At 42.8% G+C, this 72,089-nt stretch overlaps 3 protein-coding genes across 3 annotated transcripts; all 3 read left to right on the plus strand.

The window, feature by feature from the left end:
* Positions 1 to 6,050: 6,050 nt before the first annotated feature.
* Positions 6,051 to 10,354, plus strand: LOC121288107 (parvalbumin alpha-like). The gene is made up of 5 exons (XM_041206439.1): positions 6,051 to 6,101; positions 6,620 to 6,687; positions 7,209 to 7,335; positions 8,926 to 9,035; positions 10,079 to 10,354. The coding sequence occupies exons 2-5, from the start codon at positions 6,627 to 6,629 to the stop codon at positions 10,102 to 10,104; spliced, it is 324 nt and encodes a 107-aa protein (XP_041062373.1). The 5' UTR covers positions 6,051 to 6,101; positions 6,620 to 6,626; the 3' UTR covers positions 10,105 to 10,354.
* Positions 10,355 to 27,808: 17,454 nt separating this feature from the next.
* On the plus strand, positions 27,809 to 35,718 carry LOC121288137 (parvalbumin, thymic-like). The gene is made up of 4 exons (XM_041206506.1): positions 27,809 to 27,869; positions 30,806 to 30,938; positions 33,402 to 33,511; positions 35,693 to 35,718. Exons 1-4 carry the CDS (start codon positions 27,809 to 27,811, stop codon positions 35,716 to 35,718), a joined length of 330 nt encoding a protein of 109 aa, XP_041062440.1.
* Positions 35,719 to 46,673: 10,955 nt separating this feature from the next.
* LOC121288097 (parvalbumin, thymic CPV3-like) lies at positions 46,674 to 49,856 on the plus strand. The gene is made up of 4 exons (XM_041206416.1): positions 46,674 to 46,882; positions 46,985 to 47,117; positions 49,238 to 49,347; positions 49,629 to 49,856. The coding sequence occupies exons 1-4, from the start codon at positions 46,822 to 46,824 to the stop codon at positions 49,652 to 49,654; spliced, it is 330 nt and encodes a 109-aa protein (XP_041062350.1). The 5' UTR covers positions 46,674 to 46,821; the 3' UTR covers positions 49,655 to 49,856.
* The last annotated feature ends 22,233 nt before the right edge of the window (positions 49,857 to 72,089 follow it).

Consider the following 72,089-nt stretch of genomic DNA (forward strand, 5'->3'; position numbering starts at 1 on the left):
GCAAGTTTGGTATTATTGGCAAATTTTGAAATTTTGCACCATATTCCAATATCCAAGCCATTTATATATATATTTAAAAAAAGCAGTAGTCCTGACACTGAACCTTGGGGAACACCACTGCCTACCATCCTCCAGTCTAAAAAACATTAGCATTTACCATGACTCATTGTTTTCAGTCCTTAGGTCAATTTTTTATCCAAGCTGATAATGCCCCTTCTACTTCATGAACCTCAATTTTGTTAATCAGCCTTTTATGTGGTACTTTGTCAAACGCTTTCTTAAATTCCATACAGGCAACATCCACTGCATTTCCTTCATCAACCTTTTCTGTTACTTCATCAAAAAGATCAATGAGATTAGTCAAATGTGATCTGCCTTTTACAAGTCTGTGCTGGCTGTCCTTAATTAGCTCAAACTTTTCCAAGTGTCTGTTAATTTTTTTCTCTGATTACTGTCTCTAAAACTTTACTTATCATTGAAATTAAACTGAATGGTTGTAGGGCTGGAGGAGTTTACAGAGATAAGGAGGGATGAGTTCATAGAATTTTCTATCCCAGAGGGCTGTGCATGCTCAGTTGATGAATATATTCAAGACTGGAATCAATAGTTTTTCAGGCAATAAGGAAATCAAAGGATATGGGGACAGAATGGGAAAGTGGGGTTAATGCATAAGTTCAGCCATGATCTCACCGAATGGTGATGCTGGCTCGAGAGGTCATATGGCTTACTCCAGCTTCTATTTCTTATGTTCTTATGGAAGGATTTTAAACAAGGTTACTAAATGTAACTATCAGGCAGTATTAGAAAATCAATTGAACAAATATTACTTGGCTATAGAATGTTTAACAAACTTACTTAGATATATAAATTTGGCAAAATTCTGCGACACCTTACTTTATGATACTAAGCATCAGCCCAAGATCTGTAGCACAAAGAAAGAAAGGTTTTGTCTTTGCTTATTCATCTCTATCTCAGTAAACCAGGGGAACTACAACACCGCTCAATCACTGTCTATCACCAGATGATTGTAGCAATTCTTGGCAACACTATACTGTCTGAACATGCTACAAAGCAGCAACTCAGCCCCATCTGCCAGCTTTGTCATTGCCAACATCCTCTGTTGTGTCTCTGCCATTGACGACACAGCTGCCTCTTTGTAGACAGGAAGGCCTCTTATTGGTCGGGCATCACCAGCATTTCTCATTCCCTCTCGCTATTGGGAAGACAGTTAATCCATACTGTTGTTAACCTGAGTTCATTATGCAGTTCCAGCATCAGTCTGCTAACAGTTTCTCTCCTATCAAGCCTGCTCCAATACCACATGCATCAACTCGCTGGTTGTGCTGGTACACTGTTAATCATTAAATTATTAATGTCAGTTTCACACCTTTAGCCATTTTCAGATATATTTATGTCACCCACATTTTCTATCTAGGGACATTTATTCCAAGATCTTAAATCGAGGCCCCATCTTCACTCTCAGATGGATGTAAAAGATCCCATGGCACTTTTCAAAGCAGAGTAGGGGAGTTCTCTCCAGTGACCCGATTAATATTTATCCCTCAATCTCGTAGCTAGGCAGAGGTTGTTCTCCTTAGAGCAGAGAAGAATAAGAGCAGATTTGATGTGGTGGTGGATACAGATTCAAAGTAGCCTTTGAAAGGGAATTGGACAAATACTTGAATAGAGAGAGGGTGCAGGGATATGGGAAAAGAGCAGGGGAGTAGGACTAACTGGATTACTTGTTGAAAGAGCTGGCATAGGCTCAATGGACCCCTTCCATGCTGCATTATCCTATGATAGAAGTTTTCATGACTTCGGCACCTTTGACATTGTAGCAATCCCTTGGTGCTGCACTGGAGTGTCACTATAGGTTTTGTGCTTAAGTCTGTGAAGTGGGGCTTGAACCTATGATCTTTTGAGTCAGAAGTGAGAGTGATACCCATTGAGCCAGAGCTGCCAATAGTAATATTATTACATACCATGTTAAAAGAAGAAAAATAACACAAAAAGATGCTGAATGCTGATCAGTGTCTAGAGGGGCTAACAGCAAGCAGCATTGCTATATGAATTGCCAACCATCATTCCAAGGTTATTAATGGTTGCTATCAGTAACAAGGATACATACATTCTCAAATTTATCTTTATACTCTTGTGGATCAAATGATGCAAGATACATTCATGCTAATAACTAGATACTGGGGCAGTTATTCTGTTTAACCATGTGTACGAGTTTGCCACTTAATGTTTATTTTCCAGTCAAAATTAAATTATAATTAAATTTGTGAAGATGACGGTGTTAATTTGCACAGAACATAGGAATAGGAGTGGGCCATGCAGCCCCTTGATGCCCGTTCCATCATCCAATTAGATCATAGTTGATCTGTATCTCAAACCCATTTACCTAACTTTTAATCTTTTAATACCTTTGCCTAATAACCTTGGAGGTCTTGTGGTGCAGTGGATAGTGTCTTGGAGTGGGGGGTGGGGGGTGGAGGGGGAAGGGGGAGGGAGGGGGAGGGAGGGGATGGAGAGAGGGTGGAGGGAGGGCAGGGAGTGAGGGGGTGGGGGAGGGAGGGGGAAAGGTGCATTATTTTAATCAAAGAATTGGAGAAATGAAACAGGCTAGGAGAGATACATCAATAAGAAATGAACGTGAGAGATTGTAAGCAGCAATAGAGAAAATGGACACACATGCTACAATAAGTCTACGTAATCATGGTACACAATATACACTAGGCTGATCAGTGTTTCCCTCCTAACTACATCAAATACACATCTGGTGAGTTGAGGAAACTTCTTTTTACACAGTGAGTCATTACGGTCTGGAATGCACTGCCTGGAAGGGTGGTAGAAGTAGATTCAAGAGAAACTTTCAGAAGAGAATTGGGTAAATATTTGAAGGGTAAAAAGGCTAGGAAAAAGCAGAATAATGGGATAAATGGGATAGTTCTTTCAAAGAGGCAGCACAGGCACAATGGGCCAAATGTCTTCCTGTGTGCTGTCCATACTATGATTCTAGATTGTCTGTTTCCTCCCTCATTTACTCACACTCACTATTCACTAACATACAAACATATGAATTAGGAGCAAGAAGGGATCATTCGGCCCCTTGAGCCTGCTCCGCCATTTGATAAGATCGTGGCTGAATTGATTATTGCCTCAACTCCACTTTCCTGTCTACCCCTGATAACTTTTGATTCCCTTGTCAGTCAAGAACCTATCTAACTCAGCCTTACACATATCCAATGACCCTGCCTCCACTGCTCTTTGGGAAGAGAATTCCTTTTTTTTGATTCATTCACAGGATGTGGGCTTCACTGGCTGGGCCAGCATTTATTGCCCATCCCTAGTTGCCCTGAGAAGATGGTGGTGAGCTGCCTTCTTGAACCACTGCAGTCCATGTGGTGTGGGTACACCTACAATGCTGTAAGGAAGGGAGTTCCAGGATTTTGGCCCAGTGACAGTGAAGGAATTTTGATATATTGCCAAGTCAAGATGGTGAGTGACTTGGAAGGGAACTTCCAGGTGGTTGTGTTCCCATCTATCTGCTGCCCTTGTCCTTCTAGGTGGTAGTGGTTATAGATTTGCAAGGTGCTGTCTAAGAAGCCTTGGTGAATTCCTGCAGTGCAGACTAATGACCCTCAGAGAAAATATAAAATTCTTTTCATCTACATCTTAATTGGGAGACCCCTTATTTTTAAACTGTGTCCCCTTGTTCTGGTCTCCACCATAAGGGGAAACATCCTTTTCGTTTTCACTCTGTTAAGTCCCCTCAGGATCTTATATGTTTCAGTGAGATCACCTCTCAGACTGCTAAACTCCACTGAGTATAGGCCCAATCTATCCAACCTTTCATCATAAGACAACACCTTCATTCTAGGAATCAGCTGAATGAACCTTCTCTGTACTTCTTCTAATTATATCCTTTCTTAAATAAGGGGACCAAAACTATCCAGAAGTGGTCTCACCAATGCTCTATACAACTGTAGCAAAAGTTCCCTCCACTTATATTCCATTCCCCTTGCAATAAAGGACAACATTCCATCTGCCTACCTAATCACTTGGTGTACCTGCGTACCAACTTTTTGTGATTCATGTAACAGGATACCCAGATCCCTTTGTACTGCAGAGTTCTGCAATCTCTCTCCATTTAAATAATATGCTGCTTTTCTATTCTTCCCGCCAATGTGGACAAGTTCATATTTTCCCACATTACATTCCAGCTGCCAAATTTTTGCCCATTCACTTAAACTGCCTATGTCCCTTTGCAGACTCCTTATGTCCTTGAGTATAGACACTTGCAGGTGATCTTACTAAGGTGTTTAAGATAATAGAGTTCGAAGGGTAGATATGGTGTGTTACAGATCATCCAGAGAGTCTGATTTGCTGTGGTGACATGCACTTTTACATGCATGTTGTCACCTGGAGCTATGGATTGTGAAGGTAGAGGCTCCAACTTTCTTTCCATCTCATGGCTGACCAGGAATCTCTCCTGCTCTTACCGCCTGCCACGGCATATGTTGGAAGGATTTATGAATGCACCTTCTTTGGTCATCAGTTCATGGGGTGGGACTCAAACCCAGAGCTTCTGACTCAGAGATAGGGAAACAACCCACGAGGTTTCTGGGGTAGATATAGAGGGAGACTATTTTGGTGGATGGAGCCAGAACAAGGGGCATAACACTAAAATTGGAACTAAGTCATTCAGGGGTGTTGTCAGGAAGCACTTCCTCACAAGAAGGGTAGTGGAAATCTGGATAAAAGCAAAATGCTGCAGATACTAGAAATCCGAAACAAAAACAAAAAATGCTGGGAAAACTCAGCAGGTCTGCCAGCATCTGTGGAGAGAAAGATAGAGTTAACGTTTCGAGTCCGTTCCAAAGGAGAGTCATACGGACTCGAAACATTAACTCTATCTTTCTCTCCACAGATGCTGTCAGACCTGCTGAGTTTTTCTAGCAATTTTTGTTTTTGTAGTGGAAATCTGGATCTGTCTACCCCAAAAAGCTGTTGAGGCTGGAGGTCAATTGAAATTTTGAAAATCAAGAACTGATTGATATGAGCTGAATTGGCTTCAAAGCCTCAATAACCTCAAAGCAGGGACATTGGAAGGAAGACTTAATAGAGGTGTTCAAAATCCTGAAGGACTTTGATAGAGTAAATAAGGTGAAACTGTTTCCAGTGGCAGAAGGGTCAGGGGTCAGAGACACAGATTTATTAGCAAAAGAACCAGAGGTGAGATGAGGTGATTTTTCTGCAGCTAATTATTGTGATCTAGAATACACTGACTGAAGGGCGGTGAAAGCAGATTCAACAGTAACTCACAAAGGGGAATTAGATAAATACTTGAAGGAAAAAAATGCAGGGCTACAGGGAGAAGACAGGGGGTTGGGACTAATTGGATAATTATTTCAAAAAGTACGATGGGCTAAATGGCCTCTTTCTGTGCTGTATCATCCTATGATTTAAGTTCAATTGAACCCACGGCTGTCCAGCAATACAGCTGCTGACTAATCCAACACAATTACACTCTAATCCCATTTGCAAAGCAGGGTTTGGAGGAAGGACATGTTCCATGATGCACGGAGGCGATGGGCCGAATGGCCTCCACCTGACCCTTAAATCTTTGTGTTTCTATAACATAAAATTGAATGATGCAGCAAATTTGCATTTCAGGGAAATTCCAATTGTTCGCCCCCAAAAAAGCATTCAACTTTTTTTCCCTAACGTTTGTATCATTTGAGTTCCTCGTCTTTAATGCATCCTTTTAAAAGAATATATATATAATATATTTCTAACAGTTACAAAACTCGGTCTTTCAGGAAGAATCACTGCAGCTAAGATGTTATTGATCATTATTAAACATAAATTCTGTTCAGATAAAAATAGGCCCAAGAAAGTGATTAGCTGGTAAGTTCATTTGACACTGATCCCTTCTCCGTGTTCAAGGAGTCGTGATGACGCTGAAATTTGAATTCTGCAAACGCCTGGCAAATTGAAGTGTATATAAAGAGCAGCTTAGATCACAGCTGTGCGCTGCACTTGCTCTCTTCACCTCCTGATTCGCCTTTGGAAAGGGTAGAAGACCTACAGAACAGGTGAGTTGTACCAGCCTCCTCTCAATCTTCCTCCAGGTCTTTTCAAGGTGGAATCAATGCATCCAGCAACCAACCAGCCAACCACCAATAAGCAAAACCCTACTTGGGTCTTTGGAGCTTCTTCAACCGATCTTCTTGATGCCTTGGACTGCCAGAACTAATTTAATTATGGACACTTGGGGGGGGGTGGGGAAGCCTTGCAAGATGGTGCAAATCATTGGAACTGTAAAGAAAGTCGGCGCTGAGTGCCGGCCCTTCGACATCCTCCTTCACTCGCAGGAAACCTGCTCACTCGTCCCAAGAAAAGTGGAACAAAGAAGGCTTCATTGAGCAAGAAACCGCACAGCAAGTGGAGATACGATGCTGCTACACCTCATTCATATATATATATAAATAACGGGACACTTGATAAGGAGGTGTAGAGAGGAGTCTTTTATTAAAGAAAATGTTATTGTGCCCATAGGGAATGCACAAGAGGCAACAGTGAGTGACTGACCCTTTTCATTGTTATTTTCCAGTATCACAATGTCTATGGCCTCGGTACTCAACCCTCAGGACATCGACAAAGCCCTTGCTGAATGTGCCGGTGAAGTATTCCATTTTTTTCCTCATACAGTAGCTTGGCTGACACCAGTAGATTGTTCCAATTTTCCATCGTTGGTCAAGTGTGTTTTTAAAGAAATTGAAACGGCTCAATGCTATAGGAACGGACATCTCACAGGCAGGATTCCTCATTCTGTAACTACACCCACCCCCGCCAATTTTGCAACGAACAAAAGGTTATCTTAACCTTCAGAAAACTGGGAATGAAATTAGTCAAAGTCTGAGGGAGTTATAGGGGAGGTACCATTCCCCAAACATTAACGGATTCATTACTCAGCTACATTAAGAATGGTTGAACCTGGAATTAGAAAACGCCTGCCTGATTTTGTAAGGCTAATGGTTAAGGGGGGATGGATCCCATCCAAATATTTCCTAGCGTGGGGAGGGAGTTTTTTTCTAAGCAAAGGGGGATTCGGGGGTTTATTGGTACGAGGTTCTTTGGTCGTATCTTTCTCTTGCAACTTTTTATTTCGCTCTCTGTCTCTCTCCCTCTCCAAATGGCAGCTGCGTTCAACCACAAGACATTCTTCGCAACCAGCGGCCTGAGCAAGAAATCAGATGCCGAGCTCGCTAAAGTTTTCAACATCCTCGACCAGGATCAGAGTGGTTTCATTGAAGTGGAGGAGCTGAAGTAGGAACCCACTTTTACTTCGCTGTACAGGGTCTATTGATAGATTGCATGTTGAATACTCATTGCTGATCTCATCGTATCTGTGCACCTGGTGCATATGTATGTGTATATATATATATATATAGTAATGGATGTCTTGCCTCTGCTACTCGAATATTGGAATACCTTGGAACAGAGATACAGGCGATTAAGGTCCCTTTCTTTACATTTATGGCTTTATTCCTGTTGAGGTCAATTACATGCACCCCCACATCTTCATTCTTTGGTATCCATTTAGTTTTGAAATAGAGGTGCCCTTATCAGCCTTGTCTTTTTTCCTCTCCTGAAACTACTTTCTAACATTAAGGCAAATTGATAATGGGAAGCAAACATAGCAACTGGAGGGGGCCATTTAGCCCCTTGAGCTTGTTCTGTCATTCATTGAGAACATGGCTGACCTGTGACATATCCGCCTTTGCCCCATACCCCTTAATACCTTTGGTTAATAAAAATCTAGCAATATTAGATTTAAAATTAACTATTCATTGAATTAACATCAATTGCTGTTTACAGAAGAGCATTCCAAACTTCTACCACCCTTTTTGTGTAGTATTGTTTCCAGCTTTACCTTGTAAGGTCTGGTGCTAATTTGTCGACAATGCCCAACTCCATAACCAGTGAAAATAGTTTCTCTCTCTCTGCCCTATTTGTTCCACTTAATATCTTGAAAGCTTCAATCAAATCAGGGATAATATAACCTATGTAATCTCTAAACTTGGGGAAACATTTGGTCACAAATCACCTTGGCTTTTATTCATTACCGATCCCAGAAAGGCAAATGGGAAACAAAACCTGAATGATCTTTTGTCATCCCTTAGCTGCTATAAGGCAGTGGGAGGCTGTGCAGCAAGCTATACTGCTGGCTGAACCAAATGCTCTGTGCTGGGACAATGTAGAGTTGCCTAAACTCTCTCAGAGGCCCAATGAGATTCATAAAGTTGGTAAAAAGCGAATTGTAATAGAGACCATCTGATTACTTTTTCAATTTAAAGGGGTACATTTCGAAAATATTGGTTCACACTAGTTTTGGGTCAGTCAGAGGCTAATTGCTATTAAGAATACCCTGAGGTCAACAGTCAATACATATCCTACTGCTGGGCATATTCCCCTGTTGATTGGATATAATTGGTTGTCTTTTGTTTGGTACTATTTTAAGCACTGCGTGAGACAGAAAGTGATATTCAAGCATGATTGATACACCTCAATTTCTCTACATGACTAGCAGATGTCCTGTGGCATTGTTCACAATGAGAGTGTGTTATTAATAACATGTGATGGGTAAAGCATTACAATTGCAATAAGTGTGCACAATACAAAGGACTTTGAATAGATTCTAAGTGAATAGATATATGAATATTTAAAACACTAATTTTGTGTGCCAGCCTGATTAATACCTATTCAATATCATACTTATAGTCAATGTGCAATTAATAAAGAAGATGCTTGCATCTATATTCCCATTAAACTTGGGGTACACCCAATGGATTACTTTTGATGTGTAGTCACTGTTGAAATGTAGGGGATTTACTTGGTTGCTTTTCTTGCTTTCAGACTTTTCCTGCAGAATTTTTCTTCGAATGCAAGGAAACTGAATGATTCTGAGACCAAGGCGTTCCTTGATGCTGGAGACAGTGATCATGATGGCAAGATCGGAGTTGATGGTGTGTTAAACACTTTTGCAAAACATACTTTTCTGCAGAATTTTAATAATGAGCAAAGATAATGTTGCATACAGTGTGGAGTACTAGTTTCACTTCTACTTTACCTTAGCTTTTATGAATCTATTTTTCCCCCATTTGTGTACCCTTTCTGCCCTGAAGGTGCTGACTTTTATATTATGGCCTGTATCTCAGTAAAGTGGTTACTCTTTAGTTGTCAGCCAGATACTTGAGTGTTAAGAATAGAAAAAATAGGAACAGGAATACACCATTCATCCCCTCCAGCCTGCTCCACCATTCAATACAATCATGGCTGATCTCCTAACCCTCCTTTCATACTCACTCCCTATATGCCTTGATTGCCTGTGAACTCAGAAATATATTGGTCTCAGTCTTGGATATACTTAACGATGGAGCATCCACAACTCTGTGTGATTGACAATCAAAAAGATTCATAGCCATCTGAGCAAAGAAATGTATCCTTATCTCAGTCTTAAATGATTGACCCCTTATCCTGAAGCTGTGTTCCTGTGTTCTAAATTCCTCAGCCAGGGAAATAACCTCTGTCTGCCTTGTCAAGCCCCTTCAGAATCTTACATTCTTCAATGTTGATAGCTTGCTTGAGGATGTAGAAAAAACTTGATTCTATCCTTGGTGTGCTTCCCAGTAAATATCGCTAAATACTGGTTGAGCACAGGAGCCTGCCCTGGCTGATTGTATATCTGCTCCCTAACCTGGGAGGCAGAGGAGGGGGAAGGGGGGCTATAAGTCAAATTGTAATGCCATTGATGTATCTTGCCACCCTTAGTTGACCTAAGGTAAAATTCAAAACAGACCAAGGATCAAATCTGAGTGAACCCAACACTACACCAGGAAATGAAGGTGGAGTGCAACCAAATGACTTCAACAACTAATGAAAAAACAATGCTTCAGACTTAGCTGATGGTTTGGGACAAATACAAACTTTGTACTTGTAAAGTTCTTTTGGAAATGTCACTTTATTATTCAGACATATTCATTCTGAAACCCTTTGTTTTATGTTCCAGAGTTCAAGTGCATGGTCAAAGCATAAAGGAGCTAAAACAGAAGGCCACTCTCTCAATGCTGAGCAGTTCAACACCTTTACTATCATCACACATAGCAAGCACGTTTTTATTTATACATTTTGATACAGTTGAATGACATGAATAAATGTCTAAATGTCGTTTCCTTTGTTGGAACTTTTTAACTGAGCATTTTCTGTGCAGTCTAATTGATATTTATTGTTCAATATATTAATTGTGGAAAGAGCCTCAAATCGCCAAATTCACAAAATAATAAAGATCACCATTGAAAATAATTTCTTAGTCTGGTTTGCTTGTGTCCCTTGGATGGATTGGAATGTTGTGTCTCTCTTTGCTGTCACATATAGTAAGATATGCAAGCATTACTTAAGTTTTAAATAGCCTTAAATAAATGAAAAATTAGCGACACGTGCTCCCAATGGTCTGAATGAAGAGAAGGTTGAAATCAAAGTAATTAATTTTTAATCACCATGGTTATTGAAACAAGAGGTAAACAAAAATATTCTTCTCTACAAATGAATGCTGAAGACTAGCATGGGGCCCAGCCCAGTGCATGTAAAGTGTCTTTCTCCCTCTTTGATTTATTGTACATTCCAAAGTCTGCAGTAATAATACGTGATCAAAGATCAAACTTTCTTTAGAAGTTCCAACCAAGAAGGGAATGAATGGTTAATGCCTGCAAAAATAAAGGTAGGTAAGGGTATGTATATGAGTTTGAAAGTTCCCCACCCCCTACCGATAACTTTAGGATCCCATTGTCAAACGTGTTCCCTAGTTTAACTAGAGATTGATATGTAACATGAAGATGTTGATATTGAATTTGATTAACCATTGCTTCAGCATCTTTGCTAAGGCTTCCATGCCCCTGTAATGTCCCAGTGCTGATCCAATTGGCATTCTGAACAGCTTCATTCCTTATTTCTACATTTGCCAGCTTTAGTAGATGAAGGTTGAAATGCATGATTGGCAATGGTCCCAAGGATCACCCTGGTTCATGTTAACCATTTAAAGAGGCTCAAGGATTTAGTGATCTGTCCCGGACCCTTATCAATTCTCCTCATGAAGTGCATAGTACAGAGGTTCAGTTGGTCCCCACCCTTGTTTCCATGTACCAATTCTTTGATTTTTTTCTACTGTTTGGCATATAATGTCACAGAATAATTTTTACCCTAACTCTGGTATTTAAAAACACTAAGATGCAGATAAGAGGATCCCTAAATAAACCTCAGAAATGAAAGTGAAATCAGTTATTAATCATTTCATAATCACAAAATATAAACCACAGCAATTGCACTTCAAAGAGTAATTCATTGGATGTCAAACCCTGCAGGACATCTTGAGGATTCAGTAATTCACTCGGTAAATGCAAGTTACCTTTTTTCTACAAACTCACACTTATACCTGAGCTATCTGACCTCTTGAGCTATTGCTTATGGGTGGGCTGCTGGCTGTAGCATGATATCCAATGATGCCATAACTAACGTGAAAGTGTGCAAAGCCAACACTGGATGCCATTTTCCAGCCCTTAACTTGACTACAGAAACAAAAGGTAGTAAGAGAATGGGCCATTCAAGATAATTCTCTTCACAAAAGAAAATAAGTCATGTGATCAAGTTAGAGGAAATTAAAATGAGGGAGAAGACACTTTCATTTCCTCATTTTTTATATGAATGGTTCAGAAGCAGGAATCAATTATAAGCTTAATAAATTTTTGGAGGGAGAATTCAAGCTTAGCAGAAGTGGTATCTCTTCAAATAATTTATTCATCATTCTTCAACTGTGAGGCATCACAGCTGATCCTGATTTCACCTCACATCCTCACATCCACATGCACATTCCCAACAGGGGTCAGTAGCAGGAAGACTGGCCAATTTTTATTTCCCCTTGCCCTTGCAGCCCAGGGATGTTGATACCAGCTGTACCCATCACTGCCAATCCACCCCACCCTGCCAGTGAATGGCATCTGCAGCTGGGAAAAAATAATTCACAATAGGGCCAGGAGTAAACCTGAGGCTTTCCTGCATCATAAGTGTCAATACCCCAGAATATAGCTGACAAAGGAACAAAGGAAGCCATTCAGCCCCTTTAGTATGTTCATGACTGATCCTTAACTCCATGTACCCACCTTGGCTGTATAACCCCTAATACCTTTACCCAACAAAAATCTATCAATCTAAACTTTGAAATCTTTAATTGAACCCAGATTCCAACAGATTTTCACAATCCTTTGTGTGAAGAAGTGCTTCCTGACATCACCCCTGAATGACCCAGCTCTAATTTTAAGGATTTGTCCCCTTTATCTGGACAGTCCTGAGAGCCATCAGTTGAGTTTGATGAATGGGCATCGTGTAAGTAACAATTAGGAGGTACAGAAATTTGGGAAATCAATTTGCATCAAACTTGGTCAGGTTATTAATAAAGCACGGAACAGCAATAATGGAAATCATTAGACCAGACTTTGGTGGGTAAGTATGAATGGCTCCATCAGGAAAAATTAATGTGAAGAATTAGGGATTTGCTTAAGAAATGGTACACAGAAACAAGGAGGTGCATCACTTAAAACTTTGTACTGTGCACTTCATGAGTGGAGGTGACAAAATGCATCACTCCAAAGACTTGACACTAAATCCTCAAACCTCTTTCAGCAGTTATGCTGAGCTGGAAACGTTTCCTGAGAACATTATCAGCAGTATGTTCAAATCTGGTCTGGTATTCGTTGTTGAGGGAAAGAGAAAGAACTGAACTTCACAGAATACCAACTGGATCAGCGCTGTGGCATAATGTAACTGTTAAGGAATAGTGGAAGCATGAGGTGGAAAATAAAGAAAAACATTAAGACACCTGTTTTGTGTCCTGGCCCAATATTTAGTCTCTAACCAACATTAGCAAAATAAATTAACTCATCATTATGATATTGCTGTTTGTGGAATCTTGCTGTGTGCAAATTGCCTTCTGTGTTTCCTACATTGCAACAGTGACGACACTTGAAAAAGTACTTCATTGGCTATAAAGCACTCGGGATGTCCTGAGATCATGTAAGGTGCTATATAAATGCAAGTCTTTCTTTAAGAGAAATAGCTAATATCCTAATTTCAGTCTGGCAAATTTTATTATATTTAATTGCAGAGTGGCTGATTGGTTTTGACTAACCAAGTTCACGTGGAAGGAATAAACAACCCTGCTACAGATCAGATTGTAATCAGATATTGGGTTTGTGTGACTCCAGGGCATTCATACATGCAGTACATTCCTGCACTGTCAAAAATGTGCATTTATTTTTCCATGCCACCTTTATGTAACATGAACAACAGCTTGTATTTATAAAGTGCACTCGACACAGTTGCAAGATGCTTCAGAAGCACGTTATCAGACACAATTTGACACCAAGTCACAGAATGGAATGTTAGGACAGGTGAGGTAGGTTTCAATAAAGAAAGAAAGACTTGCATTTATATAGCACTTTTTACAACCATAAGACATCCAATGAAGTATTTTTTAAGTGCAATAACTGTTGTAATATAGGAAATGTAGCAACTAATTTGCACACAGCAAGCTCCAACAAACAGCAATGTGATAATTATTTAATAATTATTTTATGATATTGATTGAGGGATAAATATTGGTCAGTACACCAAGGATAACTCTCCTATTCTTCTCTGAAAAAGCACCATGGGCTGCTTTGCTTTTTAAAAATAGGATGTGGGCATCATTGGCTAGGCCAGCATTTTTATAGCCCATCCCTAATGGTTCTTGAGAAGATGCTGGTGAGTTGTCTTCTTGAACTGCTGCAGTCCATGTGGTGTTGGTACTTCTATCTTCTCCCTGAAAGGGCAAACAGGACCTGAACATCTCATCTGAAAGATGGCATCTCCAACAGTACAGCTCTACCTCATTACTGAGGAGAATCATCCTTAACTTTTGCCCTCAAGTCCTGGAGTAAGACTTAAACCCACAATCTTCTGACTCAGAGAAAATAGTGCTACCAACGGAGCCACTGTTGACACTCACAGTGTGCTGAGTGCCTGAAAGGAGAAGAAAGAGATATCGAGGCAGAGAAACTTGGAGAGGTAATTTTGGAGTTTAGGGCCTAAACAGCTGAAGACAAGACTGCCAACAATGGATAAGTTAAAATTTGGGATGCACAAGAGGCCAGGATTGGAGGAGTGCTGAGGTCTTGGAGGGTTGTAAGGCTGGATGAAATCACAGAGATAGGGAGGGGGGAGGCCATGGAAGAATTTGAATGTAAGGATAAGAACTTTAAAATGGAGGCATTGGCAGGCTGACAGCCAATGTAGGTTAGACAGCACGGGTGATGGGTGAATGGGACTTGACATGAGCTAGGATGCAAGCAGCTGAACTGATATTTATGGACCCAATTTCTAATAAGATTTCAGTATCCCAGTATAATGCATTTTGGCAAGGCTAAGTGAGCAATGGAGGTTCTAGTCCTATATAGCTTGATCAGAAAGAACCTCTTCCATATTGATCATTCATTTTTGATCTATTACTTTCTTTGCAATGAGAAATACAGCAATGAAACCCCATAGCAATCGAATTCTTTTTGTGCAATCACCACCTACTAAATCTCCAAACAAGGTAGTGATCTGGAATTGATAATCTGCCCATATAGAGTATCAGCATTGAGCTGTCAAATGCTTATTTATAATTAAGCATGTCAGCCAAGTATATTGTCCTGCCTAGCATAAGTCCAACAACCCTCATCCTGGGACTCTATCCCCAGCTTCACAGTGACTGAAGCTCTCCATGCCTATGACATTAAACCGGTTCTGGCTCGGTGTTCTGACTGGTGAATTCTTTCACTTGTTATCTTGGTTTAACCTTCTTAACCTTCAAATTAAAACTCTTAATTCTCTATTCTAAAAAAAAATACTCACAACCTATGGAATAAAACACACTACTGCATTAAAGAAGAAATATTGCACCATTAACTTCATGCAGTTAATAATGATCTCACTTTATTATATCCCAGTTGTATTTAGTACTATTCTATAAAGTTTAATGTAACCCTCTGCATTCAATATGGCTTTATTAAATGTACTACAATACTATTCATTTAGTACAATCATATTGCATTTAATATAGTCCATGTTATCTTATTGCGTTTCTAAAATCCTCTGCATTTAATATAATTTTATGCAGTTAGAAGTGTCCTGCAAATATGATAGATGCATATGTTAAAAGTATAATTTGACTTTATGCGGTCTCATGAATTTAATTTAGTACTTTCCCTTTAATGTGTAAATAATGAAATGTTGTAGAATACATTAAATGCAATAGGACCATTTTAGTTATAAAAGAAAGAAAGACTGGCATTTCAATAGCATCATTCACAACCATTAGAAAGTCCCAAAGTGCTTTACAACCAATGAAGTACTTTTGAAGTGTAGTCACTGTTGTAATGCAGGAAATGTGGAAGCCAATATGCACGCAGTAAGCTCCCACAAACAGCAACGTGATAATGGCCAGAAAGGAAGAGTTAACTTTCTAGGTCATTGACCTATCATCAGAATTGTCAACCCATCTTTCTCTTTGTAACTGGGCACCATATCATCTTTGTTTTAATGCTGCTGGGAGTTTTGAATAAATGAATTTTTGACAAAAGACTGCAATTAGTTTTCTTCAAGGGAATCCCTAGAGCTAATCAACAGTGTTTCCATTGTAAAAACAGAATTACCTGGAAAAACTCAGCAGGTCTGGCAGCATCGGCGGAGAAGAAAAGAGTTGATGTTTCGAGTCCTCATGACCCTTCGACAGAACTTGAGTTCGAGTCCAAGACTCGAACTCAAGTTCTGTCGAAGGGTCGTGAGGACTCGAAACGTCAACTCTTTTCTTCTCCGCCGATGCTGCCAGACCTGCTGAGTTTTTCCAGGTAATTCTGTTTTTGTTTTGGATTTCCAGCATCCGCAGTTTTTTTGTTTTTATCTCAGTGTTTCCATTGTACCTGTTTCTTTTACTAAGTCAAAAGGAGTTTTATTTTGAAGATAGGGAATCTGCAGCTGATATAATTAACATTCTGTGGTGTGATCCCTCCTTGGCTTCGTCCATCTCTAACTTTGTAATCTCCTCCAACCTCACAACCCTCAAAGATCTCTGCACTCCTCCAATTCTGATCTCTTTCACATCACCGATTTTAATAACTCTACCTTTGGTGGCTGTGCCTTCAGCTACCTGGATCCCAACCTCTGGAATTCCCTCCCTACACCTCTCTGCCTCGCTTTCTTCCTTCAAGACATTCCTTAAAGCCTAGCCCTTTGACCAAGCTTTTGGTCACCTGCCCTAATATCTCCTTATGCTCAGTGTCAAATTTAGTTTGCAAGTGCTCCAGAGAAGTGCCTTGGGATATCTTACTGAGTTAAAGTCGCTATATCAATGCAAGTAGTTGTTGCTGTGATGAAACCATCTCCCTTGAGAAGGAAGAAGCAGGATTTTTCAATTTTAAATCGTATCCACATTCTAAAATTAGGATGACTAAAGAGCTTTTATTTATTCTTGTGGGAGACACTGGCCCAGCCTGTGTCTATTGTCCATCCTTGGTTGCCCTGGTAGAGAGGAGGACAGGGCTGTTAAAGTCAGCCACTTCAGGCTGAGTGGAGCCATGTGCAGATGACAGGTTCCCTGTCCTTAAAAAGACTACTCTGACTTTTAATAACAAAATCAGCAGCTTTCACAGTCATTCACAGACCAAGTGTGTCTTAATGTGTTGTTTCAATTACATTCCACAAAACTGCCTGATCACAATTAGACCAAAATAAACATACAAAAGTAATATTTCAGTCTTAATCGCAATCTGCTGACCAGCCAAGAACTACAGCTCCTGGACTTTGTTCCAGGTGAAAATTTCTAATATCTTGGGCTACCAACTGGCTCACATTTCTGGAGGCTTCACCACATGAGACAGGATTGAATGCTTTCCCCCATGGCGAGTTTGATGATGGGGGACATTTAATCGGGTGGGAAGGTGGTGGTTGGGGATCCCACTGCTTCCTGCCTCTGCCTTGATTAAGGAAGGCTTGTTGACGGCCTTCTCCCCCCGCTACCAACTGACGCCCTTAAGTGAGCAATTAATGTCCACTTAAGGGCCGCATCCTGCCGCCGCTGATATTCACCCAGAGGCAGGTAGCGGGACTCACCATATGGGAGGCCCAAAGAGCAAACCCTGTCTGGGTTGCTTGTGGGTTTCCAGGAGAGTCCCTGGTCCAAAGGCACTCAGTGCTAACAGCCGACCCCTGCCCTTGGTGTCAAACCAGCCCCCCCCCACCAACCCCACTCTGCCGACAATTTCAAACATGTGACCCCCCACCCCCCCCCGCCCCCCCTCCCCAGCCCTCTCTCACCTTTGGCCCAGATCCCTGGTGATACGAGTCCTCGGGTGGATCCATTACCAATGGCAGCCACAACTTCTCTGGTGGCACAGCTGCCGGCCTCTGACAGCTCTTAGGGGTCGGGGTGGGATTTCCACACTTGGAGAGCTTGATCCTGGGGGAGGCCTGCTCCTGCCTAGGTAAGTACCTGCTTGGCACATAGTTTGGCAGACCCTTCTGAAAGGGAGTGACATGGGGTTCTTACTGGCTCTCCAGCTGATGGATGAAACCCCCCGTTGTTTCCATTAAATACCATCATGACACCCAACCGCTCAGGCCCCGTGTTTCTATCATTGGTCACTCCACATGTCCCTCCTCGTGCGACACTTCTTTCCAATACCCCCAAGTTCCACTCCTCATCCTAATTTGGACATATATTGGCCATGTTTCCAAACGTGGAACTCCCAAACCTGGCTACACGGTGGGAGTGCCTTCATCACACAGGCTGCAGTGAATCAAGAGGAAAGCCCACTATCAAACTCCTCAAATTGTCTGTGATGCCCCTACAGTTGCTTTGCCTACCAACACTCACTGTTTAGGCTAATACCAAAAGGAAACACAGACTTTAATTTATATAGAATCATTGATGGTTATGGTACAGAAGGAGGCCATTCAGCCCATCAAGTTGTGCTGGCTCTCTGCAAGAGCAATTTAGCTAGTCCCAAGCCCCTGCCATTTGCCCATGGCCTTGCAATTATTTTCTCAACAGGGGCTTACCCTTTTGAAAGCCACAACTGAATCTGCCTTCAGCACCTTCTCAGGCAGTGCATTCTCAATCTTAATCACTCGTTGTGGAAAAAGTTTTTCTTCCTGTCACCTTTGGTTCTTTTGCCAATCATCTTAACTCAAAGTCCTGTGGTTCTCCATCCTTCCACCAATGGGAACAGTTTCTCCCTATCTACTCCGACCAGACCGCTCATGATTTTGAACGCCTCTCTCAAACCTGCTCTCAACCTTCTCTCCCCCAATCTATCCACATAACTGAGGTCCCTCATCCCTGGAACCATTCTTGTAAATCTTTTCCGCACCTTCTCCAAAGCCTTCACATCCTTCCTAAAGTGTGGTGCCTAGAATTGGGCACAATAGTCATTCAGTTGAGGCCGAATTAATGTTTTATAAAGGTTCATCATAACTTCCTTACTTTTGTACACTATGTCTGCATTCATGAAGCCCAAGATCCCGCATGCCTTATTAACCACTTTCTCAACCTGCCTTACCACCTTCAATGATTTGTGCACATATATCCCCAGGTCCCTGTGCTTCTGCACCTAGTTTAGAATTGTAACTTTTAGCTTGTACTGCCTCTCCTTGTTCTTCCTCCTAGAACGTATCACTTTATACTTCTCTGCATTAAATTTAATTTGCCACTCGGCCTGACCATTTCTGCCCTGCTGTTAATGCTGAAGTCACTCATTATCCTTCTCACAGTTCACAATTCTTCCAACTTTTGTGTCATGTGCAAATTTTGCAATTGCCCCCTAAGTCTGTCAACCCAAAAGATACTCGCTTAGTACTGCACTGGGAATGTCAGCCTTGATTTGTAATCAAGTACAAGTCTCAGTTTTGTGAGGAACTGCAAGGCAATACATGGATTTATACCCAATACAGAGGGAGGAAACTGGGGAGAAAAAATTACTGCACCGTCAATACCAGAACATTTGAAAGAGTCACCTTTGTAAACATATGTTTCAGTACTGCCCTCTGGTGGAAATTGGCTGCATTAAATTAAAATGTCTCAATGACTCTTTCAAGACTCCATAACCTTCTACAGAAACGTGGATCAAATCAAAGTAACAAAATCCAGATGTGTTATGAGCCAAGGTTCTGAGATTTAGATAAAACCACACGTAAAGAAAGGCTTGTGTTTCTATAACACCTTTCATGTTCTCATAACATCCCAAACTGCTTCACAGTCTATTAATTACTTTTGAAGTGTAGTCACTGTTGTAAGTTTAGCGATAGGTAGCAATCTAATTTTTTGGCACGACCCCACAAACAGGAACGAGATAATGATTTTGCTTTCTCTGATGTTGGTTATGGGATAAATGTTGTCCAGAATACCGGGAAGAACTCCCCTGCTCTTCTTCGCAGTGTTACCAAGGGATCTTTTATGTCCATCTAACAGGGTAGATGGGGCTTCAGTTTAACACTTCATCTGAAAGTTGGCACCTCTGACTAATTGACAAAACAACCAGGGGATGATAAGAAGAAATATTTTTCGGCAGTGAGTTGTAACGATCTGGAATGCACTGCCTGAAAGAGTGGTAGAAACGGATTAAATGGATTTTTAAAAGACAATTGGATAAATACTTGAAGGGGGGAAACGTACAAGGCAGTGTGGAAAGAGCAGGGATGTAAAACTAATTGGACAGGTCCGTCAAAGAGACAGCACAGGCACAATGGGCGACTGGCCTCCTGTGCTGTGTGATTTTATTAAAACCGCAGCAAGTGAACCACACATTAAGATGCTAGAAACTATTGCGAGCCAGGCAATGAGGGCAGGTTACTGTGTCCCACGCTTTATCATCTTAACTCATCTTCACAGCATTTGTGGATTCCAATCAATGGAAGAAAAGAATCAGTGTCACCAGCGCAGCTGCCTCACATAGTCAGGACTAATCCATCACTGTCAATGCTGATGGAGGAAGTGGAGAAACCTACACTGCATTTCCAAAACTGCATAGCCTGTGGGTCTGGGCTGGGGAACAGATTAATAATTCTTTGAAATCCTAGACAATTACACTACCAACCACCACCACTCGCAACCCCCCCCCCCCATCCCCCCATCCCCCCACCACCCCAAACTTGCACAGGTCTACCTCCCCACCCCACTAAAATAAAACCTACCTCAACAGAGAAGGCTGGGCTGTTCGGACTCACTGTGTTGATGGGAGGGGAGAGCAAGATACACAAACTGGGCACGAACTTTATACTTCCACTGATGGCCCTGGGTATGAACCCCAAACTTTGATCAATGCCTCTGGCCATGGACAATGTGCCCTGACCAACACTCATGCCACAACCTGGAAAAAGAAAACTTGTAGCTTTTGGTTGAGGCATGCATAGGCTTTTCAACCATGATGTTATATGCATATACACATATAAATTGCTGGCTGCCATTCCCATCAGCAGAAGCCCTTAAACAGATGACTTGGTGATGGATCTCATTGTTGTCTGTGGGGTCTTGCTGCTTGCAAGTTGCTGCCACGTTTCCTACATTACAACAGCCATTGCACTTCAAAAGGAGTGAACTGGTTTTAAAGTGCTTTGGGACATCCTGAGGTCACAAAAGGCAGTGCTTAATTGCAAGTTCTTTCTTTAATCAAATGGCAAAACAGGCTCAAGGTGCTGAATGGCCTACTCATGTTCCTCTTACAGTTAATGTTTCAGTATCTTATAAATAAAAAAATGTACTTTTCTTGGGTGCTCCTGAGTTTTGTATATGACTTATTAATTGATTATATAACTGTAAGTATATGTGACAGTAAATTTTTCACTTCGTGGTATGAGTGCTAATGTGGCAGGGTGTATCAGTCGCTCATAGAGATCAAGAGAATCAGATGTGTTCTATAATGTCAAAGAGGATGAAATATTTAACCTTTATTCTGGGATGATATGAATTGCAAAAATTCTAAATCAGTATCCAGCATGTGTGTTTCTCAAACTGCCTCCAGCCCCAGCACAGGGGATGTGCTCTGTGAGGTCCAGTCAGCTGGTAGTTCAGCACTACCACCTGCAGGGGGCACTCAGCTCCCATTCCTGAGGCTTGGGAATACAGATTCTGGTGAAACCAAACTTATCTTGGGCCCCACTGTTGGCGGAGAAAGACAGAGAGAAAGAAAGGAAGAGAGAGAAAAGAGTTGTCAGCATTGCCTAGAGTATGAGTGGAAGCTAGCCAGAAATGTAAAAACGGATAGCAAGAGTTTCTACAGGTATTTAAAAAGGAAAAGAGTAGGTAAAGTGAGTATTGGCCCTCTAGAGAGTGAGGATGGGGTGTTAATAGTAGATAATAAGGAAATGGTGGATTAAATATTTTGCTTCTGTCTTCACTATAGAGGATACAAAAAACATTCCACTAAGAGAGGAACTTGGTGAAATTACAATCACTAGAGAAGTGGTACTGAGCAAATTGACAGAGCTGCGGGCTGACGAGTTTCCGAGTCCAGATGGACTTCATCCTAGGGTCTTATGAGGTACTAATGCGTTGGTGTTAATTTTCCAAAATTCCCTAGATTCTGGAAAGGTGCCATCAGAATGAAAAGTAAAAAATATAACCCCTCTATTCAAGAAGGGAGGGAGGAAGAAAACAGGAAACTGTATGCCAGTTAGCTTGGCATCTGTCATGGGGAAGGTGTTAGAGTCAGTCATTAAAGAGCTTATAATCAGGCACTTAGAAAAACACAAGGTAATCGGGAAGAGTCAGAACTCCTGATTACCTTGTGTTTTTCTAAGTGCCCAATTATAAACTCTCTAATGATCGACTCTAACACCTTCCCCATGACAGATGCCAAGCTAACTGGCATACAGTTTCCTGTTTTCTTCCTCCCTCCCTTCTTCAGTTCTGTTGAAGGGTCATGAGGACTCGAAACGTCAACTCTTTTCTTCTCCGCCGATGCTGCCAGACCTGCTGAGTTTTTCCAGGTAATTCTGTTTTTGTTTTGGATTTCCAGCATCCGCAGTTTTTTGTTTTTATAAAAGTAAGGATGTTATGCTTCAGTTAAACGTGGCATTGGTGAGATCGCATCTTGAATACTGTGTGCAGTTTTGGTCTCCATATTTATGGAAGGATGTAAAAGTGCTGGAGGTAGTTCAGAGGAGGTTTGCGAGATTGATACTTGGAGCGAATGGGTTGTCTTCTGAGGACAGATTTGACAGGCTGGGCTTGTTTCCACTGAAGTTTAGAAGAGTGACCGGTGACTTGATTGAAGTATATAAGATCCTGAATGGCCTAGATAAGGTGTATGTGGAAAAGGCATTTCCTCCTGTGGGTGAGTCCAGAACTAGGGGGCACTGTTTTAAAATTAGGGATCACCCTTATCGGACAGAGATGAGGAGAATTTTTTTCTCTCAGAAGGCTGTGTGACTTTGGAACTCTGCTTCAGAAGGCAGTGGAAGCGGGGTCACTGAATATTTTTAAGACAGGGATAGATAGTTTCTTGTTAAGCAAGGGAATCAAAGGTTATTGAGGGTAGATTGGAATATAGATCTCAAAACACAAACAGGTCAGCCATGATCTTATTGAATGGCAGAGCAGGCTTGAGGGGCCGAATGCCCTACTTATGCTCCTATTTCATATGCTTCTGTGGCTCAGTGCACTCTCACCTCTGAGTCAGAAGGTTGTGGGCTCAACTCCCCGTCCAGGGACTTGAGCATAAAATTCAGGCTGACATTGTGAGTCCAGTATTGAGGGAGTACTTCAGTGTCAGAAGTGCTGTTCTTCTGATGAAACGTTAAACCAGTGCCCTAGCCGCAGCCTCTCAGAGGGGTGTGAGAGAACCTCTGGCCTTAGAAAAAGAGCATGTGAGTTCTCCCCAGTGTACTGGCCAATATTTATTTTCTCATCCAACAAGTTTAAAATTGGATGCACTGGTCATTACCACGTTGATGTTTATGGGATCTTGCTGTGCACAAATTAGCACTTCAAAAGTAAATTGGTTGTAAAGTGCTTTGGTATAACTTGAAGTCATGAAAGGCACAGAAGAAATACAAGATCTTTTCTCTAGCCCAGGAAATGGGTTGGGGTTGCATTGACCACAGATTGCACTGGAACCTACCCTCCAATGTCTAACATGCTGAAGAAGATAATTTGGCCTTGGGTATCTGGACTTGGAGCCTCTCTCCTGAGTCACGCAACCACTTTTAAGTTGATATAGATCTGAAATCACATTTCCGCATTCCCTTCTATTGGTTATGACCTCTGCCAAAAACCTGCTCAACAAGGTGGATCTAACGGATCATCTTAAAGGAGGAGAGAGTGGTGGAGTGCCAGAGATGTTTAGAGACAGAGTTTTAGAGGTTAGGAACTAGGCAGCTGGAGGCAGGGCTGCCAATGGCGGGGCAATAAAAATCGGGGATGTTCATGAGGCCAGAATTGGAGGAGCTCAGAGATCCCGGAGGTTTGTAGGACTGAAGGAGATTACAGAAATAGGGAGGAGTGAGGCCATCGAGGAATTTGAATACAAGGATGAGAATTTTAACTTCAAGGCATTGCCAGATCGGAAGCCAATTTATGTCAGCGAGCATAGGAGTGATAGATCAACCGTAGAAGTGTTTACAACAGATAATTCTTGAACATTATGGCACAAATTCTAATCCTGAATGGGGTACAAGTGCCAAACATATTGTTTATTTTAACTCCCTAGACTGGATGTAATGCTGTCAGCTCACTTCCCACATTGCAGGCGAGAGATTGGACACAGGGCAGCTACCGGTGAAGAGAGGTCTCGCATGAAGAACAGGGGTGGGACTGTGAGGCAAGTGAGTCTCCCTCTGGCTCCACAATGGAAACTTGTTTCACTCACTTGGAGGATCTCTTCGCCACCAGCTGCCTACTAAGGCCCAGGTTAAGGTGGCCTCTTGACTTTCTTGTACCCATGACTGATGTGGGTTGGAGAGAGGGTCGGGGTGACCTCATCCACATCCTAATCCAACCAGCTATGTTATAATTGGAAATTGGGATAATGGAGCCATTTTGTTTTAACTGCTTGTCCTCTACCCTGCCCCACAATGGAGAGAGAGCTTACGTTCTTCCCCCCTCCCCCCGCCAACCCCCCGGGTAAGATTTCCACTTAACACCAGTCACCTTCTATATCCCAAATACCCTTCACTGAGTTTCATTACTAGAAAATACAATCAACATTGTCAATGGTTCCTACCCCAGAGAACTGTTAATGTTCTGAATGCTTTTATTATTCATGTTCAGGATCTGGGTGTCACTAGCAAGGCCAGTATTTGTTGCCCATCCCCCATTGCCCTTGAGAAGGTGGTGGTGAGTCATCTTCTGGAACCGTGGCAGTCCATGTGGTGTAGGTACAGCCACAGTGCTCTAAAGGAGAAAGTTCCAGGTTCTTAATCCAACAACAGTGAATGGTGAAATAAAAACAGAAAATGCTGGAAAAACTCAGCAGGTCTGGCAGCATCTGTGAAAAGAGAAACAGAGTTTACGTTTCAAGTCTATATGACTCTTCTTCAGAGCTAAAGAGAAGTAGAAATGTGATGGATTTTATATTGTTTATGAGGGGGTGGAGCAGGTGAAGCAAAATGGAAGGTCAGGGATAGGTGGGAGCTGAGGAGAGATTGACAAAGGTGTCATGGACACAAGACAGAATGAGAGTCAATGGTAATGGTAAGGACTGAAGAAGATGCTGATGTTGACAGAATGTCTTCCTCCGTCTCCAACAGTGAATGGTGATATTGTTCCAAGTAAGGATTGTGTGTGACGTGGAGGGGAATTTGCAGATGGTGGTGCTCCCATGCATTCCCTGCCCTTGTCCTTCTGTGTGATAGAGATCATGGATTTGGGAGGTACAGTTTAAGAATGTATTTTGTTTCAAGGAGTGTTACAAAAATTGTGCAGCACAAAAACAAGCCATTCAGCCCAACTGGTCCATGTCAGTGTTAAAGTTCCACTGAAGCCTCCTCCCACCCCTTTACATCTCACCCTATCAGCATATCCTTCTATTCCTTTCTCTCTCGTGTGCTTATCCAGCTTCCACTTAGATGCTACCATACTTTTGGTTCTCAAACTGGGGTCTACAGAAAACTGGATCCGCTGAAACCTCCCAGAGTGCCACGATCAAGGGTAGATGAGTGAGTGGGAGGTGGAGGCATGTTCTGCTCCCCCCATCCTCCTGCTTTCTAAGCTCTCCTTCTCTCCCAATGCTCATGCTCTCCCCCTATCTATGTAATCTCCAGGCCCTTGCTTTCCCTGTGCTCAATCTGCTTTTTGCATGTTTCTGCTCTCACCATGTGGGCTTCCCCATTGTTCATGCTCTTCCCTACATTCCCCTTGTACTTTTACCATGCAAATGTGACATGAGAAAAAACTTTTTCACACAACGAGTGGTCCAGGTCTGGAATGCACTGCCTGGTGGAGGCAGGTTCAACCGAGGCATTCAAGAGGGCATTGGATAATTATTTGGATAGAAACAATGTGCAGGGGTACGGGGAAAAGGCAGGGCAATGGCATTAGGTTATAATGCTCATTTGGAGAGCTGCTGCTGACAGGGTGGGCTGAATGGCCTCCTTCTGTGCCATTAAGATTCTGTGATTCTGCTTTCCCTGGGTTCTAGGTATCCTGCTCTCTCTGGGATAACAGGCCCTGCAGGCACACCCACCTAACTGATATCTGCAAGTAACATGACATTAAAACATTCTTTACCTGCTGCACTTGCATATTATGACCATTATACAGTATTATAATTTAGCTGGGGGAGGCTCCATGCTTGCTAATCCATTTGAAAAGGAGCCCTTCAATCAAAAGCGCTTGAGAACCACTGAACTCTGTTATTCATCTCAACTATGCCTTGAAGTAGCAACTTTCACATTCTAAACAGCCTCTGGGAAAAGGAATTCCCCCAAATTCCCTATTGGATTTATTAATGACTATCTCATCATGATGGCTATTGGTGTTGGACTTCCCCACAAGTGGAAACATCCTCCTTACGTCTAACCTATCAAACCCCTCCATAATTTTAAAAACCTTTATCAGGCCAGCCCCTCCATCTTCTCTTTTCTAGAAAAGAGACCCCCAGCTTGTTGACTGAGTTAACAGGGTGGAGATCACACTGACCTAACACTGTTCAAAGATGTCGCTGATTGATCTGAATGGATAAAATGAATCTTCATTACAAAATGTTGGAATGGCCCCAGTACAGTGAGGTGAACTTGAATGAGAAGCTTATCAGAGACACAGTGCAGCCCTGGTTGTTCTTGGTCCTGTTCCTAAAGGTGACTGCACCTGCATATCAGGTTACGATGAAGGGGAGTGAATGTTAGTACTAAAGGAGGAGGATTAGTGGGAACCAAGAGTGATTAGCCATCACTCACCAACCAGCACCATCATCCCATACCTGCAGCAGCACTAATCACTTTCTCCCTCTCTCACACACAAGGGAAAAAAATCTATTGGTGGTTCCCAAGCAAAATGATGAGAACAAACCAGCTTTCATGTGACACAGTCTCCGCCCTCTTGTAAATGAGCCATAACGCTGAATTCTGCAAATGCTGTGCAGAATGAAGGGTATATAAAGGAACAGGAATACTGCAGATATCACTCAGCTACACTCTCTCCACCTTGAAACTTGATATCGCTGGGGAAGAAAGATCACAGGAAGGTGAGTAGTGCTAGACTTTCTCTCTCTCTATCTTTCTATCTCTCTGTGCATCAGAGCAGGAGATCAGAAACGGACCCTTTATCAGACTGAGGAACCATTACACTGGAGGTCTGGAGCCAGTCCTGGACTTGAGGGGGGCATTTCCATCCCTAGGTTAGACAATTCAGCATTGAAATGCTGATCTAGCTAGTCCCAGTGAGTGGAGACTGGAGCTCTGGCTCAGAATACTGGGCTGACACCCAGTAACTGTGAATGCTCCCCCTCCCCGCAACAGCCCCCCACCCCACTCACCCACCTCCACCACCACCTTATCATATGGGTTCTGGGAATCTATAAAACCCACTCCCATAAAGGACTACACCCCCACCTATACCACCCCGGCTCCTCACACCGCATTAGCTGGGATCGTGATGATCTAGGCCATAGAAGGGGAGCTAACGTCATGGCCTGTCAGACTGTTAATCTGCCTGAGAATCTTTCTGCCGCTCCCCTTGCAAAACAATGTGAAATTGCAACAACCGTCAAGCTAATAGGGATCTTGCATCTTACTCCAGAGCCTCTTGCATTTTGAGAGACTGCGTGCTTTGAAAGTTATTAGCTTTCATAGTGACAAGGCAGAAATTCCAAGTTTATTTGTCATAAGGTTTTATTCTGTGGTCCCCATGAGGAGATTAGAAATCAGTAAGGGTTGTTACCAGGTAAGATTTTGCTTTAAGGAATGTATTCTAAGAATGAAAGGTGCACAGAAACCCTATCAGCTGTATGGCCATTCCAGGTGTCAGTTGCTCCAAACCCCATACAGGTCTCTTTTACTTTTGTTCCTCTCTCAGTTCTGAATCAAGAATAATAAAACATCCTTTCTCTTTATCAAATCAAGTTTGGTGAAATTGAGCACATTTGCAAAATAATATTCCTAAAGTATTCTTTGCTTAGATGTAACATATTTGAATTTAAAAGTGTGTATGAAGTTTTGGTTTTCCTCTGATAGTTTTACCATGAAAATCACTGAAGTCCTGGGAGCTGGCGACATCAACTCTGCGATTTCAGAATGCAAAGGTAAAATTTTCATCTTTCATGGTTTAATCTGTAAAAAAAAATCAGAAATGTTAAAGGGATTTTAGGTAAATGTACAACAAAGTGAGACTGTAGCCTGAGACTGTGGCAGCATTACATTTTACAACAGGAGTCTAAATGGTAACATAAGCATGGAGGAGGTGATGAGATTAACTCTGCAGGAAAACATTAAGCTGCCTCATAAGGAGAATATTTATATAATTTAATAATTAGTAATGATTTATACCACTGGACAGAGCACAATGAGGGAATTGCCCTCCACTAGTGTCAACCCTGACTCTGTGGGTAGCATCCTCATCTTTAAGTCAGAAAGTCATCAGCTTAAGACCCATTCGACAAGGTTTGAGTGTGTAATCCGGGTTGACACTCCTAGTGCAGTACTGAGGCTGTGCTGAACTGGCTGAGGTGTCAGCTTTCAGGTGAAATGTTAAACCGAGGTCCTCACCTACCCTCTCAGGTGAATGTAAAATATCTCATGACTACTATTTTGAAGAAGGGCAATGGGAGGTCTCTCCAGTGTTTTGCGATCAATATCCAACCATCACTAAAATGAATTATCTGGTCATTATCTCATTGCCATTTGAGGGAGCTTCCTGTGCCGAAATTAGCTGTTGTATTTCCTACATTGATGAAGTGATGGCACTTCAAAAAGTGCTTCATTGGCACAGAGTGCCGATGTCCTGAGATTGTGAAAGATGCTAGATAAATGTAAGTTCCTTCGCTCTTCCACTGTTGAGACATTCACTCTGCTAGTCTCTGGCTAGAACCTGCTGTATTATCAGTCCCATTGAAATCAACAGGATAAACACTGAGTAAGTTCTACCAGGGCTTTGTCAAATTACCGCCTGCTGCAGCAAAGGTGAAATTTACCCCCGCATCATTGGCTTCTGTGGGAGGAGGAAATAGAGGGGCTGAATGTCCTCCTTCACCTGTGGTGGCAGTTGTGCAATGTTTGGAATTTTCCAAAATTTCCTGGACTTAAGCCTGTCTGAAATGGCCATGACCACGTTTCTGATTCAAGGGAGCATTATCACTACTAATGAGATAGCTACTAATAAATCCAATAGGGAATTCAGGAAAAACATCTTTACCCAGAGAATGTGAGACTCACTACCACAGAGAGTGGTTGAGGTGAATAACACAGATAATGGGAAACTAGATTATCACTTGAGGGAGACAGAAACAGAAGGATATGCTGATAGGGGGAAATGAAGAGGGTGGAAGAAGACTCATGTGGGCATAAATGCAGACATGGATCAGATGGGCCGATTGGCCTGTTTCTGCACTGCTCATTCTACATAATTTTATGCAATACTCTCAAACCAGATAAAGCAGAGCTGTGCAAGTTGACTTCACATAATCACAGAATTGTTATGGTGCAAAAGGAGGCCATTCAGCTCATCATGTCTGCACCAGCTCTCTGAGCATTTTAACCTAGTGCCAATCTCATGCCTTTTCCCCATAACCCTGTAAATTGTTTCTATCTACATAACCATCCAATGCCCTCTTGAATGCCTTTAATTGAACCTGCCTCCACCACCCTTCCAGCAGTGCATACCAAACCCTAACTACTCGCTGTGTGAAAAAGTTTTCTCTCACCTCACATTTCCTTCTTTTGCAAAACACTTTAAAACTGTGCCCTTTGATTCTTGATCCATTTACAAGTGGGAACAGTTTCTCCCTATCTACTCTGTCAAGTCCCCTCATGATTTTGAAAACTTCTATCAAGTCTACTCTTAGCCTTCTCCTCTCCGAGGAAAACAGTCTCAACTTCTCCAACCTTTCCTCATAACCAAAGTGTCTCATCCCTGGAACCATTCTCGTAAACCTCTTCCGCACTCTCTCCAATGCATTCACATCCTTCCTATAGTGTGGCATCCAGAACTGTACACAATACTCCAGCTGAGGTCTCACCAGTGTCTTATATAAGTTCATCAAGATCCCCCTGTTCTTATACTCTACGCCCCTATTAATAAAGCCGAGAATACTGTATGCTTTAGAAACAGCTCTCTCCACCTGTCCTGCCGCCTTTAATGATTTATATACATATACGCTCAGGTCTCTCTGCTCATGCACACCCTTTAGAATAGTATCCTTTATTTTATAATGTCTCGCCATGTTTTTTGTACCAAAGCATATCACCTCACGCTTCTGCACATTGAACTTCATCTGCCACCTATCTGCCCACCCCACCAATGTGTCAGTGTCCTTTTGAAGTTCTACACTGTCCTCCTCTCCCAAGTTTTGTGTCATCCGCAAACTTTGAAATTGTTCCCTGCACACCGTGATCTAGATCATTTATATATATCAGGAAACTTAAAGATCTATACCCAACTCTACCCAACAGGTTGTAAATGGTGAGGCTATTAGAAATAATTGAAAATAATGGTGAGGATGGACCATAGTTTCCTACTGTTGGGAAATTAAAGATGTTTCAGTAAGTTCCCCTTAAACTATAATGTTCGTGTTTAAAATGCTGCCTCCACACTGATTGCAGTTATACTGTAGCACCTGTTGGTGCAAGACCACTGCAATAAAAGGCCTTGGTACCATCGGTGGACTTCTCAGAGCTCCAGTGCTGTTATATTCAGCTGCGTTGTGTGTTACAACATCTACCACTGCACCAAATTGTGACAAAAGTCCAGGGGGTTCAAATCACCATGTACAATATCAGTATTGATTAAGTTAACATTGGTATGAAATTCATTTGTTTGCTATTTTAATGAAGGCTCCTTACTCATATCATGGCGCAGCATTGTCATCGTGGAGAACTCGTGAGTTATTTGTGTTTCATCCCAATTCATCAGCAAGCTGAGGGGCAGGGTTGTTTCAGTGCCCCATGAATCTGAAGACTGTAGGGTTTTCTCAACCCTCTTCCTGACAGTCTCATTGCTGCTGCATTTCTCTTTCCATCCCAGCTCCTGAGTCGTTCGACTTCAAGAAGTTCTTTGAAACGTGCGGTCTGACCAAAAAATCCGCCGATGACCTGAGGAAAGTCTTTTTAATTCTGGATCAGGATGGCAGTGGCTGCATCGATAAAACTGAGCTCAAGTAAGCACACATTGCATGTAAAGTTCTAAGTCACGGGGTTCAACAGGGTAGATCCCCGTGGATAGGGTTGTCCGCGGTGATTGAATGTGTTGCTGGAGATTTCATCACATGACTTTCCCCACACTCCAGCTATTCGTCAGCCAACAGGTCCACCCTTGTGATGCACTGCCTTCCTACAACAATTGGAAAGCAAAAAGGCTCATTACCCAAATGGATAATGCTTGACTGTCAGCAAAACCTTCCTCCCCCGCCCCCCCACACATTTTCAATATTTTTACAGCTGGGTGAGAGAATTGTTCAAAGAAATTTTTAAAAAACTATGTTTGTTAATGTCCCAAAGATTTTTCTCCAAGATTACACACAACAGTGTTCTGGAGACTGATTTTCAATTCCTGGAGACTCCAGGACAATCCTGGAGCGTTGGCAACCCTACCCTTGGGCATCTGATGGAGCAAAGCACCCACTTATTTAATGACCCACCTGTTCTTCATTCCATTGACTAGAATTTGCCATGCATTTCAAATTCTTCTGTTTTCTTCTGAATGAATCTTTCAATTATGACTGATTATGCCTGGCATTGGAATGGGCGTACAGATAAACATGTCTCATAGTTGCCATCACAGGTCATATGGCCCTAAATAAGAGATTGAGGAGCTCAAGCTGATTGACAATACCACTATGCCGCTGCCTCCCCAGCTTGTTGGGATGTAGCACAAAATGGTCGGCTGTGAATTGGCTGTGCATTTTCCATGGCAACCCATTTTTTAATCTGCTGACTTCAATGAAAAAGACATATGTAGAACCTTTTTGCCAATACACTATCACCCATTACAGCAAATGGGGATCCTTTGATTATTATTGTACTAGGAACAGAAGGAGGCCATTCATTCCCTCATACTGCACCATTCAATCAGATCAAGGCTGATTTGTGACCTAACTCCATATCCCTTAATACTCATATTCCACAACCCCCACCCCTCCAAAACATCTATTTCTTTCACATGACCAAGGAATAGTCCAACCAGATTTGGCAACCCTACTTTATGCAGCATGCTGAAATTGACCTTGCAAAATGGTCGCTCACGGTGAGTGTGGTAAGAAGCAGCCACAGAGCCAGTTCTAACTCTGTCCCACTGCAGAACCGTTGGCCAATTAATGCCAGCAGCCAAATACATAAAGCTACAGTGGGAGCTCTCGGCCACACAGCTTTCCTGTCAAAAGGACAACAACAGCAAAGACCCCATGACAAAAATACTGCAGATGCTGCAAACCTGAGACAGTGAAAACTGGAAAGACTCCACAGATTAGGGGCGGTGCTGGGAATCTATCTATGGCGAGAACGGCAGAGCTATTTGTGGGAAAGGACACTTGATCAGAACCACTGCAACAAATGCTAAATGTTAGTCTGATTCCTGGTTGGTTCTAGATTTCATTAACTGAATTTAAATTTCACCATGGTGGGATTTGAACCCACTAGATTAATTAAACCTGTGACATTACCACTATATCACAGTCTCCCCTGATTGCTGGCTCTATTGAACAAAGAGAGTTTAATACGCTAATATCAACTGAATGAAGAGCAATTGGCATCAAACTGCTGAATCATGCTTTTGATGGATGACTGGACAACACATTAATCATCAGTCTTCATGGGTAATTCAAACTGCTTGACACAGATAGACTAATTAAGCCATTGCTGTTCTATTCAATTCCAAACAATCTAGGTGACTTAATTGGCAAGAGTGCCTGCAAAAGTGGCGGAAGCAGATTCAATAGAAATTTTCAAGGAAGTATTGGGATATAGATGTTGAAAAGGAAGAAACATTGCAAGGCAATGGGGAAAGAGCCGGGGAGTGGGATTAATTGGATAGCTCTTGCAAGGATCCAGCACAGGCAGAATGGGCCAAATGGTCTCCTTCTCTGTCACATCATTCTATGATTCTGACATGGGGCCCTGTAATTTATTTTTTACAAGGAATCACATTCTGCTTTTTATTTTTCTCTTTCTGTGACAATCACAAGCCTTAATGGCTCGCTGACTTACATCGGCTCTCACACTGGCAATGCCTCAATGTTAAAATTCACTTTCTTTTCAAATCTCTCCATGGTCTCACCCTCCTCCCTATCTCTGTAATCTCCAGTACCACAGCCCTCCGAGATCTCAGCACTCCTCTAATTCTGTCCCCTTGCGAACCCCCAATTTCTATCACAACACCATTGGCAGCTGTGCCTTCAACTGTCTTGGCTCTAAGCTATGGAATTCCCTCCTAAACCTCTCTACCTCTCCTCTAAGATGCCCCTTAAAGTCCAACTCTTCAATATCTCCTGTTGTGGCTGGGTATTAAAACTTGTTTGATAATTGATCCTGTGAATCGCCTTAGGAGATTTATTTTTAACTAAGTAAACGTACCATGTAAATACAAGGTCTTTTTGTTGTAGATTGATCATGTTCTTCTGCTTCAGGTTGTTTCTTCAGTATTTCTCCACTAATGCCAGAGTACTGAGCGATAACGAGGCTCAGTCAATGCTCTCTGCGGCAGACAGTGATGGTGATGGTAAAATTGGATTTGAGGGTAAGTTAAACACTTTTTAAATAAAGCATAACACAAACAGAATGGCATCATCCTCTGTTCACTTAGGCGATGTTGATACATAGCAGAACATAAGCAATTTTGCTTGTCCGCTGTGGGCCAGTTGCTACTACTCTTAGTACTTTTGCCTCTAGCCAGAAGGATGATGGTTCAAGCCCCACTCCAATAGTCAGATATCATATCCAAGCTGACACTCCCAGTGCAGTACTGAGGGGATGCACCACTGTTGGAGATGCTATCTAGTGTAATATGGGTTCTTTAGATGTCTTTTAAGAGATCCCACCGCTGCTATCATGTTGTAGTATGGTGCATGGTGATGTGTCATTGATGAGAAGGTCTTATATGTTTAAACATGAACACTTTATTGGTAGTCTTTAACAATTTACATACCCCAGGTTACTGTCATGCATGGTGCTGTTCATCATGCAGGCTAGGCTGCTTCCAGAGTGTTCCCTCAGAGTCTATTACCATGGGACTCTATATATCATACCGTGGCTGGTGCTATTCTCCAGTCCCATAGAAATCCTTGATCTGCTGAGCACCTTTACATTACAGTGGCATGCAATCACGTACAATATCATGCAACATTTTCTTTGGATGAAATGTTAAACTGAGGCTCTGTCTGCCCTCTCTGATGGATGTAAAAGATCTCATGCCTCAATTTTGAAGAAGAGCAGGAGAGTTTTCCCTAGCGTTCCGAACAATATTTATCCCTCAAACAACATTGCTAAAACAGGTGATCTACTTATTGTCTCATTGTAGTTTGTGGGAGTTTGCTGTGCACAAATTAACTACTGCATGTGACTACACTTAAAAAGTGCTTCATTGCCAGTGAAGCACTTTGGGATGTCCTGATTTAATGAAATGTGTTATATAAATACAATTTTTTTCTTTATAAAATACAATAGATTTTATTTTTTCATTCTTTTTTATAATGCAGGTTATTTTTCAAAGTAATTTGCCCTGTGTTTGTCTCTGATTTTTCCCTCCATTATTTGAAATGAATATTCCTCACTAACTGTGTTAAAATTTGTAAGTGCACCAAAAGTTAAAGGAGGCACAATTCCTTCTCTTGCCCCTTCTCTATCTATCTATTCTTCTCTCTGTTTCTTCTTTCTGTCTTTCTCTCTCCCTGTTTGCATACTTGCTACTTACGCAGCTCTTTCACTTATGTTGTTAAACAACGATTATTACAATCTATTAAATACCTCTGTTGTTAACTATCTCTCCTCAAAGAAAAAGCTAATTGCAGAATAAGTACTTGAAGTGAAAAAAATTGCAGAGCTATGGGGAAAGAACGAGGGGAGAGGGAATAGTTGGGTAATTCTTTCAAGGAGTCAGGACAGTCATAGTGAGCTGAATGACCTCCTTCTGTGCTGTAACGTTCTATGGTACCTCTCACCTAAGACAACAAATGTCCCCACTATCAGGCTGCCACCAAAGCTCACATAACAGGCCTCCAAGAGGCACAAGCAAGGCATGGTGACTGCCAGCTCAGAGATTACTTTTACTCTCAGCTTCTCCTTGGCACCTCCCAGTTTGATGCAACATAACTTCAGTGCTGAGGCGAACTTAAATGTCCATTGCACCACGCTCCATCTCACCCTGTTATCGATCTATTAACGGTGCACATAATCGTAGACTCATAGAATTTTACAGCACAGAAAGAATTCATTCAGCCCATCATGCCTGTGCTGGCTGACAAGTATCCAGCCTAATCACATTTTTCAGCTCTTGGTCTGTGGGCTTGTAGGCTTCAACTACATGAAGTGTACAGTTACTTGGGTAAAGAACATTTTAAATGTCATAAGGATATCTGTCTCTACCATCCTTTCAGGCAATCAGTTCCAGATTCCCACCATGCTCTGAATGAAAAATTTCCCCTCCATTTCCCTCTAAACCTCCTACCTCTTATCCTAAATTTACATCCCTGGTCATGGACCCCTTAACCAAGAGAAACAGAGCCTTCTTATTCACTGTATCTATACCCCTCATAATTTTATACATTTTAATTAGGTCTCCCCTCAGCCTCCTCTATTCCAAACAACCCTAGCCTATCCAATCTTTCTTCATATCTAAAAATCCCCAGTCCAGGCAACATCATAAATCTCTTCTGTAACCTTTCTATTCTAATCATATCTTTATCTTGTGTTTTCATTGCAGAATTCCAGCGACTAGTTCGGTCCTAAAGAAGACTAGAGACCCAAGTCTGAGACTATACCATAAAGCCTGAGTTCTGATACGTTCAGATACAGTCTCTGACATTGCCTGCCGTACAATGTGTTTGTACAGTCACGGTGCATAAATGAAGTATACACTCATAGAAATGCTTTGTGATGTGATTGATTTGTTTGCTGCTTAAAGAAAAGCGTCTCATGACTAAATAAAATACTTTTTGGAAACAAGTTTATGGTGTGACTTATCTATAACTTTTTTGAAAAAGTGTTAACATGAAATACAGTACTGGGGATGGGGGTGGGGGGAGGAGGTGGTGTGGAGCTGCACTATCAGACTCGCCATCTTTCAGGTGAAATGTTTAACCGAGGCCCTGTCTGCCCCCTCAGACATATGTAAAAGACCCCAGAGCGCTATTCAAAGAAAAGCAGGGGAGTTCTTCCTGCCATCCCAGCAAGTATTTAACCCTCGACCAATATCACTAAATAAAATGATCTTATCGCTGTTTGTGGCAGCTTGCTGTGCTCAAATTTGCTGCTACATCTCCCACATTACAACAGTGACTGAACTTGCAAAGTATTTCATTGCAGCAAAGCCTAACAGAATGCCCTGGGGATGTGAAATGTACAAGGTAAGTAGAAGTTATTTCTCTATCTTCTCTTTCACTTGAACTTCGCTTAATTAGCTGGTATCCGATGGGGCACTGTAGCATAGTCATTGCATTACTAGAGCAATAATCCTGAGGCCTAGATTGATGACTCGGGGACATAAATTCAAATCCCACTGTGGCAATTGGAGATCTGAAGTTTGGTTGATTAAGCAAAAATATGGAATTAAACAGCTAGTAATGGTAATCAGATTGTCATAAAAATTGATGTCATCAATATCGTTTAGGGAATGAGTTCTGCCATCATTACCTGGTCAGGCCTACATGTGACTCCGGGCCCACAGCAACATGGTTAACACTGAAATGACCTAGCAAGCCACTCAGTTCTAATCAAGAAGGTGGCTCACTAGTTCCTTCTCAAGGACAATTAGTAATAGATATTAAATACTGGCCTCGCCAGTGACGGCCATGTCTTGTGAATTAATTTTTTTAAACTTTGATTGCATTGATTTGCTTTGTGGTCCTCATTGTTGCTGAGGTTCAAGGCCAAATGTAAAATGACAAAACTCCTCAATACCTTAACATACACTCATTACTCTGACAGCCTTCTGACTCAGACCTAGGAGAACTACCAGTTGAATCACTTAATCTCCCCAGCTACCTGAGAGGATGGTGGAAGCAAATTCAATAGTAACTTTCAAAAGGGGATTGGATATTCACTTAAAAAGGCAACATTTTTGGGGTTATGGGGAAATAGCAAGGGGTAAATAGCAAGGAAATAGCAAGAACTAATTGGATAGCTCTTTCAGGGGCACAGGTATGATGGAGCAAATGGCCTCCTTCAATACTATATTATTCTATGATTCAGATTGTATCAACTTCATGACAGCTTCTTTGAAGTGAATATTGGATTTGAATCTGTTGTCATGCTAGTTCTGACATTCAGTCTACTGTTGAAACTTGACTTCTTCTGCAAAGTGAAGGAAGCATTAGATATATTGGTGAGTGGGTGGGGGTTGGTAGCAGTGATGGCATCACATTTTATAGCCTCTCTTAGAGATTATGTTGCCTCAGTAACAAATTTCCAGGAGCTAACTGAGTATTTCAGAACTACTCATTCATTGTGTGTCTAATGGTAATTACTTTCACCCATCAAAAGTTTGAATATTTTGTAGCCTGCTATATTATCAACAATCTTCATTACTTCCTAAGGATTCCAACTCCAGGATGTCGCTGAATCAATTCAGGTTAAGTTAAATGCATTCACACTGAAGTATGTGACATCTGCAGTAAATGATCATTTATGATAGCATCCTTAATAGCTGCTTCCATGTGTTGTTACATCTTTGTTTTCAAATGGACTTCAAAGGCTCAAGAAGGCAGCTGACCACCATTTTCTCAACGGCAATAAATGCTGGCCTAGCCAGCAATTTTATAAAAAATCCCTCTATGTCTTGCTCTCTCCCCATCTCTGTAACCTCCTCCAGCCCTACAACCCTCCAAGGTTTCTGCATTCCTCCAATTTTGGTCCCTTGAGCATCCACTGATCTTAATCACTCCACCATTGATAGCCATGCCTTCAGCTGCCTCGGCCCCAATCTCTGGGATTCTCTCTCTAAACCTCTCTTATTTTAAAATGTTTCTTAAAATTTACCTCTTTGACAAGCATTTAGTCCTAATATTTCCTTTTGTGTCTTAGCGTCAAATTTTGTTTTATAATACTCCTGTGAAGCATCTTGGGATATTTTACTATATTAAAGGTGCTATCTAAATACAAGGTGTTGTTATTACTCCAGATTATGTGTAAACCTCCTCATTACTCAATCTATGGTATGCTCCAGGTGGTTGAGATGGTGGCCCCACATTTACTTCCTACATAGTTGAACCCTCATGGAACCCTATGCTTGTTCCTGATTGGTTCTTCACATCAAAAGAAGCAAACTTCACCAGGGCTTCAAGCTATCTGCAAATCCTTCTGGGGCAGTTTCTGTTAGGACTTTGCACTTTTTCCATAATCATTCCCCCACTTCATTTGTCCACTAAAGTGTGCATCCCAAAGCTGGGTTCACATGCTGTATACTATTTCTACAGTGTGGGTTGGCTGTTTAGTTATTTAGTAAGGGTGTGTACCATCAGGACAAGGTTTGTCCTTTTCAAGACACTCAATCTCTTGGAAGGCCCTGAGTGTAAAGCTGTGTGTTTCTGAGGATATAAAATGAAGTCTAGTTTTACGTACTCCCTGTACATTGAGTGAATCCCTCTCCCTAAGCATGTATGCTGATATACAAGAACAGACAGAGTTCTCAATTCAGGTCCCATCTCTCCTGTTAACCTCTGGGCATATAAGTTTCCAGATCGCCGAAAGTAGTAATACATGTTAGTAAGGCCATTAAAAAAAAAATCAAACAAACACTGTGATTAAATTTCCAAAAGGTTGGAATTGAAAAGCAGCTGAGAAGTTCTGTTAAACTTGTATTGAACTTTGGTTAGACCATACTTGGGATGTTGTGGACAGTTCTGGTCTCCATATTATGAAAAGCATGTGGAGGCATTGGTGAAGGTGCAAAAAAGATTTACAGGTACAATACCAGAACTGAGAGGTATTGCCTATCAGTAAAGGCTGAACACTAGGGCTCTTTTCTCTGGAAAAGAAAAGGCATAAGGAGTGATCTGATAGAGGTCTTGAAGATTATGAAGGGTTTGATATGGTAGACATGGAGAAGATATTTCCACTTGTGGGAGAGATCATAACTTGGTCCATAAATTTAAGTTAGTCACTAATAAACACAATAAAGAATTTGGGAGAAACTTCACTACTCAGGGAATGGTGAGAATTTGTAACTTGCTATTACAGGAAGAGGTTGAATACAGTTGAAGCCAATAGAATAGTTGGCTCTGATTGGTCAAGGCATTGCAGTGAAGAATGCATCAGGGAGCAATTGTTCGCCCATGGTCTTGTCAAGTCACAAAGAGGCACAATGCCTGGACATTTTCCTTTTGTCTGCAGTGGAGAGGTTCCTATATATGAATATATGTAGCTTTTAGCAAGTGCATGTGAGCCACATTGCAAGCCTGACTGATAATCTTAAATTAGTTCTTACTGTAATTCTTAGTGCAGTTGGGATTGTTCAGCAGGTGCTGTCCAATCACAGAACTGGTAATATCTAATGTTAGATATGGTAGATAAATAAAATTTGCACACATTTGAACCATGATCTCACTGAAAGGTAAAACAGGCTCATGGGGCTGAATGGCCTCCTGCTGTTCTCCTATTCCTATTAGAATCTGAACTCATCTGTACAACTGAAGTTTGCCAATGGAATAATTCCAAGATGACCGGTACTCATTTCTGTGAAGTGACAATGTTCTAACCTTTCACAAAAACAATGGCTGTTAGAATGAGTGTTGCCAACACACCATTTACACTAGACACATCTAACTCTTCTATTTCTGCACTAAGGTCTCATAAAGCATTGCTGTGTGTATATTGTCCTTTGTACATCAGTCTTCTCATCTGATTATGCATCGTGTGCAAATTCATTATACAGAGAGTTCCATTTGAAGATACATTACTTTCCAGGTAATGAATAATTGATGATAGAAACAGGAGACTGAAATTTTACTTTGGGGCACAAGCTTCAAGAAATGGTACCCAGGGGGATGTTAGATGTGAAAACTGGAAATATTTCCTAAGGAGTAAGGTTAGCAATCGAATATGGTGCAAAACCAAACTCAGATCAACGATTTTTAGTGAGTGATCATAAATAGCAACAAGATTGTATGTATATATACAGAAATTAAAATTAATGTCCAGGATTTCCATTGTGTGTGTTCACTGAAGGGACCCAGCGGTGACTCAATCAGAGATAATTAAAGTTTCAAATCAAACTATTGGATTTCATTACAGCCCGGAAGCTCCATATTCAGTTACGGTCAAGTCTCCTGAACACCAGAATGTTCTGGGAGTCCACAGCCAGCAAACCTCACTTCACTCCATTCCCTGCAACCTACTGTTGCGAGAGGCAAAAGTGAGGTTTAGGTGTAGACCCTTTGTAGAAGTTGAAAGTTGGGAGATCATCCAGCACTAGCAACACTAAGAGGGTGAATAGGATGGATTAACCGCCACTTGCCTGGATGAGTGCAGCACTAACAACACTCAAGAAGTTTGACATCATCCAGGACAAAGCAGCCTGCTTCATCAGCATCCTTCCACCACCAGCGCACAATAGCAGTAATGTGTACTATCAACAAGATGCACTGCAGCAACTAGACAAGTTTTCCAATGACAGCACCTCCTAAACCTGCGAACTCCACCTAGAACAGGGATGGGGAACTTACAGTCCATGGGCCGGATCCGGCCTGTTGCTCAATCTGACCTACTGCAAGATTCCTAAGATTACAATTAGCTCAAATGTTTTGTGTAGAGTCTGAATACAGTACTAGATCTTTCTATTGCCTAAATGCCTTTTTTTTTGTTGTCTCAGATGCTATTTTTAGTGAGAGCACTATAGACTCATCATGACAGCATGGCTGCTCATTTGCCTCTGTAACCGACCCCAATGGTGAGCGAAAACAGCGTTAGATTTTTGGGTTGGGAAACTTGCCATGTAATTTAAACAAAAGAATGACACCAGGAATGCTGAGAAACACTATCTTTGACTATGGTTGCTGTTCTGTGGGAAGAGCTCAAATCAGCAGATCACAAGTTGACAGTGCAGTTTTATTCCTTCATGGAATGTGAATGGTGTTGGCAAGTTTTATGTACTAAAGCTTCACCCACACTGTTGATTTTTATGTGCGTGTGGCCCACAACTGAATTTGTCTATGTGTGAATGTCCCGTAATAAGAAAAAGGTTCCCCACCCTTGACCTAGAAGAACAACAGCACAGGCAAACGGGAACATCACCACCTACAAGCTCCCCTCCGAGTCATACACCACCCTGTCTTGGAAGAGTATGACCATTCCTTCATTGTCACTGGGTAAAGATCCTGGAAATCTCTCCCCAACAGTACTGTGGGTGTACCAACACCATATGCTCTGCAGTGGTTAAAGAAGGTGACTCACCATCACCTTGTCAAGGGCAATTAGTAATGGACAATAAATGCTAACCTTGCCAACACCATTCACATTCCATGAAGGAATAAAAATGTTGAGAATTCAGAAATGAAACACAGCCCCCACACCACCCTCCCCCACCCCCACCCCACCCCAGTGAAAAGAAAGCCTCTCATAATTTGGGAACAAGTTTCAACAAATGAAGTTGATTGTCAGACTTAAGCTCGATGTAACTTTGGCCAAATTGAAATGGTTCTGAGCCAGGTATTCCATCAGGTTCAAAACCTGTTTGGCAATTCCATAATGAGAATTGGGGTTGTATCGCTGTCTTTGGATGTAATTCCCAAACTCTTGGAGGAATCAATGCCATTCTGTCCCTCATACACACATACATACATTCAGCCAGCAGAAAGCACCTTCTGTAAACAGAAATGCAGCTACAGATGTTTTAGTTGATGCAGTGTGGGACCGGGTGAAGTTGGAACTGGTTTGTGAATGTGGAAGCAATGCATAACACACCGAGTCCCGTTTCCTCCAATGCAGAATAATTGACACTTAGAGAAGTAATTCCCCAATGATCTATCTGGCTAGTTATTCTCCCCCCACCCCCCCAAAAATCCAATATATTATTGTTGTTTGTTCCTATTAAAGGTATTAAATTATTAATTTCAAATTAATTAACTTGACTCAAAACACTGACAGTGATTCTTGTATTTTAGCCTGTACTGTCACTAGGATGATATGACCAAGCTGACTTCGGTAATTATTGAAAATAAATATTCCCTGAGTGGATATTGGGTATTAAATTGTGGCATTGATAGTCCAAATTCTTTCTCTCTTTCTTTCGCTATGCTTATTTGTGGCTGGATTCCTACTCCTGCTAAAGATAGATAGTGGTGATAGAGAGAAACTATTTCCCCTTGATTGGGGAGACTAGGACTAGGCGACACAATCTAAAAGCTAGGGCCATTACTGCCACAAATGAAATTAGAAAATGCTTCTAGACACAAAAGATGCAGAAGTTTGGAACTCTCATAGGCAACGGCCAATTGATGCTTGATCAGTTGTTCGTTTTAAATCTGAGATTGATAGATGCCAAAGGAATTAAGGAATATGGGGCAAAGGTGGGTATGTGGAGTTAGATCACAGATCAGCCATGCATTGGAAGCAGCTCAGAGAAGGTTTACTAGACTAATACCTGGAATGGGCAGGTTACCTTCTGAGGAAAGGTTGGACAGGCTAGGCTTGTATCTGCTGGAGTTTAGAAGAGTAAGAGGTGACTTGATTGAAATATATAAGATCCTGTGCAGTCTTGACAGGGTGGATGTGGAGAGGATGTTTCCTCTTGTGGGAGAATCTAGAACTAGGGGTCACTGTTTAAAAATAAGGGGTCGCCCATTTATGACAGAGATGAGGAGAAATTATTTTTCTCTCAGAGGGTGGTGACTCATTGGAACTCTCTTCTTCAAAAGGCAGTGGAAGCAGTGTCTTTGAACATATTTAAGGCAGAGCTAGATAGATTTTTGATAAGCAGGGGGATAAAAGGTTATTAGGGGTAGGTGGGAATGTGTACTTAAAGTTGAAATCAGATTAACCATGACCTTATTGAATGGCAGAACAGGCTTGAGGGGCCGAGTGGCCTCCTCCTTTTCCTATGCTCCAATATATTTCACACCCCTCTCTCCATTGCTCATTGATCAGCTTCCATTATATTTACCATGCTTGATGTTCAGTTTGAGCATAACTTGCGGATATACAAAAACTAGCAACAAGGGTAAAGAGATTAATTGTCTCAAAGATCAGAGAGCAATCAATACAGCGAAGGTTCACTAGATTGGTTCCTGGAATGAGAGGGTTGTCCAATGATGAGGCTGAGTAAATTGGGCCCATATCCTATGGAACTTAGAAGAATGAGAGGTGATCACGTTGAAACAAACAAGATTCCGATGGGGCTTGACAGGGTCGACACTGAGAGATTGTTTCCCCGGGCTGAGGAATCTGGAACATGGGGACACAGTCTCAGGATAATGGGTTATCATTTAGGACTGAAATGAGGAGAAATTTCTCCACACTTTGGTGAATCTTTAGAATTCTGTACTCCAGAGGGTTGTGGGTGTTCCATCATTGAATATATTTAAGTCTGAAATGGACATATTTTGGTCCTTCAGGGAATCAAGGAAAATGGGGACATTAGTGAACCTAAAGGATATTAGTGAACCAGATGCCATTTTACAACAGTCTAGTTACACAGTTACCATAATGATACTCGTTTATTAAAAAAAAATTAGCTAATTAACTGAATTTAAATTCCCCAGCTGCCCTGATGAGTCCAGATCATCAGTCCAGGCCCCCTGGATTACAATATGTGCAACATACTTCAGGTGCTGGAAATCGGAAATAAAAACAGGCAATGCTGGAAATACTCAGCAGGTCTGGCATCATATCTGGAGAAAGAAACAGAGTCGGAACTGCGTAATCCAATTACTAATCCAGTAACATAACAATTATGCTGCTGCGCCTGTGTACTTAACTCCATGAAGAAAACAATGGCGCAGAAGTGATCTTATAGAGAAAAAAACATTAACACTTTATACACACATACAATTAATAATAGGGAACACCTGTCACAAAGGGTAAGGACAAATGACCAGTAAGGTATGAACACATTTCAACAACATTTTCAAGAGGGAAGAACTATTAACCCAAATTGACAACCTCTAATAATTAAACTCATTGTTAGATTTCTAATGAAAGGTCATCTATCTGAAACCTTAACCCTGTTTCTCTCTCCAAAAATGCTGCCTGACCTGCTGAGTATTTAGAGCATTTTCAGTTTATATTTCAGATTTCGAGCATCCACAGTATTTTATTTTTGTAACTTATTGTTAGATTTGATTAAGGAAGCAATTGAAAGTGACTAGGAGCTGTATACATGCAAGGACAATTAATAGGGAAATGGCAGAGCCCATTGTTCTTGATCAGCACAAGAACATGCCAGTGGCTCCGAGTTAAACACAAAGACGCAAGGAATTGTTGGACTAAAAAAGCTCAAGGTCCTTCTACCATTCGGATGGCTATAAGGATAATGGAGATGTTGACTACTCATAGCAGCCAATCGCAATCAGTTAGCCTAGGAGAGACCTGAGGAAATCCCCTGTTGGGAGGGGGAGGGAAGGTTTGGGAACCATAGGTCCAAAGTCACCTGTTCCTCCCAAGCACCTTACATTCACCAGATTTCAAATTACTCCTATTACTGTATCCCAAGATATAATTCCCTGAAGGAATCTATATTTATCAGAAGAAGAGTCATAGGGACTCGAACCGATAACCATGTTTCTCTCTTCACAGATGCTGCCAGACCTGCTGGAGTTTTTCCAGCATTTTCTGTTTATATTTTTCAATTGACTGAATCAATGCTCACCGCTTCCAGTGTCTCCCCAGGGAGCCTGTTCCAACATTAGTTATGAGGTTTAAGTTGAGTTTTGCACAGCATTGCCCGTTTTATGATCACATCGTTTGGAACCAGGGCCGGATGCAACGTCCTCAGTTCCCCTGTGCAGGGGCATTAGTCAAAGACTGGGCCATAACACCCTCGTTTAATCAATCCATTCCCCACAACAGTCAGTATAACCCAGTTACAGGTCAACAGATCTCACACCCAGTAACTGCTATAACCCTAGTTATAGCATGGAAGGTGAAGATTATTGCTCCGTAGCCAATTGTTCGGCATTCACTTAGCAAGCACTGTCCGAACGCTCAGCCAAGTTAATGCTCCAGTTAAAAAAAAATACTGCAATAGGCAAGCACTGTTGGATTACCTGAAGGAAGGAAGAGGGAGGTAAATTATACACGAGGGGGTGCGCAAAACCAAGACAGAACGGCGGTTACAACAAATGCTAGAAGTCATTGAAAAATATTCTTGCACTACCCATCTGCCAACTTTATTGTGACGGATGCAAAGAGCCCGACACAACACATTTTACACTTGACATAGCAGAGCCGAGTGAAGTGTCTTTGAAAGGGGCTGTATCAGGTGTGCTGGGGGATATAAATAGAACCGGTTCATTAGCTGGGCAGGAAATTCAATAGCAGGTGAAACTCGTCAATTTGATCCATGCGACGCAGCCCAAATACAGTAAAGAGTCACTTTAATGGACTGCATATAAAGCAGGTCTTCCACTCGGATCCACGCAGTGAAGGTACTTCGTTCCCCACCTGGTACAAGGCCCAGAGATCCGTTAAAGGTGAGGCTTTCTGGGGGCGGGGAGGTTCACTGTTCTAAATTTACACAATGGATCGATTCTCAAACACATTTGAAAAAGAAATTGGAGGTAACTTGAAATTCATTGAGTAGTTTTGGCGGCGCACTAATAGGAAGAGGTGTACTGAGGCTCCAGGAGGTTGTGGAGATGTAAATGTTAAGTTTCCTCAATGGATTTGTATTGAGTGCGAGGGTCGTAAGCACGGGTAGGATTGGTGGGTGCCAGTCGCCGAGCAGGGAGTCAAACAGTCTCCACGTAACGGATCTGGTGGGCATCTGGAAGAAATTCCCCCGATTCATATATGTTCCCCAAACTATCAGGATCGAGGATGCAACCTGGGGTAATAACTTTAACACTGAGTTGAAAACTTTAGATATGATAAGGATATTTTTACATATCTATATCTTCCCCTCTGAAATGGCCAAGCAAGCCATTCAGTTCAAGGGCAATTTGCTGGCCTTGCCAGCGACGCCCGCATCCCATGAAATAATATAATTTTCCTATATTTTATAAAATATATACATGGAAAAATATTCAGGGCTCTAGGAAAGATGGGCTGTGGGACTAATTAGAGTGCTCTTTCAAAGAACCAGCACGAACACAATGGGCTGAGTGGCCTCGTCTGTGCAGTGCGACTATGATTTAGTCCAGTCAGCAACGATGAATGTATATTTATTTTGCATCGGAAATACTGCAAGCTCACCTGAGATCGACATACAAAATAAGAGCGACCGACTGGAAGATCAGTTGTCGGATAACCAGTTTCAATCTCCAACCAAAATTGATTACAATGATGTTTGGAGTTAAAGTCTTCCGACGCTAGTGTATATTATAGGGGAGAGAAAAAGAGGCTGTGTGTGTGAGAGTGTGTGTGTGTGAGAGCGAGAGAGTGCGAGAGAGTGTGTGAGGGGGAGAAAGTGGGTGTGTGTGTGTGTGTGCGTCAGGATGTGTGTGTGAGAGAGAGGGTGTGTGTGAGTAATATGTGAGAGACTGTGTGTGAGTAATTTGTGTGAGGTTGAGCAAGGGTCAGCGTGTATGAGGAAAGAGAAAAAGTGGGTGTGAGAGGGAGAGTATGTGTGTGTGTGGAAGGGTACGTGTGACAGGATGTGAGTGTGTAAGAGAATGAGAGACCAGATCACCTCACACTTAGAATGTCACCAATCCCTGTTGTGTTTCGTTTCCCAGTTTCACAATGGAAGTCACTGACGTTCTGTCTGTTGCTGACATTTCCACCGCATTAAAGGAATGCCAAGGTAATGTATCCCAGGTCCCTTCTTGTATATCTGCCTCATTTGCTTTTGATCAGAGGCAGAAGGACGTGGCTTTGATACATATCTTTCCTGTTTGTTTCACAGCCAACAACTCCTTCAACTGCAAGAAATTCTTTATGACTTGTGGCCTGTCTAAAAAATCTACCGAAGAGATCAAGAAAGTTTTCCGAGCCATTGACGATGACGACAGCGGGTTCATCGAAGAAGACGAATTAAAGTAAGACATCAACTACCTTGGGCTCCTTTTTCACTTCTGCGCATTGGATTTTAAACAGCAATGGTGGTGAATTCAGTTCCAGAGTTAATGGGGATATTATCTGTTATCCTGGAGTCTTGCTGCTTGAGCTAGAAGCTCCGGTTTCTATAATACGGATGTTGGAAATATGAAATAAAGACAGAAAATGCTGGAAAAAACTCAGCAGGCCTGATAATGTATGTGGAGAGAGAAACAGAGTTAATGTTTCAAGTCCGTATGACCCAGCTTTATTTCTTTGTCTCTCCACAGATGCTACCAGACCTGCTGAGCTTTTCCAGCATTTTTCTGTTTTAATTAGCTCGGGTTTGTAGTCCACTTCAGGACTCGCTGACCACAGAAGGAGCATTCATAATGCGGTTCAAATAGGTTGATGACAAGCCTGCTAATCCTTACAACACTTCCCCACTATTCCCCAAAGCGGGAAAAATGTGTAAGAAGATACAAAACTCACAAACATCTGCCCATTTGGCCGTGTCAGTGTGGCTCAGTGGGCAGCAGTCTCACCTCTTCCATTATAAGTGATCATGGATTCAAGCCCCTATCTGGATATTTGAGCGCATGGCCCAATGCTGACAGCCCAATGTGGCACTGAGGGAGTGCTGCACTGTCAGAGGTGCCGTCAGTTAAGTGAGACCTTAAATCAAGACTCCCTCTGCCTTCTGGGGTGGATGTAAAAGATCCCATGGCACTATTTGAAGAAGAACAGGTGAGATCTCTCCACTGCCTTGGCCAATGTTTATCTAGTGATTATCACATTGCTGTTGTGAGACCTTGTTATGTGTGCACATTACAATACTGACTACATTTCAAAAGTACTTCAGTGGAAGTAAAATGATTTGGTACAGCCTGAGGTTGTTGAGAGGTCATCAGTTTCATTTATTGCAGTACTCTTCTGTATTGCTGCTTTTCATTTTTAACCTATTAGTCTGTTTTGCTAACTCATGAATGAGTGACTCCTCAGCATTTTTGTAAAGGAAACATTATGAAGATCTCTTCTACAACCCACACAGTTTTATTCTCACAGAACTGATTGGTACTGGAGTATAATTCCTGAAGTAGCAGCAAGTCCTTTTCTCCATATCTTCTCCAAAGTGGTCATCCATCATGTCATGCCTGGACAGTGGGTGTGGGCAGGGAGATGGGGACAGAAATCAAGTCAGCAGCTAACCACATCCCATCACCACCCCCACCCCCCCACCCCATCCCCACTGCACACCCCAATCCTCCTGTCATATAGCAACTTTCCAGCATAGATAATGGAACAACACACCTTAGCTCATTCATTTATGTCTCCATTTCTCTTGCCTGGGGAACCAAACTCAGCTGGACAACCATCATTGCAAACTTGGCGGATATCATCTAACTCAGAACAGACCTGGGATTTTCCTCATTTGTGTGAAATGGTGCTATGTCTTTCTGTTGCAAAATCAGGGATATCTCTTGGATCCAATTAGCAGGACATCATTGGTTGTATGAATTACATACATAACAGAGAAACAGGCCATTCGACCCAATTGATCGATGCTAGTGTTCATGTTCCACACAAAGCTCTTCCCTCCATGAACTCCATCTCATCCTATCAGGTTAACCTTCTATTCCCATCTCCCTCATGGTTTATGTAGCTTCCCTTTAAATATATCTATGCTATTCACCTCAATTACTCCCTGTGGCTCATTCTAACCACTCTTTGGGTAAAGGATTATTTAGATTTATCCATCCAGACTAATTCCTATACCAGTATTGCTCAGCTTTGTGACCAGATGGAATTTTGAATGCTTTGATCATTCCACAGAGTAACTCCATATTTTTTTAAATAGCTTTATGATAAAAAAACGTCAAATGAATTAACACAAGGTGCAATACCCTCTATAATCCAATGCAAAATATTCTTTAATAGACATTTGTACCAACAGTTGAGGAAAAGATGTCTTTAATTGAATTTGGAAATAAGACCAGACATCATTGTTATCTGAGAGCATTCTCTAATGCACTGTTAGATGATGGGTGGATGTGGGTTCATGGGGTGAGGGTTATGTTCCCAAATGGCCAACTATCCTCGTTAACTGGCTCTACCCTTTCAGGTTCTTCCTGCAAAGATTCTCTGCTGGGGCCAGAGTCTTGAGTGACAATGAAACCAGGTCATTCATGGACATAGGAGATAAAGACGGTGATGGGAAACTCGGTGCTGATGGTATGTTGATCAATCTTTGAAGAATCACAATTTTCAAAACATGATTGAACTCTTCTGAGGGGGAAATGTTGGCCACAATTTTAATTCTCAACATTGACAGTCAAACACAATTTGTGATCATTTTGCTTCTACCATTTAAGTACTTTATACATGCCGATAAATCTTTTTTCTTTGTATTTGTTTGTGGTATTGGAACATGTGCGTTTATAAAAACTGATGCATTCCACTGATTTTAAGAGCCAGAAAAGTCTCAATATTTAATGCATGATCTTATTTTACAGAATTTGTCCACCTGGTACTCTCGTAGGACAGCGTTACCTCCATCTGCTTTTGAGTTCAAGGGTACATTAAAAACAAGGCTCATGTTTGTATGGCATGATTGCAGCATAAATGACATATTTCTGTTGTAATGAATGGATTGTAGGAGCACTTCAGGCATTCGGATGTAGCCCGGTGTCTTTGTAATGTGTGGCATGACCTGCTCTGTAAATGTAATGTCTTTGGAAGATTGACAACAATAAAAAAAAACTTGCCTTGTCCCCAAATGGCTTTTCTTGTATATGCCTGCTTCAATTAAGATTGTTCAGATGTTTGTGGAGTTAAGTAGAATCCTGCTGGTTCAGTGCTGATGTGAGTAAAATCCTGATGTTAAAAGCCTGCACTCTCTGACAACTGTTGTAAGCACTTTTTGTTTGATGTGTAACATCTCTTCAGGAGACTAGAGTTATGCAGGGGGAACAACAAAAGGCAAGGGAAGCTAACATCATTGACATTGCACTAATAACTTCCCAAAGTTTATCCAGCATTGCAATCTACATCATGAGTTCATGCAACACATTAACTGTTCTTCTTCACAGTATCTTTACAGTGCAGAAGGAGGCCATTCAGCCCATCGAGTCTGCACTGGCTCTCTAAAAGAGCATTCTACCCAGTCCCACTCCCCTGCCTTATTCTTCCCACATCCCGCTAAAAAAATCACCCATCCTTCACAAGTTCTTTGAGTTTTATTTTTGGCTACATTTCCCACATTGTAGAGGCTTCTATTAATTTCAATAACTTTGCTTTTGAAGTTTTTTATCACCAAAGCTCCACAAAGGAGGAAAGGGCTTGCAATTATAAAACGATCTACACATCCACAGGAGGGCAGAAAGCACCTAGTGGCCAATGGATTACATTATAAGCACTGTTGTTGTTGTTATGCTTGGGACACAGACAGTGCCTCAGAACAAGGTCCAGCAAATGAGATGAACAACCAGATAATCTAAAACAAAAACAGAAAACGCTGGAAAAACTCAACAGGTCTAACAGTATCTGTGGAGAAAAAAAAAACAGAGCTAACATTTCGAGTCCTTATGACTCTTCTTCAGAGCTTTTATTTGACCAGATAATCTACATTTGGTTGAAGGATGAATGCTATTCTTCAAATAGTGCCCTGGGATTTTTTTTTTCATTCATGGGATGTGGGCATCACAGGCTAGGCCAGCATTTATCCCTAATTACCCTTGGCAAGGTGGTGGTGAGCTGCTTTCTTGAGCCACTGCAGTCCTTGTGGCGTAGCAACACCAACAATGCTGTTAAACAGGGAATCCCAGGATTTTGACTCAGTGACAGTGAAGGAACAGCAATATATTTCCAAGTGAGGAGTGTGAATGGCTTGGAGGGAAACATCCAGGTGGTGGTGTTCCCATTGTCTGCTGCCCTTGTCTTTCTAGATGGTAGCAGTTGTGGGTTTGGAAGGTACTGCTGGAGGAGCCTTGGTGAGTTTCTGCAGTGCATCTTGTAGATGGTACACACTGCTGCCACTGTGAGTCAGTGGTGGGGGGAGTGAATGTTTGTGGATGTAGTGCCAATCAAGCAGGCTGTTTTATCCTGGATAGTGTCAAGCTTCTTGAGTGTTGCAGGAGCTGGACTCATTCAGCCAAGTGGAGAGTATTCCATCACATTCCTGACTTGTGCTTTGTAGAAATTGAATCCAAAGTTGATTTTTACCATGCAAATTGAGAATGCAGCTTTAAATTTGTGAATAATTTACTTTTTTATATCCAAGCTGCATTGTACATTTTTAATCTATTTGTTCATCTGGTAAAATCCTGTTCAGTAAATGAGTACTCTAATTAAATCCTATCTCCAAACTATTTAGAAAGGAAAGAATAGTCTATGCAGTCCATGTCCAAATACAGCAAGAGCTGGACAATATCCAGCATTGGACTGGCAAGTAACATTCACGCCACACAAGTGCCAGGAAATGAGCATCTCCAAGAGAGAATTTAACCATTGTCCCTTGACGTTCAGTGGCTTTACCATCACTGAATCCCCCATTATCCTGGGAGTTACCATTGACCAGAAACTGAACCCAGTGAGCCATATAAATACTGTGGCTACAAGAGCAGGTCAGAGGCTCGGAATCCTGCAGCGAGTAACTCACCTCCTGACTTCCCAAAGCCTGTCCACCATCTACAAGGCACAAGTCAGGAGTGTCATTGAACACTCTCCACTTGCCTGAATGAGTGCAGCTCCAACAAAACTCAAGAAGCTTGATACCATCCGGGACAAAGCAGCCCACTTGATTAGCACCTCATCTACAAACATTCACTCCCTCCACAACCAACACACAATGGCAGCAGTGTATACTATCTACAAGATGCACTCACCAAGCCTGCTTAGACAGCACTTTCCAAACCCATGACCGCTACCATCTAAAAGGGCAGGAGATACATGGGAATACCACCACCTGCAAGTTCTCCTCCAAGCCACTTATCATCCTGACTTGGAAATATATCGCTGTTCCTTCACTGTTGCTGAGTCAAAATCCTGGAACACTCTCCATAACAGCACTATGGGTGTACCTACACTACATGGATTGCTGCTGTTCAAGAAGGCAGCTCACCACCACCTTGTCAAGGACAATTAGGAATGGGCAATAAATGCTGACCTAGCCAGCGGTGCCCATGTCCCATTAATGAATAAAAAATGTCTTTCATAGCTGCTTTTTATGTATCAGCAGTGGCTTGGTTAGTAGCAAGGTTAGTCAGAAAGTTGTGAGTTCAAGTCTCACTTTAGGGCTTGAGCCCAAAAAAGAAATCAAGACTGCTATTTCTACTATAGTGCTGAGGGAGCGCTGTGATTTGTTTCAAATTAGATCTTATACTGAGGACCTGTCTGCCTTCTCAGGTGAACATAAAAGATCCCAAGGCACTATTTCAAAGAAAGTAGAGGAGTTATCCCTTATGTACTGGTTAATATTTATCCCTCAATTAACATCATTAAAACAGATTATCTGATCATTAACACAATTCTGTTTGTGGAAGCTTGCTGTGTGCAAACTGGCTGCTGCATTTCCGACATTGCAACAGTGACGACACATCAAAAAGTACTTAATTGACTGTAAAGTGTTTGGGGTGTCCAGCGTTTGGGAAATGTGCTATATAAATGTGCATTTATAAAAAATTACAGTAATGTCACTAGTTCACATATGTACTTCTTCATCCTTAACTTTATAATTTGCTCTGAGCCCAATGGCACACATCTCCTCCATTGCTAAAACTGCCTTCAGGAAACTTGAGTTGCTTTTTTGTGTCAAACTTATCTTTCCGGTTCAGCAGCTCTTAAGTCTCAATAACACCCAAGTCCATTCAAGTCTTGAATATGGCTCTCAAATCCAGGAGGCTTGTCAAACGCCTCGTTCATATTCCAGTATACAAGATTTTTAAAAAGTGCGTCATAAGTGATCTTTCTCTAATCTCTCACCTCTAACCATCTGTGTTGACAATGCTCAGAACCTTCTTAATAATTTATTGATTTTCCACTATTGTGCAATTCATGGGGAGAGCGGAAAGAAGTGTGCCAATCAGGTCACCTCGCTTTTAAAATCATCCAGCAACTGAAATATCAGGATGGGAAAGGGACGAAAAGGAGGATTTACGGAAGTTGATTGACATGGACCGGAAGAAATGGTTGCTGGAGGGTCAAGAAGAAAGCTGTTGACACTTCTTTGGTGTTCCCAGTGCTCAGAGCTGAGGGGAGGAACATTCATGTTCAATGCTTCTAATGAATGATGTCACAAGAATTGGATCTTTACTATTTCTCTTCTCAAAAAAGAATTCGGTGCCGAGTCATTGCTTCCTTAGGGAACCCTGAACTCAAGTCATAAAGAGGAGACATTCTGTACAATAAACAAAAGTGTGTTTGTCGGGGGGTGGGGGGGGGGGGGGGGCGGTGGTGCGGCGGTGGGGGGCAGAGAGTTGGTGGTGGAGGGGTGGTGGGAAGAAATGTCAACTACTGACTAATAACTGTCTATCTGTAACCCCGATGACCAATGATATGATCTGTTGATTGACGGTCCAGCCTCCTCCATACACGACAGTTTGCTTACTCCTCCTTCACTTGGAGGCTTGAAACCAGAAATCAGTTACACTGCTAGCTCATTTACCCCTTTCTAGTTGGTAGTTTGGAGAATATATTCTTATGTACTTTTTTTTGGTCTGATAGGTACTGTGTATAAATTATGTAATATGAAGAATTTGTCATTCTGTCTTTAAGATGGCATATTTGTTGTGTGAAGTAAAAGTTGCTGACAGACCTGGTGATGCCTGCAGACTCTAGGGGACAGCAGCATAGTGGTAACGTTACTGAACTAGTAATCCAGTGACGAGGGCTAATACTCTGGAGAAATGGGTTCAAATCCCACCATGGCAACTGGGGGTATTTGAGTTCAATTAATTAATAAATCTGGATTTAAAAATGCCAGTCTCATTAATAATGATCATGAAACTACCAGATGGTTGTTTAAAAACCTAACAGGTTCACTAATGCCCTTCAGAGGAGGAAATCTGCCACTCTTACCTGGTCTGGCCTGTATGTGACTCCAGATCCACAGCACTGTGGTTGATTGACTCTGAAATGGCCTAGCAAGCCATTTGCTTGTATCAAACCCTATAGAAAAAAGCACTGTGGGTGTACCAATGCCATATGGACTGCAGCAGTTCAAGGTTTACTACCACCTTGTCAAGAGAAATTCATTGCTGGCTATCCCTCAATTCAAAGATAACGTCTACTCAGAGTCATGAGTTTCAGCTATGGGCCTTCATGTAACTGAACAAGCTGATTCTCAACCCACAAGTCTTTGGGCATGTGGACAGGATGTCCCATGAGGTAGTGGGATCCAAAGTGCAGGGTTTGCTTCCTTTCCTTTCCTTCTCTGCCATTGCTTTGCCTCATAATTAAGACATATTGCAATTCAAAACATGATGCATTTCGACAGACAAATTGTCGCCAGCAATTTCAAAAACCTCATCCAAGGGTGGGATAAAAAGGGTCAGCAGCATTCCCAGTGTGAGTAGTGAGGAGTTTTGGGGATAGTTTGCTGCTGGTGACTTATTGGTACTTGGCAGCTTCATCTGTACTTGGGGCTTCATTCTTAGCATTTCCAGGCTGCTTTTCAGGACTCATTGGTATTTGCAAGGCCCCTGGAGGATTCAGACTGTGTGGACCTTTCCGGGTATCAGACAGCCTTCCGTTATCCTGGTAATGGGGATTGTGGTCTCTGCTGGTGGCAGAGAGGGGCAGGAGGGAGGGGAGGTGTCCCACTGCAGCTTCCAGGGGAGGGACCTGTGGGAGGAGAGGCACAGGCAAGGGGTGCAAGACCAGCAGGTAATCCAAGGCGGAAGAGGCCACAGAAGACGCCACTATCCTGCTACCAGGGTTTACAGGCGGTGATGCAGCTACCTCAATATGTCTGAGGTGCAATGCCGAAGGAGGCTCCACCTCTCAAGGGAGACTGTGACCTCCATTTGTCAGATGATTGGGTCTGAGATCAGCTCCGAACGTGTGAGTGGACACCCTATGCCAGTGGCTCTGAAGGTCACAGTGGCCTTCAACATCTATGCCTCCGGCTATTTCCAGGAGTCAGCGGGGGTTCTGTGTGGAGTTTACTAATCAGCTGTCCACAGTTGTGTCAAACTGGTGACAGAAGCTCTGTTCAGGCAGGTACTGACTCTTATTCTTTACCATAAGGACCTTTATTCTTTACCGTATGGATGGCTGCTGGGTGACAAGGGCTATCCATAGAAGAGGTGGCTCATGACACCTCTCCGCCACCCAGGAACAGAGGCAGAGAAGCGTTACAATATGAGTCTCGCCTCCACAAGGGCGGTGGTAGAGAGGACCATAGGTCTTCTCAAGATGCGCTTCCGATGGCTGGACTGTTCAGGGGGAGCACTACAATACCCCCTAGAGTGCATCTCACTGATAGTGGTTGCACCTGCGCTCTCCACAATCTGGCACTGGCAAGGGGGACCCACTGGAGGAAGAGGATCTTGACGCAGCTCCACAGGCCACAGTTGATGACTCCAGTAGTGAGTCCGAAGATGAGCACATTGAGGAGAACACTGAGGGCGTGGAGCAAGACCTCGGAAACCTCCAGTGATGCAGGGACACCAGGAATGCCTTGATCCAACACTCTTTCAGCTAGGCCGCCAAAGATCAGCTTTAATCGTATGCCAGGGCTGCCGTCTCCATCCTGGTTGTCTGAAATGACCCTTTCATTTGAACAGAAGGAACACTCATTGCCTGTAAAGTTCAAAGCCACTTATGTCCAGTATTACACACTGGTGTACCCTGCACCAATAAAACAAAAAGGTGAAGTACACTCAGGCTATGGCGACAAAATCAAAATTGATCTCATTTTGACAATTCCAAACTATTTACATAAACTTCCCTGGTCTTCATTCCCAGACCAGCATAGCTAAAGTAAACATAAATGAACACAAAATCACCCGTGACCTGTCCCTCTTGTGCTTATGGTGCCTTTAATTTACATTTGTGAGTGCTATGTCTTGGTACCCACCTCCATCGTTGGCACCGGCATTGGAGACAGCCTGCTGACTCTACTGTCTTGTTGACCTTGATGACCTTGGCCTCTGGCCTGTGGGGCCTGTGCTGGCTCTGCCTGGGAGGGCCCGGCCAGTCCCAAGGCTGTCATCTACCCAGTCAAAGCAGCCTCATCAGATGCAGCTGTCACTGGCAGATGGGTGGAACAGCTGCTGCTGTCATCCAGAGGAGCCCGCAGAGATGATCAGCAGCTCGTGTGCCAATGTGAGGTCACTCTGGCCCTCCCTGCTCACTACTGATGGACGGGCACCTAGCTGGGATTCTGGGTGCCTCATCCATCTCCTACACTGGCACTGACCACCTGAGGTCATTACCTGCGTGAGGGCTTGCAGGTCCGAGCACAACACCAGGAATCTCTCATTCTGCCCCTGGAACTGCCTCTGCATGAGAGTCGCCACCCACTCAATGAAGAAGGCAGCGCGCTCGGCCATGAGGGTCAATGCAGTGCTCACGCTCCGCATGGACTACTCCATAACGGAGACCATGGCATGTGGACCTTCATAGATCTCTGCCAGATCCTCCCACACATCCCGCTGGACATCCAGCATCTGCCACCTAATGGACGACTCCAGAGGCTCATCATCAGCCTTTGACTGAGCATTGTCCTGGATTCCAGCACTCCTCCGACTGCCAGTGCCCTGGGCACTTTCTGCCTCCGCCTGCACCTCAAGTGAGTGTGAAGTGCCCTCACCAATGTGTATTGAGATACTAGGCACCAAACTAATGCCCACCGAGGTGCTGGTATCTGTGCTGGTGCCTGGTTCAGAGAGCGGGTCCAACACAGGTGCAAACAGAAGCTCGGTGGTCCTCTGGTGTCAGGGGTGGCCCTTCGGGCTCTTCAGAGCAATTGCTTGCTGGCGAACCTAAAAGAGAGAAGGAGGGCATGTCATTAGTTAAAGTCATCACACTGTCACCGTGCATGCCAGGCACCCTGGTGAGACAAGAGTGATCTGCATCATGGTGCCATCATCTTTCAATGATCAATGGGGGTCTCCAGGTTCAAGGCTCCCATCAATGAAGAGACTACAGTAGAATGGTTGCACAATCCGAAACTCTCACCTCTGTGCACTGCGGTCTTACCTTCATCTGGCACCCCCACCTCTCCATGCTTGGTCGCACGTGGAGTGTGCCGGCTCTCCAGCTCCAGGGTGTCTTTTTCGAACCTGCTGAGCAGCAGGAGATTCAGCTAGCCTCCGCCTTTACATGCCCCCTCTGCCTGGTTATGGCTTGTCTTCTCCTGAAACAGCAGAGGAGCATTGATTTGTCCATTCTCTACCTGCAGCACCATTGCAACCTGGCCAACACCACCTGAGGAACACCTCACATGGCATATCCGAGTGGTGGCCCTCAAGCCGCAAGGCACTCAATCCAAGCAACCAGGGGTCACCCCCTTGGCCAGCTCCAGCGTAATTGACAATTGGCACCCAGACTCTAGCACCCCTGAGGTCCTCAGGGGGTGACCACACCTTAACACTTCTGCACACTGACCAGTGCCAATATGGTGCTCACCCCTCCTGAGCACAGCAGGTCATTGAAGCACTTCTGGCACTGCACCCATATGTGCTGCACCACGTCATGGCTGCTTACCATTGCTGCCACCCCCACCCATGCCCTCTTGGACACCCATCTCTGGGGGAATGGGTGTCCCTCCTGGCAGCCACCTCCCTCCAGGGGGACGGTCAGGCACTTGTCAGAAAAGTGGGGGGGGGTGCTGAGTGCCCACTCGACCTGCCCTCCCACCTGCCGTGTCCATCCGCACTCAACTCCATTGGGAACACTGAACACATGTCCTTCTGTGGCAGCCTTCCAAGGGCTGCCTGGGCCGTTTTTAAACTGGCCGCTGGGTTGCCATTGGACCTGGCAGCCGATAGGACCCAGCCCCTTTCCCCCCACTTCCCGGACAGTGCGGAGCCGCGTTTCACACCTGCCAGCTAGCTGGCCAGTGTCATGAAGCTATTAATGTATACAATATTTTGAAAAATATTTTTATTTTAAAACAGGGGTTCAGTCTGCGGGTGTGTCTTAATTGGATTAAAACCAGCTGGTCTGGGTGCTTTGATGTGTACTAGTTTTGATAAGTAAGAGAGGTAGCATGCATTTGCATTTTTTGAATAGAGCATTCAAGAAGTCGGGTGAAAGCTTGATGCCTATCTAGCAGCTACCAAGCAATGTGTTTATATTACTAATAAAATTGGTACTATGAAAGGGGTTTCATTGTTCAAAGGTGAAGTTCAAAGATGTTGTTGATACAATGAGAATTAACATTGAATGGGGCTTGTAGGTATAACTTCAGTAGTTTTCGGGTGTGCAGAGAGGCAATGTAAGATCAAAAGGCAGCTGCAAGCCTCCAACTGGCTCCACAGTGAAAATAACCTAATTTTGAATTCGCAAGGTGAAAATGCTTTGCCTGGTGTCTGGTTAAGTCTATGGGTTGTTGTTGCCTTAATGGAGATTAGTTTGAGAATTTGTTAAAAGTTATGATAGTTGTAATTTGTAGCCATGTGTATATATTAACTTGTGTAAGTTAATAAAATGTTTCATTTTGTTTAATGTAAAACCTGGAGAACTAGTGGCCTGATTTCTGAGTTTAAAGTTGCATTTCAAACATAACATTTAAAATAATTGGTTATGACAGTTGTTTAAAGTTTCCCTCTGGGATTTTTAAAAATAACTCCACTTTACCAACTGCATCAGTCATAACAGCCAGCCTGTGTGAAATTGCAGCCTGGGCCTGATCATGGGCAACAGACCGTTTCCTGGCCACACTTGGGTGCACTAACCCGACAACCTCGAAATCCTGCCCTGGAACTTTTGCTGTTTTGCAGATGTATTTATTGTCATTGCCATAGCTTGTGGAAGGCTGGACTGGTGCAGCTGATCTGGCGTTGGATCTCTGTGTCAATGATGGACTTTTGAGAGAGGTGGCTGCAAAGGTATGGGAAGTACTCAACATATTCCAGAGTCTCTCCTTCAAGGGAGGTGGAAAATTTGGTCGACCAGTTGCAGGTTGATACATGAGTTTTACTTTGGCATCATTCAAGGCTGAGTTTCTTGTATGCAGAATTGAAGAGATCAAGAGTGGTTTGCAAATCTGGTGCGGAGTGGGCAATGGCACTGCCACCATCCACAAATTGTAGATTATGTATATCTATGATAATCAGTTTAGTTTTGACCTGCAGGCAACTAAAGTTGAAGGGTTTCCATCCAGATGATAGTTAATACCGGACATCAATAAATCACGAGGCCCTATGGATTGTGCTCTAAAGATTTGAATGTCCAAGAAATTTTATCACAATCCTACAATTGCTTTATGATGATATGACTCCAACTGTCTTGAGAGGGAGATCTGAAACAGATGCCTTCAAAATCCAGACTGGCATCAAGCAAGGCTGGGTGATAGCCCCCAAAATGCAATCTACCTGACAGGGGAGATTCACCTCATCAAAAATCATCTGACCTCATGGGCAGTTAGGGATAGGCAATAGGCTTTGCCAACGTCCCAAGAACGAATTTTTAAAAATGTACTTACTGTACCTTTTGGCTAGTAGTTCAATGAATGGGCATTGAGCTACAGCTTTTGAATTGAGAATACTTGGTGAAAGACTAAAGTCACAAAAGGAGGATAGGAAACAAACCACATCATGAAGTGATGAGTTGATGGCACCAAGCTTGGGCTTTAAAAGGCCATCGATGGAAAGGATTTCAAATCGTGAGGACAGATGGAGGCGAAACAGTAAATAAAATGACATGGTGATAGATTGGGAGGAACATGAAAGCAAAATTTAGCAGAGCAATCACCACGCTACTAATTATAATTTGGGAAATCTTCATTTTGTCAGTTGCCAAAGCTTTTGGTCATCTGCCCTAGCACCTGCTTGTGTGGTTCATTGTTAAGCTTTATTTAAAGATGATGCTGTGCAGCACCTTGGAATGTTTTACTCTGTTAAATGTGCTAAATAAATACAAGTTGTTGTTGTTGACAAAACAGGGAATGACAAATTATTGTTAATCAGAGAGAAGAATTTCCCTTGGCCAGATAACCAGCTTGTTCCTGTCTTTCTCGCAAAGCGGAGAGCCTCAAACTACTTCAGTCTATGCTGCCATGTGTTCTATTATGGGACAACAACATGTTTGACACCAAATCCTAATCATCGGGCTACTGGAAGAAATTAATGCTTTCAGGAGTTGGATTCATTCCAAGCCACAATGGATGTAGAAAGCCTTTTTAAAATTCTTGCCTGGGATGTGAGCATTGATGGCAACGCCAGCATTTATTGCTCATCCTGCATTGGCTTTAAGAAGGTAATGGTGAGCCACCTCCTTGAACTGCTGCAGTCCATCTGATGTAGGTTCACCTACAGAGCTGCCAGGAAGGGAAGACCCCCTCAGAGTGTTGCTGCAGGGGTGGCGGGTGTCAGCGTGGTGGTGGTGGGGGGGAGGGGTTGGGGGGGGGTGTAGGCGGTGGAGAAGCGGTGGGGAATGGAATTGGCCTTTGAGACCCCAAAAACGGAAGAGTTGGAAAGCAGTCTATATTTTTCCAGCCCTGATCACTCCTTAGTGACCCTCATTCCTTTGTTGGCAAGTGCAAGTGTAAGGACACAAAAAGGGTGTGAATCAGCTGCAGTAGCTCCCATAAGAGTGAGTAACCTTCCAACACTCACTATCCAGCTCACCTATGAGCAGTGACCATTTGAATGGGATAATGGCATATTACTAGTGCCCATTGAACTGCCCAGCAGCAGTAATCACCACTTTAAGGAGGAATAGGGCAAGGGGATAAAAATGGATAAAACATTTTTGTTATATCATTTTAGTTCATCGCATAATTATAAAAAAATGACACTTTGCAATGGAGCACGATTTTAAGCTCCATGCAGATGATCCTGTCCAGCTATAGAATTGAAAGGCTGACAACAAGTTTGTATTTCTTATCTCCAGAGAAGAGAAGACTGAGGGGTAACTTGGTCTTCGAGGTTATGAAAATATTTGATAGGGTACGCATAGAGAAGATGTTTCCACTTGCAGGGGTGACAAAAGCAAGGGGTCATAAATATAAGATAGTCACAATAAATCCACCAGGGAATTCAGGAGAAACTTCTTTAGCCAGAGTTGAGATGAGAATGCAGAATGCACTGCCACAAGGAGTGGTTGAGGTGAAGAGCACAGCCTTTAAAGGGAAGCTAAATAAGCACATGAGGGAGAAAGGAATATAAGGTTGTTGATAGAGTTAAATGAAGAGGGATGAGAGGGGGCTCACATAGAGCATTAGCACTGGGTTAGACTTGTTGGACCAAATGGCCTGTTTCTGTGCTGTAAATTCTATGTAATTCTATATAATGGAAGGGAGGTGTGGAATTAAATGAGGGAAACTGGGAAGGAATTTTTTTCGGGGGGCCTTGGTGGGTGGGAAATGAGACAATTGAGGATCAAATTATTTACTCATTGCATCTTCTATTTTTACTTTACATACCTGAGAGTTTCCATTGATATTGCATGTGAGATAGGGTCTTGGCCACGGAGATACAAATCAGGTTTTTTTGACAAAACTGATTAATTTTCCATTCATATTTGTTGAATTCTCAGCAATATTTTCCACTACCTGGCAGGTCATTTTGAGGACATCACAAAAGTAACAAGGGATGTTGTGTCAGCTTGTGTTCCACTTCAGAGTTCCCTTGAACCGGACCTTGTAAATCAATTGCCCTTATATCAATCATTGCTTTTCAGGGACACTGTCTCACCCAGATATGCCACCCACTGGTACAAGGGATTGCATGTGTCAGGTGACAAAACAAGCTCAGAGGTCAAGCTTAGTCCCTGTACTGCCATTGAATGTCAACTAAAGTCAGTAAGCTACCATGAGCAATTTGAGTAACAAGTCTTTAGTACATGGAACAGTTTTCATGTTTGCCATCAGGCTCCTGAAGCTCTTATAAAATAAATTCCTATTAGTTAGAGATTGTAGCTCATAAAATTCCTCTAAACTAGTAAATTACCTATGGCATCAACAACATGCGGTTGACAAATGTTTTTTTAAAAGCATGCAAGATGGCATCAATTGATGTATCTGCTCCAGCATCAAGACTGCCTATTTCCACTGCCATGACACCCCCCATCTCACACCCTTGCCTCAGTCCACCCTCTGCTGAAGCCTTCATCTGTCACCTCCACTCAACTATTCCAATGCTCTCCTTGCCGACCTCCCACCTTGCATGCCCTATAAACTTGAGCTTACCCAAGACTCTGCTGCCCGCATCTTAACTTGTATCAGGTCCAGTTTATCCCTTTGCTGATCGACAATGGCTCCTTGTCCAGCACCTCCCCAATTTTAAAACTCTCACCTCAATTGTTGTTGCTGAGTTTGGAGATACTTCAGAAGCTTACTCCAAAGACCCAAACAGCATTCAGAGGCTGCAACCATGCCTTTGACACTTGACAGAGCAAAATTGGATGGGAAATGTTGAGGCAGCAGCATACAATGGTAGACATAAGCAGAAAAATGTGACCATAAAGTGTGCCGCTAAGAAACATGTTTTGTGAACAGTATGTATGTACCATGCACAATATTTTACATTATATTTCATCTTACAATGTTTTATTGGCAGCTATTTAGGGAGGGAAGTGCAGAGTTACTCACAATATCTAATTTATGGCAATTACCATGTGTGATGCCTCTATCACTGGAAAGGAGTTTTGAAGAGCAGGGAGGTAGTTGAAGTGAATTGACAGTCTGGATTTTGTGCTCAAGTCTCTGGAATGGGATTCCCGGCCAACAACTCTCTAGTTCAGAGGCATGGTGCTACCCACTGTGCCGCGGATGTTAATAGTATGTTAATTATATTGCTAGGATACACAAGTGAAGGGCATTGTTTAATTAATTATTTTGAGCGCACATAAATAGGGTTTCAGTGCCTCCTCAGGGGCTGCTTACCCCACCACACCCTCCATCCGATTTATTGATTTTAGTTTAATTTATTGATTTTGTTCCCCAAAAGCAGTCTATAAATCAGGGCTGGTTGCGACACTGGGTATGAGGGAAGGTAGCTGTAAGACTGAACAAAATTGATAGGCTTTCTTGGTAAAGAAAAGCTCTGTGTCTTGATTTTGACTTCATCAACAGGCTAGGATCATATCAACAAGGGAGAATGCAAGATCTTTCTTTCTTCCTTCCTGTACCATGCACCTTGCAGCTTGATAAACTAATTGCCATTCATTCCAAAATGTAAGGGGCACTCGTGATGTGGAGCTGTGCTGACCAGAACATTTATCAGCAACTTGAGAATGTGTCCAAATGCCCAACATGCACTCCTGGTAAGATAAGGCCACTTAACTGACCTGGGGCTGAAGGTAATGGTCGCTGAGATTCGGTGGGGGAAAGCAAAGGGATTTTATAACGGAACTCCATCATTCTCGTGTGTCTGATTTCTCCCCAACAATGACTTGCATTTATATAGTGCCTTTAACGTAGTGAAATGTCCCAAGGCATTTCACAGAAGCATTATCAGACAAAATTTGACATCGAGCGATATAAAGAGATGAGGACAAAGCTTGTTCAAAGAGATAGATTTTAAGGAGATTTAAAGGAGGAAAGTGTGGTAGGAAGACAAAGAGGCTTAGGGAGGGAATTCCAGAGCTTAGGTTCTTGGCATCTGAAGGTACAGTCACCAATGGTGAAGTGATGAAAATTGGGGGTGCTCAAGAAGCCAGGCTTGGAGGATCACAGAGATCATGGAGGGCTCTAGGATTGGAGGATTTTACAGAGATATGGAGAGCTGAGGCCATGGAGAGTTTTGAAAACAAGGATTTAAAAAAATAATAAAATTGAGGGATTGCTGAGTCAGGAAGCAATGTGGGGCAGAAAGCACAAGGGTGATTGGTGAACGGGACTTGGTGCAAACTAGAATATAGACAGCAGAGCTTTGGATGAGCTGATGTGCTCCCAATGCAACATTGTCATCTGAATATAAAAAGTCACACAATATGTCTCAAAACTGTTTCACTCGGACAAGAAAATAATCAATCATTCAACACCGTGAAGTTAAGCCCAAATCATCTCAAATCGTGTGATTTAATTATGAGGACTGACCAGCCATCAAATTGTCCACCATGACACTCACCTTTGTAGAAAAAGATTAATTTGAGCCAAATGAAATAGCCTTACTGGGTTGTGCTCCAAAGATGCAACACACCTCGGGATCCAGGTGATGCTGTTGGAACTTTACTGTTGCAGTTTAAGATATTGTGTTCACCTATCGGATGCATCTTCTGTCATCACACTTCAGCCTGCTTCATGTCCTTTGCACACCTCCAAGGCCAAAGCATTCACCTTAGGGGGAATTGTTTCCCAGAAAAAGCAGTCAGGGTGATTGGGGATGCAAAGTACTGGTCACGCCTCACAAATCTACCAGAATTCTTTTGGGGGTGACTACATGAATAGGTATGTCAAATAATAATGTGAACTTGGATTTCTGGAAAAGGTTTCATGAAGGGGTCCTGTCCATTAAGTTTCTAAGTTAGATGTCAATTAACCTTCAGGCAATACAATTTACTATAAGTGTTTTCTGCTTTGCAATCGTGTTTTCGTGTATAGTTGTAAATCAGCACCATTTGTTCATGACTTCGCATTTAATTTAGGACACACATTTCAATGAGGTGAAATTTGGCCTCTGCGAACCTTTTCAGGCAATTATATTACTGGATTGCAAATAATGTGCCTGAACATGGTCAGGTGGCACATCTCAAGAGGCAAATTGAAAGATAGGTATTTTTATGCCCATCATGCTAAAGGACATTAATGCTGAGGAATCCACTCTTTGCACTGAGCTTGAGAGGCAAACATTTTCAGGTAAAGAAAAACATAATTTGCATCTCTATAGCACCTCTCATGAAATCAGGACATCCGTGAGCACATGACAGTCAGTGAAGTATTTTTGAAGTGCAGTGATTGTTGTAATGTTGGGAACACAGCAGCCAATTTACCCGTACAAATAAAAACAGAAGATGTTAGAAATACTCAGCAGGTCTGGCAGCATCCTTGACTGTCACAACCTGAAATGTTAACTCTGTTTCTTTCTCCACAAATGCTGCCAGACCTGCTGAGTATTTCCAGCATTTTATGTTTTTATTTCAGATTTCTAGCATCTGCAGTATTTTTGCTTGTGTATTTATGTTTTTAGTGATGTTGGTAGAAGGATAAATATTAACCAGGACACCAGAGAGAACTCCACTGCTCCTGTTTGAAATATTTGCCTTGGGATATTTTACATCCCCCTGAGGGGGCAGATGGGGCCTCAGTTTATTGCCTCACACAAAAGATGGCACCTCCAACAGTGCAACAATCCCTCAGCACTGCACTGGAGTGCCAACCTGGATTATTTGGCTGGAGTGGACATGACCCCATAACTTTCTGACTCAAGGATAGGAGTACTATCAGCTAAACCACAGGAGTAAAAATACCTCTGACATATTACATTTTTCTGTGTCCTGACACAATGTTCTCCCTCAAACAAAACTCATACGACGGACACTACAACAACAACAGAATGGGGTAGATAGTAATTTTCATCTCCAACAGAAATCTGGCATTGGTGGATTGGCTGCCTGTCATATTCTCACTTGATGGTCCTTTCCTGGGGTCTCTGAGGGTTATTGGGAAATTGAAAGATAATTTTTTAATGTCCATCATGGTAATAGACAACAATGCTGAGTACTTCCACTTTTGGCACTGAGATTCAGAAGCAAACACTTTCAGGTAAGAAAAAAATAATTTGCATTTCTATAGCACCTTACATGATCTCAGGACATCCCTCAGCACTTTCCAGTCAGTGAAGTGCTCCACTGGAGAAGTATGGATAACAGGAGCTTTAATTGAGGTTTTTAAAATTTATGAAGGGTTATGAGCAGAGAAAGGCTATTTCCTCTGGTTTGAGTCAGAGGAGGAAACATGGTTGATGAGAATTTGGAAAGGTTTGGGGAAGCAGACAATAGGTGGGATCTCTATGATGTGAAATGGGATACCTAAGAGGAAGAGAATGTACATCTCAGATATGTACAGAAAGCAGGAAATCACAAGGGAATCCAATTGTGGATTTTTCAATTCTTCCTCTTCTGATTCCTACTGGGCCCTTCATTTGAGATCAGCTAACTCAATGTCAGAGTAGGAATTGAACCTGGTCCGCGCTACTGCAAGCCCCACTCCCCTGCCCCCGCCCTTGCCCCCACCCCCAACCCCAATCCCGCCCCCACCCCCACCCCAGCCCCCATCCCTACCCCCACCGCCCCCTGCAAGCTACTCAGTGGACAAACTCTAGAAGCAAGAATGCTTTTCTTGAAGGAATGAAGTTCATGTCAGCTGTGACTCAGTGGGTAACACGTTTACTTCTGAATCAGAAAATTGCAGGTTCAAGTCCCATTCCAAGAGTGGAATTTTCCTATCCAGGATTAAGTTGCATGGCAGGATTAGTGGGACAAGAAGTGTTTCCCTCTGCAGAGGCCAACAGGAAATCCTGCGAATCTTGTGTCCCCAGCATCATTAATTATGCAGCCAGGGGCTTCCCGTCATCTAGCGCAGTGGCTATCGTATCCAAGCACCATATTTAAAAGGCACACAGACTTCAACTTACTGTCAAGTCCCATTGAGAAGTCAGGAAGGGGAGGGGAAGGTCCAGCACCCAGGTTCAGTGACTCCTCCCTGCGAGTCCTCTTCACAGAATCACAGACTTGTGCAGAAGGAGGCCATTCGGCCCATCATGTCTGCACTGGCTCTCTGAGCATTTTAACTTAGTGCCAATCTCGTGCCTTTTCCCCATAACCCTGCATATTGTTTCAATTTAAATAATCATCTAATGCCCTCTTGAATGCCTCAATCGAACCTGCCTCCACCACACTTCCAGGCTGTGCATTCCAAACCCTGACTACTCGCTGTCTGAAAAAGTTTTTTCTCACCTCACATTTGTTTCTTTTGCAAAGCACTTTAAAACTGTGCCCTTTGGTTCTTGATCTGTTTAGGAGCAGGAACAGTTTCTCCCTATCTACTCTGTCCAGACTCTTCATGATTTTGAAAACTATCAAGTCTTCTCTTAGCCTTCCCCTCTCCAAGGAAAACAGTCCCAACTTCTCCAATCTTTCTTCATAACTGAAGTGTCTCATCCCTGGAACTGTTCTCATAAACCTCTTCTGCGTTCACATCCTTCCTTTAGTATGGCGCCCAGAACTGTAGACAATACTCCAGCTGAGGCCTAACCATTGTCTTATGTAAGTTCATCAAAACCTCCCTGTTCTTATACTCTATGGTCCTATTAATGAAGCCTAGAATACTGTATGCTTTAGTAACAGTTCTCTCCTGCCACCTTTAATGACATATGTACATATACACCCAGGTCTCTCTGCTCCTGCACACCCTTTAGAATAGTATCCTTTATTTTATATTCTCTCTCCATGTTCTTTGTACCAAAGTGTATCACCTCAAACTTCTCTGCATTGAACTTCATCTGCCACCTATCTGCCCACTCCACCAATGTGTCAATGTCCTTTTGAAGTTCTACACTGTCTTCCTCACAGTTTATAATTCTCTCAAGTTTTGTGTCATGCGCAAACTTTGAAATTGTCCCCTGCACACCAAGATCTAGATCATTTATGTATATATCAGGAAAAGCAAGGATCCCAATACTGACCCCTGGAGAACTCCACTACAAATCTTCTTCTAGCCCAAAAAACTCCATTAACCATTACTCTCTGTTTCCTATCCCTCAACCAATTTATATCCATATTGCTAATGTCCCTTTTATTCCATGACCTATAACTTTCCTCACAAGACTGTTGTGTGGCACTGTATCAAACACCTTTTGGAAGTCCATATGCACCACATCAATGGCCTTGCCCTCATCAGCCATCTCTGATACCTCTTCAAAAACCTCCAGCAAATTAGTTAGACATGATTTTTCTTTAAGAAATCCATGCTGACTCTTCTGAATCAATCCACATTTTTTCACGTGGCTATTAATTCTGCACCCAAATAATTGTTTCTAGAAGTTTCCCCACCACCGAAGTTATCTGACTGGTCTGTAGTTGCAAGGCCGATCTTTACAAACTTTTTTGAACAAGGACGTAAGGTTTGCAATTCTCCAGTCCTCCAGAGCCTTCCCCAAATCCAGGGAACATTGAAAGATTATTGCCAGTGCCTCTGCAATTTCCAATCTCACTTCTTTCAATATCCTTGGATGCATCTCATCCGGTCCCAGTGCCTTATCAATTTTAAGTACCAACAGTTTATCCAATCTGAAAGAAAAACAGAAAATGCTGGAAAAGCTCAGCAGGTCTGACAGCATCTGTGGAGAGAAAAACAGAGTTCACGTTTCGAGTCTGTATGGCCCTTCTTCAGCTCAAAGAAGGGTCATATGGACTCAAAACATTAACTCTGATGCTGTCAGACCTGCTGAGCTTTTCCAGCATTTTCTGTTTCTCTTTCAGATTTCCAGCATCTGCAGTATTTTGCTTTTAGCTTATCCAATACCTCCTCCTTATCAATTTTAAACACTTCTGGTGACTGAATTTCCTCCTCTGTCACCATGGCCTGGGCAGCGTCTACCTCGTAAATAAAGATGGATGCAAAGTATTCGTTTAACACCACAGCCAGGCTTCTTGCCTCTATTTGTAAATCCCCTTCTTAGTCCCTAATCGGCCCTACTCCTCCTTTTACCACCCTTTTACTATTGATGTGCTTATAGAATACTTTGGGATTTCCTTTTATGTCAGCTGCCAGTCTTATCTCTTAATCCCTCTTTGATTCTCATATTTGCTTTTTCACATCCTTTCTGAACCTTCTGTATTCAGCTTGGTTCTCAATTATATTTGCTACCTGACACCTGTCATAAGCAAAGTTTTTCTTCTTTAGCTTAACTTCTATCTCCTTTTTCATCCAAGGAGCTCTGGATTTGTTTGTCCTACCCTTCCCTTTTGAGGGAACATACCTTGACTGTGTCCAAACCATCTCCTCTTTGAAGGTAGCCCAGTGTTCAGCTACTGTTTTTCCCACCAATCTTTTGTTCCAGTCTATCCAGCCCAGCTCTGTTCTTGCCCCACTCTGTCCACTCTGTGCCAGTTGGTTATTCTTACTCGGGATTGGCCAATATCCTTTCCTATTATCATCCTAAACCTTATGATATGATGATCATTGTCCCCTAAATGTTCCCCCACTGTCACTTGATCTACTTGGCCCACCTCATTCCCAAGAACCTAATCTAGCAGTGCCCCCTTTCTTGTTGGCCTGGACACATACTGTAGGTGTACAGTAGGAAATTCCCCTGAGCACAATCTAGGAACATTTATCCCTCACTGCCCCTTACACCACCACTATCTCAGTCTATTTGGGTAATTAAAATCCCCCATTAAAACTACTCTACGATGTTTACACCTCTCTGTAATTTCCTTGCAGATTTGTTCCTCTATATCCTTCCCACTAGCTGGTGGTCTGTATATTACACTGAGCAATGTAATTCCACCCTTCTTATTCCTTAGCTCTAACCAAATCGAGTCTGACCTTGAATTCTCTGACACATCCTCTTTCTCCAGTACTGCAATACACTCCTTAACCAAAATGCCACCCCTCCTCCTTTTTTCCCTTTCCTATCTTTTCTGAACACTTTGTAACCAGGAATATATTAACACACAGATCTGCCCTTCCTTAAGCCAGGTCTCCTTTATCACCACAATATCATAATCCCAAAAGGCAATCTGTGCCTGTAACTCTCCAGTTTTATTAGCTATACTTCATGCATTCACGGACATGCAGTGTAACCCTAAGTTAGACTTCATTACTTGCTCCCTTACTCCGACTCCATTTATTAACTTACTATTCTATATTTTAGTGCTATCTGCCTCTCCCAACATTCCATGCACCCTGGTATTACTTCCCAATATTCCCTCCTGGTTCCCACACTCATGCTGAGTTAGTTTAAACCCTCCCCAACAGCGCTAGCAAAATAACCTGCAAGGAACTCAGTCCTGGCTCTGTTCAGATGCAAAACAAAAACAGAATTACCTGGAAAAACTCAGCAGTTCTGGCAGCATCGGCGGAGAAGAAAAGAGTTGACGTTTTGAGTCCTCATGACCCTTCAACAGAACTAGGTGAATCCAAGGAAGGGGTGAAATATAAGCTGGTTTAAGGTGTGTGTGCACGGGCTGCACTCCTCCAAGGATCCATCACTCTCACTGATATCCAGAATGGAAAACCAGTTAGTGAGCACTACCTGCCTGTTTCTCTTGGACTGCCTGGCGGTCCATTCCCTATCTGCCTGCTTGCCCCTAACTTGTGGCGTGACCACCTCTCTGAACATGCTATCCATGTAGTTCTCTGCCTCACGGATGCACCTTAGTGACTCCAGCCGCTGCTCAAGCTCTGAAACGCGGGGCTCAAGCTTGTGCAGCCGGTGATGCCTCCTGCACATGAGGCCATCTGGGTCACGAGAAGTGTCCACAACTCCCCGCTATGTGGAGGTCAGGAGGAATGTTCTCTACCCAGCTGATGGGAGGGGGAAACTAAGCAGGGAAACCAACCCTCCATGGGCGCAGGTCGCCGATGCTGTCAGTGCCCAGGCTATCCAGTGCAGGTCAGCCATACAACGCCGAAAAAGAATGAACGACCTCATCTACTCCGCCAGGGCAAGTGAAGCTTCAGCTGCTCACACAAGCCACACTGAAACCAATGAATGTCAGGGTACATGGGCCTCAGTGGCAACATCATAAGGTCGTGCCTCATAGCCCCACTGCAGTGCACCCACTCTGCAGTGGAGTGACCACTGTGCCTCCTTCACCCTCCCACATATAGAGATCAATGCGAGTGGAAGGGGGGTGGGGAAGAATGGGCTCAGGAGCAGAGGGCACCAGCAATCTCTGCAAATCAGATGCCTCTCTGAGTCTTATCCTTGCAGGTGGATGGGCTCAGCGCTCTGGAGGGAGCTGGCCCACAACCCTTCTGGACAACTTGCAGAGTATTAATGCCATGCCGTACAATCCTGTGGGTTATCTCTAAGGGTTATCTCTAAGCATGAGAAATGAACATGAAATTGCTATGTCCAAATGGATGCAACATACAATCTCTCAAACCCATCTTTCTGTTATTTTTGAGCAGAATAAGTTGTAGCACAACTGGTGAGAATGCGAGAAGACAGGAGGGAAGCGCCCTCATGAAGGTTCTCATGGGGTTCAAGGTGAGGGCAGCCCAGCTGCAGGTGTGGAGTGGGACCAGGCAATTGGCGATGGGGAGCTTGGATTTGGGCCTCCACCCACTAAGGATCCATGCATGGCATAGCAACCTGAGGGCCAAATGTTCCTCCATGTTGGAGGCAGCTCATGCTGTCATTCGTTCTCACCTCTTTCACTTACAGGTGCCACCAAGAAGAGGCCAAGGTCCATGTCAGGCCTCAGTAGAAGCCCAAGCCCAGAGAGGAGCCAGGAGACAGGACAAGAGGAAAGATATGCACCTGTAGAGGTGTCACAGCAGATACCTGCACTGTCCACCAGCCCACAGACACCACCTCAGTGGGTATGAGCTCTAGCGTAGGAATGGTCTCACACTCTGGCGGTCACTGCATGGACATGTGTCCACAACAGGAAGAAGTAGGGTCAGCTGAGCTCACCGGCACTTGAAGTAGTGCTCGGAAAGAGGCAGTTGTGAAATCCAAGTCCAATGACGGGCCTTTGGAATTGGCCTTCCATCTGATGGTGGAGAGTCAGCAAGAGGTGGAGGAACATCAGACAGAGGGGTTAGAGTCCCTCAATGGGGTAGCACACGGGTTAGAGGAGTCCATCCACCTGCTGGCTGATGGAGTGGTACTGTCCTGTGTGTGCATCGAAGT

The sequence above is a fragment of the Carcharodon carcharias genome, chromosome 15 (genome assembly GCF_017639515.1).
Source record: "Carcharodon carcharias isolate sCarCar2 chromosome 15, sCarCar2.pri, whole genome shotgun sequence".
In the NCBI taxonomy this organism is placed as follows: Eukaryota; Metazoa; Chordata; class Chondrichthyes; order Lamniformes; family Lamnidae; genus Carcharodon; species Carcharodon carcharias.

Bases quoted from the DNA above. Each gene is read 5' to 3' on its own strand.
- LOC121288107 (XM_041206439.1), top strand. From the start codon at position 6,627: ATGTCTATGGCCTCGGTACTCAACCCTCAGGACATCGACAAAGCCCTT. The intron at 6,688-7,208 runs GTGAAGTATTCC...TCCAAATGGCAG, and splicing joins AGCCCTTGCTGAATGTGCCG to CTGCGTTCAACCACAAGACA. The intron at 7,336-8,925 runs GTAGGAACCCAC...TCTTGCTTTCAG, and splicing joins ATTGAAGTGGAGGAGCTGAA to ACTTTTCCTGCAGAATTTTT.
- LOC121288137 (XM_041206506.1), top strand. From the start codon at position 27,809: ATGAAAATCACTGAAGTCCTGGGAGCTGGCGACATCAACTCTGCGATT. The intron at 27,870-30,805 runs GTAAAATTTTCA...TTTCCATCCCAG, and splicing joins TGCGATTTCAGAATGCAAAG to CTCCTGAGTCGTTCGACTTC. The intron at 30,939-33,401 runs GTAAGCACACAT...CTTCTGCTTCAG, and splicing joins ATCGATAAAACTGAGCTCAA to GTTGTTTCTTCAGTATTTCT.
- LOC121288097 (XM_041206416.1), top strand. From the start codon at position 46,822: ATGGAAGTCACTGACGTTCTGTCTGTTGCTGACATTTCCACCGCATTA. The intron at 46,883-46,984 runs GTAATGTATCCC...TTTGTTTCACAG, and splicing joins CGCATTAAAGGAATGCCAAG to CCAACAACTCCTTCAACTGC. The intron at 47,118-49,237 runs GTAAGACATCAA...CTACCCTTTCAG, and splicing joins ATCGAAGAAGACGAATTAAA to GTTCTTCCTGCAAAGATTCT.